The sequence below is a fragment of the Apium graveolens genome, chromosome 11 (assembly GCF_009905375.1).
Source record: "Apium graveolens cultivar Ventura chromosome 11, ASM990537v1, whole genome shotgun sequence".
Classification (NCBI taxonomy): Eukaryota; Viridiplantae; Streptophyta; class Magnoliopsida; order Apiales; family Apiaceae; genus Apium; species Apium graveolens.
This window is the reverse complement of record NC_133657.1, coordinates 147,956,536-148,028,624: the sequence shown is the minus strand read 5'-3', so window position 1 is coordinate 148,028,624 and position 72,089 is coordinate 147,956,536. Positions and strand designations below refer to the sequence as shown.

General features: G+C 35.2%; 1 protein-coding gene, 1 long non-coding RNA gene, 1 other non-coding gene and 4 pseudogenes across 3 annotated transcripts; 3 read left to right on the top strand and 4 right to left on the bottom strand.

Moving 5' to 3' along the window:
• Window positions 1-37,129: 37,129 nt before the first annotated feature.
• LOC141699208 (U1 spliceosomal RNA) lies at window positions 37,130-37,281 on the bottom strand (annotated as a pseudogene).
• A 165-nt stretch (window positions 37,282-37,446) lies between these two features.
• LOC141699221 (U1 spliceosomal RNA) lies at window positions 37,447-37,623 on the bottom strand (annotated as a pseudogene).
• Window positions 37,624-38,207: 584 nt separating this feature from the next.
• Window positions 38,208-38,402, bottom strand: LOC141699464 (U2 spliceosomal RNA). Its single transcript, XR_012565927.1, has one exon. It is a non-coding gene; the product is annotated as a U2 spliceosomal RNA (small nuclear RNA).
• Window positions 38,403-39,318: 916 nt separating this feature from the next.
• LOC141699521 (U2 spliceosomal RNA) lies at window positions 39,319-39,504 on the bottom strand (annotated as a pseudogene).
• Window positions 39,505-40,417: 913 nt separating this feature from the next.
• Window positions 40,418-67,644, top strand: LOC141696708 (uncharacterized). The gene is made up of 3 exons (XR_012564472.1): window positions 40,418-40,699; window positions 49,804-49,971; window positions 67,282-67,644. It is a non-coding gene; the product is annotated as an uncharacterized LOC141696708 (long non-coding RNA).
• Window positions 43,569-44,810, top strand: LOC141697985 (1-deoxy-D-xylulose 5-phosphate reductoisomerase, chloroplastic-like; annotated as a pseudogene).
• Window positions 48,127-49,590, top strand: LOC141697483 (uncharacterized). The gene is made up of 2 exons (XM_074501888.1): window positions 48,127-49,461; window positions 49,516-49,590. The coding sequence occupies exons 1-2, from the start codon at window positions 48,337-48,339 to the stop codon at window positions 49,588-49,590; spliced, it is 1,200 nt and encodes a 399-aa protein (XP_074357989.1). The 5' UTR covers window positions 48,127-48,336.
• Window positions 67,645-72,089: the final 4,445 nt, after the last annotated feature.

The following is a 72,089-nucleotide window of genomic DNA, read 5'->3' as shown; positions in this document are numbered from 1 at the left end:
TGTTTTATTTGATTTTATGCGCGTTTGAATGTATTTTATGTGTTTTCGGGATTTTCTGGTAATTTAGGGATCGTTTCCGTTTTTCAAAAATCATCGGACCGGGACCCCAACGGGACGACAAACCCCACAAAATCAATGTTTTTATTTTTAAAAATTATTTGTATTTCAAATACCCATTATTTTTGTATTTTTGAATTATTCGCAATTTTCAGGGAATTTTGACATTAATTTTGTATTTTATCCTTTTTAAAATTATTCCCCGTAATTATTATTTTGGGGCCTTAATTATTATAATTAGGGGATAAAAACACCCTTAAATTATTCTGGGGTATTAAAATTTCTGTATATATATAAATACCAGAATTGTTTTATTTTATTTTACTTTAATTTCAGAAATTACTAAAAATAAAACAAAATTCAGAAAATAGGAAATGGGGGTTAGGGTTCGTTCTTGAACAGATTCAATCGATTGATCCATCTGCAGTAATCATTTGTTGACGAAACTGATATCAAATCAAAGAGCATCTCAGGGCCGATCTTTTGGTATAATTATCTCGATTTAAGATTGAATATTTTGCAGAATCGAATTTTGTATAGTTCTAATTTTTGAATTTTCTGAATCATTGTTGATACGTTGAATGATTTTGAATATAGGTAATGAATCTAGATACCCAGAGCTCTATTTTGATATATAGTATGTTTAATTTGGTGGAAGATTCAGTAAAATCGAAGTTTCCGATTGGTTCATCGGAAATTCGTTGATGTTTAACCGGAGATTCTTGTTCTGATTTGATATGACTTTTTTGTTAGAGTATTGAGATATCTGGGCAAGCTAGATACGATTTGATATTGAAAATCTGTTGACTGGCGTTGATTTGAGTACGCCGGATTTTTCGAGCTCGCCGGCGTTCGGCTGAAACTCGGCGAAATCGAGGTTTAGAGTGTCGGTTTCTGTTTTTGTTGATTCAATCGTGTTGTTGGTTTGATGTAGAACATAACCCAGCTAAGAAACGGATGAAATAGGGACGATTTTGGCCGGGGAACGACTTACCGGAGTCGGTCAGCCCCGCCGGAAACTGGGTAATTTACCAGAATCCGGTGGGTCTTCAACCCGACCCGGATTTGTTCTTATCTGACCCGTTTCATTTCTGTCCCGACCCGGTTTTGATCTTTATTACCCAAAACCTAACCATAAAATCTGTTTGGGAAATTTTCTGTTTTATTTATTTTCAAAATTCATTTTGAAAATTTTAAAAATTATTTATTTTACTTTCAAAAATCATTTATTTATTATCTAAAAATCTAAAAATTATTTTCTTAATTATTTTAAATTCATAAAATTATTTTCTTTAATTATTTTCAAAAATACAATTTGATTTAATTATTTATATTTCATTTTAGTTAATTATTTATGAATTTAATTAATTGATTAAAAATCAATTAATCAATTAATTTTATTTATAAATAGTTAAATAAATGAAAATTATTTATAATTAATTCAAATAATTTCTAAAAATTATTTTTAAGGTTTTAAAAATTATATTTTGGTATTAAAAAAATCAATTAATATTATTATTAATTGATTTAAATATATTTAATTCTTATTTTATTCATAATAATTAAACCGTTCGTCCGTTTAATACGAAACGAACGCGTATAGACTTAGAAAAATATTGCGCTTCCAATAAAAATACTTTTGAGAACTAATTTCTTTTACATTGTAATGTCATTTAATTTGTGTATCAGTTGTGTCGGTATATGATCGGTAGATATTATTATTGACCTGATTTTCATTCTGAACGCACTAAGATATATCTTTTAATGATCTGACGTATGTGTTACATGAAATATGTGATTACGTGTTATACGAATACCATGATTACGTGCTATATGATATACATGCTATCTGTTTACAGTTTAAAATGCCATGTTTAGTTATAAACGATTGGGTAGATGTCAAGACGTACAGTTACGTCGATTGAGTTTGGTTTTGTCAATTAAGATAGTCCTTTTGTTTATAGAATCGAGTAGCAAGGAGTGTGGTCAGGTGTTAGACGGAGATAGTAGCCAGCAGCTATAGGCAAAGTCATAATAAGAGATTATCGAGCATACCAGGCAAGTACCCTAACTTCACTTATCGTTCAAGTGATGTTTATTTCAAATTATATTATGCAATTATTTATGGCATCCCTTATCATTCAAGTGATATTGACTCTAGATTTATTCTTTTAATTTTTCTACTATTCTAAGTTCAGAATAGTGAATATTTTTACATTTCGCTATAAATTACTCTATACAGTGGAACATTGAATTGAGATTAGCGAATAACTAATTGTTCTAGTTATTTCGCCATCGATTGTTGAGATAACTCCGGACCATGAGAAATGGAGAGTTATCTGGTTAAGGATGTCCTTTGATTTGGCTCCTTTTATCAAAATGTTTTATGGATTGTATGAATGTGTAAGTGACCGGGACAGACGGTCCAGCGGAGGGCTATTTCTATGTGTTATATGAAATATTATGACACCCTTTTTTTGCCACAGGCAGGCATATTGCCTTTTTATTTGAGTACTCGTGTTTTGGGGACATGTTTCTATGAATCATGACCTTGTGTTATCACACGGGCTGATCATCATGTGATAGTACGTCCGTCGGAGTTAGATTTCAATCTAAAAATTATCATTTATTATTGATAGCTTGTGAAGCTTTTATTATTGATCAAATATTACTAATTTTATCCTGTTGTTCAATTATTATCATAATTTGGTTTATCTTTTCAAGCACCTTTTATACTACTTGCTGAGCATTTCTTTCGCTCATACTTGTTTATCAATCTAATCTTTCAACTAAGCCAGAACAGGCTTGAGATCCAGGTTTGATCAGAAGTCGAGTGCTTGTAGATAGTTGGTGAGTTTTCTAGGTAGACTATTTTGGGACGCTTGGATAGTCTAGAGGTTTGTAATAAAATTTGAATAAATTGTAAAACTAATTAGACTTATGGTTTGTAATAACACTTGGTTTGTATTAGTGCCTGTTCCATACTATAACCTGTGATCAATCCAGTGCAGGTAGAGGGGTCATATTTATTATATTATTCCGCTGTGATTATTTTATTTTGATTAATTGGCTAGTGACCCCAAATCTAGACCCCGGGTTTGGAGAGCGTCACAGGTTGGTATCAGAGCTACAGGTTATGGTCACTGAAACAGGCTTAGGATTGTCATAGATGAGTCATAGGAAGATCACATAAGATAGGCGCGTGTAGTTTAGCTTTTATAGGATTAAATTTAGGTTATTGGGCTGAGTTATAGTTAAGTTGTTTAGGTTCCCTGTTTTGCGTCTAGCCTTAGGCCTTGTGTCATTGCCCTGTTATTTTGTTGGTTTAGTTGAGATTTCAAGCAAGGATTTAAAAGGTTTGGATAATTCTGAGTAAATTTTCTTTGTGTTGTTATTCTCAAGATGATAAGCAAGATTATGTGATAATCATGTCGCTTGTGTTAATATGGTAGCAAGTTTATGATATTTTGAGAAGACATAATGTTTGGGAATTTTGATATGCTAAGGAATTGCTACATATTTGAAACATTGCTTGACAGATTATTATATATGTTGCTTGTTTCTTACCAGAATAATGGCACCGAAGAGAAGGAATAATTCAGGAGAGGATAGTACCGAGAGCCGTACAGATCCAGCGATTATTCAGATGTTGGGACTGATGCAGCAGTAGATGTTACATCTTACACAGCAGCAACAACAGCAGCAACAGCAACAGCAGCAGCAAGCAGCAGCACCACCTGTAGTTGTTGTGAATATGTTGTGTACTTGATGATCACTTAAAAAAAATATCTAAGTAGATTTTACTTAGTGAAATAATGTAGCACTCGACGGATAAGAGTTTTAGTCTCGACGGATAACTCATTATAGTCCCGATGGATGATTAACTTATTATCCATCGAGTGAGTAGCTTATGTAATAATAAGTTTGTAGCACAGTGATGTATGCACCATTGTATAGAATCTGTAGTAGCATATAAGTCATGTTGACTTTAACTAGATATGCAGAATAGGTTGATTAACTGTACATAAGCAATATCTTGTAATTCTGTATAAGTGAAATGAAGTCAAGTGCCAAAATAGCTACCGACGGATGATTAACAAAGCTTCGACGGATGATCAAATGACTATCAACGGATGTTTAACATAGCAGTCGACGGATGATCAATTAAGTCATCGACGGATGATCTGAAAGTCGACGGATGATCATATCAAGATTTAAACATCAGTTGAACAGTGAAAGCTGACACACAGCCGTCGAGTTGGATACAAACACACTGTGGAAGCCCATTAACTGGGTAATAGAGGACGAAAAGTAGCAAAGATCAAGACTGTTAGATTTTATATTTGTTCAGTTCTTTTGACTTTGTAATCTTGGTAATATATAAACCAAGAGAGTAGCAAATAGAAAAATAACTGAGATAGCTGAGAAACATAAAAACAGAGAAATCTTTGTAAGCACAATCTTTAGCATTTCCTGTATTCTCAGGAGTTCTATTTTGTAAGCAGCTGTGAGCATTTCTGCACACAGAGTCCTCTCGATATATTATATATATCTCTGGTGGAATTGTTTAAATCCACCAGAAAGTTTTTAAAGACTCTTGTTTTTAATTACTTATGTTTTGATTCATTCAAGTTTACATTCCGCATTGTGCTAATCAAAACAAATATATTCATAATCGAGTTGAACATTTTTATTTCAAGTAAAAGGTTCAAGAATTCCATTCAACCCCCCTTCTATAATTCTTGCTATATTGTTAAGGGACTAACAGTAGTGACTTTTAAGCAATTTCAAGCTGTGAAGCCACCTGAGTTCAAGGGAAGTGCTGATCTTGTGGAAGCCAATGCATGGCTCAAAGAGATGGAAAAAGCTTTTGAATTAGTCGGAGCAGGAACTGAACAGAAGACCAAGTTTGCAAGCTACTTTCTAAAGGGCGAGGCGAACTATTGGTGGGAATCCACTCGAGCATTGGAAGGAGGTGAGTTTATAACTTGGGAGAGATTCACAGAGGTGTTCCTGGAAAAGTATTTCCCGAGGTATATGAAGAATCAAATGGAGATTAAGTTCTTGAACCTGACCCAGGGTGATCTTACCGTGGCTGAGTATGAGGCTAAGTTTACTGAGTTAGCAAGGTTCGTGCCAGACCAGGTTGACACAGATGAAAAGAAAGCAAGAAGGTTTGAACAGGGATTGAAATTTTGGATTCAGAACAGAGTGGCCATGTTTGAGTTGACTTCATATGTGGCAGTGGTTCAGAAAGCGATGGTGATCGAAAGTAAGAGTGACATGTTTTAGAATGGAAAGGATGGGAAGAAAAGGAAGATAGAAACCTCAGAAGGAGGTCAGCAGCAAGGTAATTTTCAGGTTCGTTTCAACAAAAAGCCAGAATTTCAGGGTAATAGGAATGTGGGATTCAGAAGACCACAAACAGGGAATGGAGGACAAGGCAACCGTTTTTAGAATTCAAATCAGCAGAGGCCCAATCGTCCACCAGTACCAGATTGCCAGTTTTATGGTAGAAAGCACTTTGGGAATTATAATGCTAATGTGACGTGTTTCAAGTGCGGTAAGAAGGGACATTTTGCTAATGTGTGTCAGAATCCGACTCAAGGTCAGAATGTGGGAACTGGGTGTTATAAGTGCGGAAAGCCAGGACATATCGCCAGGAATTGACCAACACAAGGTACGACGAGCAACACACCAAGGCTTACAGGTGCTCCATCTCAGAATGTGCCAAGGATTGAAGGACCACCAGCAAAGGACCAGCCAAAGGCCAGGCCATTCAACATGACTATGAAGGATGCTATTCAGAGTTCAGACGTGGTTACAGGTACGCTTCCAGTCAACTCCGTAGATGCTAAAGTTTTGTTTGATTCCGGAGCTACAAGATCATTTATTTCTCAAGATTTTGTCGATAAACTGCATTGCGAAGTTAAATGGTTAGAACAAGCATTAATGATACAGTTAGCTAATAAGAATCAAGTTTCCGTCGATCGAGTGTGCCCGAGGTGTGATATTGAGATAGGAAGATATCATTTCTATGCCAACTTGATACCTTTTAAGTTGGGAGAATTTGATGTTATTTTAGGAATGGATTGGTTGTCAGAAAATAACGCTCAGATTGATTGTAAGAATAGGAAAGTAAGACTTCAGACCTTGGATAGTAAGAAGAAGGTGGTATTTCGAGGAAATAAGCAAGAGAAGAAGTTCTTAGCGATAGCTCAAGTGAAGAAGTTATTGCGTCAGAATTGCGAAGCATATTTGGCCCATGTGGTAGACATCATCAAAGAAGTTCCAGCACTAGAAGCAATTCCAGTTGTCAACGAGTTTCCAGATGTCTTTCCAGACGATCTACCAGGATTACCTCCCGACAGAGAAATTGAGTTTGCAATTGATCTAGCACCCGGAACAGAACCAGTTTCTAAAGCTCCGTACCGGATGGCACCAGTGGAAATGAAAGAATTGGCAACTCAGCTGCAAGATCTTTTGGAGAAAGGAGTTATAAGACCCAATGTATCCCCATGGGGCGCACCAGTACTGTTTGTCAAGAAGAAGGACGGGACTATGCGATTGTGTATTGACTATCGAGAACTAAATAAGCTAACCATTAAGAACAAGTACCCATTGCCAAGGATCGATGATTTATTTGACCAATTAAGAGGTGCTGTATGGTTTTCTAAGATAGATTTAAGATCCGGATATCATCAACTGAAGATCAAGCCTGAAGACATTCCAAAGACCGCATTCAGAACCAGATATGGGCATTATGAGTTTCTAGTGATGGCATTTGGATTAACCAATACACCAGCAGCTTTCATGGATCTGATGAATCGAGTATTCAAAAAGTATTTGGATAAATTCATGATCGTGTTCATAGACGGCATTCTGATCTATTCCAAAACAGAAGAAGAGCACGCGGAGCATTTGAGGATAGTTCTGGAGATACTGCGATAGGAGAAATTATACGCAAAGTTTTCCAAGTGTGAATTTTGGTTAAAAGAAGTACAATTTCTTGGGCACGTGATTAGCAATAAAGGAGTAGAAGTGGATCCAGCAAAGATTGAAGCCATAATCAACTGGGAGAGGCCAAAAACACCAACAAAAGTATGAAGTTTCATGGGATTAGCAGGTTACTATAGAAGATTCGTGCAAGATTTTGCGAAGATAGCTATGCCATTGACAAAGCTCACCAGGAAGAATCAGAAATTTGAATGGGACGAGAATGCGAAGAAAGTTTCCAAGAATTAAAGAATAGATTAATTTCTTCTCAAGTGCTAGTCTTGCCAGATGATCAAGGAAATTTTGTGATCTACAGTGACGCGTCATACAAAGGATTGGGATGTGTTCTAATGCAGCATGATAAAGTGATAGCCTACGCTTCAAGACAACTGAAACCACATGAAGAGAAGTATCCGACTCATGATCTGGAATTGGCAGCTATAGTATTTACATTGAAGATTTAGAGGCATTATCTTTATGGGGAAAAGTGTGAGATCTACACGGACCACAAGAGTTTGAAGTATATCTTTACCCAGAAGGAATTGAACATGAGGCAGAGAAGATGGCTAGAACTAATCAAGGACTATGACTGTACTATCAACTATCATCCAGGGAAAGCAAATGTGGTGGCCGACGCGCTGAGCAGAAAAGAAAGGTTGAATATGATAACTTCATCCGAGGAGTTGATCAAGGAATTTGAGAAACTGGAAATAGAGGTCAGTATCCCAAGTATGTCTACAGAGGTATTATGTGTAATGTCTTTTCAACCAGAACTATTAGAGAAGATAAGAAGATGTCAGGAAGAAGTAATGAGCCATGAACGAGACAGTTTGACAGGTAAAGAGATAGGGAGTCAAAAGGATGATAAAGGAATATTAAGATTTTCTTCCAGAATATGGATACCCAACGTAGCTGAGCTGAAAGATGAAATTCTTCGAGACGCTCACAACTCCAGATACTCAATTCATCCCGGAAGTACGAAGATGTATAGAGATTTAAGAGAAAACTTTTGGTGGCCAAGCATGAAGAAGGAAATTGTAGAGTGGTTAAGTAAGTGTTACACTTGCCAGCGAGTCAAAGCGGAACATCAAAGGCCCAGTGGACTGATACAACCATTGGACATTCCATAATGGAAGTGGGAGCATATAACGATGGATTTCGTAGTAGGATTACCGAGGACCAGGGCAAATCATGATGTTATTTGGGTTATTATCGACAGATTGACAAAGTCATCGCATTTTCTTCCTATCAACGAAAGATTCTCAATGGATAAATTGGTACAGTTCTATCTTAAGGAAATTGTGACCAGACATGGAGTTCCAGTATCCATAGTTTCAGACAGAGATCCTCGATTTAACTCAAGATTTTGGAAAAGTTTTCAGGATTGTCTCGGAACGAAGCTGAACATGAGTACCGCGTATCATCCGCATACAGAGAGTCAAAGTGAAAGGACGATTCAGATTATTGAAGATATGCTAAGGGTATGTGCACTAGATTTTGAAGGGAGTTGGGACGAGCATTTGCCATTAGTTGAATTCTCCTACAACAACAGTTATCATGCCAGCATTGGAATGCCGCCGTACGAAGCTTTGTACGGGAGAAGATGCAGATCTCCAATATGTTGGGAAAAAGTTGGTGAGAGAAAAATTTTGGGTCCAGAATTGATCCAGCAGACGAAAGAGAAAATAGAACTCATTCGGAAACGGTTAGTGGCAGCTCAAGATCGTCAACGCAAATATGCTGATCCTGCCAGAAAGGATATGGAATTTGAAGTTGGTGAAGCAGTGTTATTAAAGTATTCACCTTGGAAGGGTTTATCAAGATTTGGAAAGAAAGGAAAACTGAGTCCGCGTTATGTTGGCCCTTTTGAGATTTTGAAGCGTATGGGAAAGGTTGCTTACGAATTAGCGTTACCACCTCATATGTAGCATATTCACAACGTGTTCCATGTGTCGATGTTGAAGTGTTATTTGCCTGATTCGAATCATGTAATAGAATATGAACCAATCGAGATCCAGCCAGATTAATCTTTTGTAGAGCAACCAGTGCAGATTTTAGATAAGAAAGAAAGAATGCTTAGGAATAGGTCTGTGTCGTTAGTACGAGTCTTGTGGAGGAATCCCAAGGTTGAAGAGTCGACTTGGGAGTTGGAAAGCGAAATGCGATCCAAGTATCCTCATTTATTTTCATAGGCTGATTCTGAGGACGGAATCCTATTAAGGAGGGAAGGATGTAATATCCGGGAAAATTATGTGAATATTATATGTTAAATAAATAAATATGGTGGGTTTTATAAATTTAAAGTAATTATTGCCATGATATGAGATGTTATAACTGTTATGTGTGTTTCTGTGCGGGCCAGAAAAATTCTCGATTGATTAAAATATGTTTAAACTGCAATTATATGAACTTATATGCAATTGGGACGCGTATTTATTAACGTCTTTATTAAGATACCTGTTTTATTTGATTTTATGCGCGTTTGAATGTATTTTATGTGTTTTCGGGATTTTCTGGTAATTTAGGGATCGTTTTCATTTTTCAAAAATCATCGGACCGGGACCCCATCGAGACGACAAACCCCACAAAATCGATGTTTTTATTTTTATAAAATTATTCGTATTTCAAATAACCATTATTTTTGTATTTTTGAATTATTCGCAATTTTCAGGGAATTTTGACATTAATTTTGTATTTTATCATTTTTAAAATTATTCCCCGTAATTATTATTTTGGGGCCCTAATTATTATAAATAGGGGATAAAAACACCCTTAAATTATTCTGGGGTATTAAAATTTCTGTATATATAAATAAATACCAGAATTGTTTTATTTTATTTTACTTTAATTTCAGAAATTACTAAAAATAAAACAAAATTCAGAAAATAGGAAATGGGGGTTAGGGTTCGTTCTTGAACATATTCAATTGATTGATCCATCTGCAGTAATCGTTGGTTGATGAAACTGATATCAAATCAAAGAGCATCTCAGGGCCGATCTTTTGGTATAATTATCTCGATTTAAGATTGAATATTTTGCATAATCGAATTTTGTATAGTTCGTTTTAATTTTTGAATTTTCTGAATCATTGTTGATACGTTGAATGATTTTGAATATAGGTAATGAATCTAGATACCCAGAGCTCTATTTTGATATATAGTATGTTTAATTTGGTGGAAGATTCAGTAAAATCGAAGTTTCCGATTGGTTCATCGGAAATTCATTGATGTTTAACCAGAGATTCTTGTTCTGATTTGATATGACTTGTTTGTTAGAGTATTGAGATATCTCGGCAAGCTAGATACGATTTGATACTGAGAATTTGTCGATTGGCGTTGATTTGAGTACGCCAGATTTTTCGAGTTCGCCGGCGTTCGGCTGAAACTCGGCGGAATCGAGGTTTAGAGTGTCGGTTTCTATTTTTGTTGATTCAATCGTGTTGTTGGTTTGATGTAGAGCATAACCCAGCTAAGAAATGGATGAAACAAGGACGATTTTGGTCGGGGAACGACTCACCGGAGTCGGTCAGCCCCGCCGGAAATTGGGTAACTCACCATAATCCGGTGGGTATTCAACCCGACCCGGATTTGTTCTTATCTGACCCGTTTCATTTCTGTCCCGACCCGGTTTTGATCTTTATATCCCAAAACCTAACCATCAAATCTGTTTATGAAATTTTCTGTTTTATTTATTTTCAAAATTCATTTTCAAAATTCATTTTCAAAATTCATTTTCAAAATTTTAAAAATCATTTATTTTACTTTCAAAAATCATTTATTTATTATCTAAAAATCTAAAAATTATTTTCTTAATTATTTTAAATTCCTAAAATTTGTTAGGAATATTTGTATTAGTTTGATGATAAGTTAAACAAAACACTTAAGTAGAAATCTAGTGTTTGTAGCCTCAACGGATAAGACCATTTTGCCTATCCGTTGAAGGAGTAGCTTTACTTAGAAATAAGTTTAGTATTGTAGCACATTTCATTCTCTGTATTTAAGCTGTAATTCTTAGACGTTGTGGGAAATTATCAGTCATGTTGACTACTAGTGGATATGCAAATAGGAGGGCTAATTGTAAATATTTCATGCCTTGTAATTTTGTATAAGTGAAGTAGTATCAACTGATATTAAAGGCCTTCAATGGATTAGAAACAAAGCTTCAACGGATGTCTCTAAAGCTTCAATGGATAACATCCATCAACGGATGAGTGCTTCAACGGATAAAGCTTCAACTACTAATGCATCAACGGATAAAGCTTCAACGGATAAAGTCATCAACGGATGAAAGCTTCAACGGATGCTTAGTTCAATAGTAGTTGATAGTGACAATTCATAAGCAGACAGAGGCACATGGGTTGACAGAGACAAACTGGAATGTGGCAGCCTCTAGGAGGAATCAAGAAAATGCAGCATTTCCATTCTGGTGCAAACAAGGAAGTATTCAAAGATTCACAGCTAAACCTAAATTGCATTGGATAGAGAAATGAAGAAGAAACATGTGAAGAATCTTTTAATTGTATTTTACAGTTTTGTCTTCACTTGTAAACTTGGTTATATATAAACCAAGTAGCAGCTAGTAATTAGATGGTGAATTTTCCAGAGCTGTTTAGAAAAATCCAGAGAGAAAATCATCTAGTTTGTACTAGGACGCATCTGTGATTTAATTCTTTGAATCACAGATTTTCTGAAATAACACATCTCTGGTGGAACAACAAATCCACCAAAAAAGTTTTTAAGTTCTTTGTGTTCTTTACATTTGTGTTTGAATATATATATGTCTGTATTAGCTTCAAGCAATTCACACACATTTGTTCACTAAAACACTTAGCCTTAGAAACTGCTCAAAACTTGAAAAAGTTTTGAGATTTACATTTAACCCCCATTCTGTAAATTTCATTGTTAGTCCACCGGGAATAACAAAATTTTTTCTTTAATTATGTTCAAAAATACAATTTGATTTAATTATTTATAATTTATTTTAGTTAATTATTTATGAATTTAATTAATTAATTAAAATTAATTAATCAATTATTTTTTTTATAAATAGTTAAATAAATGAAAATTATTTATAATTAATTCAAATAATTTTTAAAAATTATTGTTAAGGTTTTAAAAATTACATTTTGGTATTAAAAAAATAAATTAATATTATTATTAATTGATTTAAATATATTTAATTCTTATTTTATTCATAATAATTAAACCGTTCGTCCGTTTAATACGAAACGAACGCGTATAGACTCAGAAAAATATTGCGCTTCCAATAAAAATACTTTTGAGACCTAATTTCTTTTGCATTGTAAAGTCATTTGATTTGTGTATCAGTTGTGTCGGTATATGATCAGTAGATATTATTATTGACCTGATTTTCATTCTGAACGCACTAAGATACATCTTTTAATGATTTGGCGTATGTGTTATATGAAATATGTAATTACGTGTTATACGAATACCATGATTACGTGCTATATGATATACATGCTATATGTTTACAATTTAAAATGTCATGTTTAGTTATAAACGATCGGGTAGATGTCAAGACGTATAGTTACGTCGATTGAGTTTGGTTTTGTCAATTAAGATAGTCCTTTTGTTTATAGAATCGAGTAGCAAGGAGTGCGGTCAGGTGTTAGACGGAGATAGTAGCCAGCAGCTATAGGCAAAGTCATAATAAGAGATTATCGAGAATACCAGGCAAGTACCCTAATTTCACTTATCGTTCAAGTGACGTTTATTTCAAATTATATTATGCAATTATTTATGGATTGGATGAATGCGTAAGTGACCGGGACGGACGGTCCAGCGGAGGGCTATTTCTATGTGTTATATGAAATATTATGACACCATTTTTTAGCCACAGGCAGGTATATTGCCTTTTTATTTGAGTACTCGTGTTTTGGGGACATGTATCTATGAATCATGACCTTGTGCTATCACACGGGCTGATCAGCATGTGATAGTACGTCCGTCAGAGTTAGATTCCAAACTAAAAATTATCATTTATTATTGATAGCTTGTGAAGCTTTTATTATTGATCAAATATTACTGATTTTATCCTGTTGTTCAATTATTATCAGAATGTGTTTTATCTTTTCAAGCACCTTTTATACTGCTTGCTGAGCATTTTTTTCGCTCATACTTGTTTATCAATCTAATCTTTCAGCTAAGCCAGAACAGGCTTGAGATCCAGGTTTGATCAGAAGTTGAGTGCTTGTAGATAGTTGGTGTGTTTTCCAGGTAGACTATTTTGGGACGCTTGGATAGTCTAGAGGTTTGTAATAAAATTTGAATAAATTGTAAAACTAATTAGACTTATGGTTTGTAATAACACTTGGTTTGTATTAGTGCATATTCCATACTATAACCTGTGATAGATCCAATGCAGGTAGAGGGGTCATATTTATTATATTATTCCGCTGTGATTATTTTATTTTGATTTATTGGCTAGTGACCCCAAATCTAGACCCCGGGTTTGGAGGGCGTCATACAAGAGCAGTCAAATCGAGTCTCGAAACTCACGTTCCTTAGTAATAAATACAGCAGTTATATACCTTAAGTTTTTAATCCATAACAAACTCAAAAACCGTGTAAAACATATCGCGAAAATACGGTGCGATGTGTGCAGTTTATATACATAAAAGAATAATAAATATATAAAAATATATTTTAAATTTAGCTAAAATGGAGGTTAAATAGCCCGCAAGGGTTGGCTCAGTTGGTTAAAGAGAGGAAAACTATCCTCTTGGTCACAGGTTCGAATCCCACGGAAGGAGAATTTATGATTATGCCTCCTGAGTCAGAGCATGTCGCTTAAATGCGGTTTACCTTGGTTCACGTGGGTTGCAGGCTATTGCATGAGCCCGTAGGGTTTACCCAGTGCGCACCCGAAGGGTAGCGGTTGCGGGTTACCTACGATAAAAAAATGGAGGTTTAATATAATATACCTTTGATTAAATATAAAAATATGCCGGTAATTTGAATTATTTAAGATAGCATTTAAAAAATAAAATTATTTTAACAATAAATAAATTTGTTATATGACACATATCATAAGTAAATATAAATATATATGATATTCAGTTTATAAATTTAGGTTGATGGTTGTTTAAGGCTATGAGGAGTTTGTGTATCAAACATTACAGGATAGGATTAGCGTTTGTCAGATGTAGGTGATTTAAGATTCCACAGTTACAATTATAACTAAGATCACTTGTTAAGAAACTGATACACACCAGGTTTTAAAAGACTAACTAGGTTTACTTCGAGGGATCTTGCAGTTGCACCTTTTCTTGTTTTACTTTTAATCTTGAACTTTATTATTCACGATATTTGGGTATGGTTAGATACCAGAGTTAGAAACTCATGATTCCCAACACATCACAATATAGGATGTTCCAAGGAAGTAAAGGAAATTAAGTGAAATGCGTTGTTCCAGAGTATTTAACTCCACCAAGGCATGTAAGGGTCTACTACCTAGTTGCTACCAATGAAGTGTTACTAATTTTGGTGTGTGCTGCGCGAACGCAAGCCCACCTATCACAAATAACAATTGTTAGTCCACCGGGAATAACAATTGGTATCAGAGCAGGCTCTTAACATACAAAGAATTTAAAGATCTATTCTGCTAACATCACTGGAAAGAGATAACTATCATCACTGGAAAGTGAAGATGCATTTACATCTTCTCTCTCAAGATGAAAGCTACATCAACTGCATTGAAAATAGTCCTCACATCCCTCACAAGGTGGCCACAGCTACTACTGCAACAGTTGCTGTTGGATAGTCTATTCCCAAGCCAAAAGTAGAATGGACTGTTGAAGATATTGAAGATGTTCACAAGGACAAGAAAGCCATGAACATTCTGTTTAATGGCCTAGATCAAGATATGTTTGACAATGTCATTAACAACCAAACTGCTAAGGAAATTTGGGATACTGTGCAACTTATCTGTGAAGGTACTGAACAAGTTAGAGAAAACAAAATGCTGCTTCTCATTCAATAGTATGAATATTTTCATTTTGAAGAAGGAGAATCATTGAATGATACCTTCAACAGATTTCAGAAACTATTGAATGGATTGAAGCTATATGGCAGAGTGTACCAAGTCAAAGACTCCAATTTAAAATTTCTGAGGTCTCTACCAAAGGAATGGAAGCCTATGACTGTTTCTCTAAGAAATTCTCAAGATTATAAGGACTTCACACTTGAAAGATTATATGGAATTTTGAAGACCTATGAACTTGAGATGGAGCAAGATGAGCTGTTGGAAAAGAGAAAGAGAAAAGGAGGATCAGTTGCACTTGTAGCTGACAATGAGAAGATTGAAGCCAGGAATGAGGAAAAGACAATGCCAAATCTCAAAATTGGCACAAGCAAATCAGAATCAAGCAAGGGAAAGGAGTAAGTAGCTGAGGATGAAGACAATTCCAGTCAAGATGACTCTGATGATGTTGATGAACATCTGGTTTTTCTGTCCAGGAGGTTTGCAAAGATGAAATTCAGGAAAAATGCAAAATTCACTAAGTCAAACAAGAACATGGTGGACAAATCTAAGTTCAAATGTTATAACTGTGGCTTAAGTGGACACTTTGCAAATGAGTGCAGAAAACCATCCTCTGATTAGAAGAAATTTGAGCAAATTGATTACAAAAATAAATATTTCAATTTGCTCAAACAAAAGGAAAAAGCTTTTCTGACTCAAGATGATTGGGCAGCAGATGGAGCAAATGAAGATGATGATATGGAATATGTCAACCTAGCCCTGATGGCTAATTCTGATGAAAATGAAACTAGTTCATCAAGCAACCAGGTAATTACTACTGATCTCTCTCAGCTTTCTAAGATTGAATGCAATGAAGCCATAAATGATATGTCCAATGAATTATATCATTTGCGTGTTTCCCTTAAATCGCTAGCTAAAGAAAACACAAGAATCAAAGAGAATAATTTGTTTTCAGTGATAGGAATGTTGTGTTAGAGAATCAGGTAATTGAGCTTGAAAAGATTAAAATTAAATGCTTGACTGTTGAGAGTGAACTAGAAGAAGCTGTTAAGAAAGTAGAAATTCTTTCTAAATAGTTAGAAAGTGAGCAAGAGGTAATCAAGGCCTGGAAAATATCTAGGGATGTTAGTGCTCAGATTGTCAAGGTTCAGGGAATTGAATCATTCTGTGAGAATGCCTGGAAGAAAAACAAAAATGAGTTAGAATTAATTGATGGATTGTCAACGGATGTGGAATCAACGGATGATGAAAGTTATCCGTTGAAGGAAGAAAAAGAGATCCGTTGAAGGCTCATCAATTAAAACAGGCAAGTGATTCTAAGAAGAAAAATCTCAATAAGAAGGTTGATTCAACTTTCAAGAACTTTGTCAAAGAAGGAGCTAGCACATCCAAAGATGCCAGTAAGGTGAATATAAGACACATGACTTTAGATCAGATGAAAAATAGGCTTAAGTTGGTTGAGGATAAAAAGGAAACTAAAAGAAAATCTAATAGAAATAGGAAGGTAGGGATTAACAAATACAACAATTACACACCTGATAAGTATGCTCCTAGAAAAAGCTGTGTGCATTGTAAAAGTGTTAATCATCTATCTGATAACTACAAATCTGTTAAGAATGCTCCCATGCCTTTAACTCCCTCCATGCCTAACTTGTCCATGTCACCTCTGCATGCTATGCCTGTTATGTCTCATCAGAATCCTCATGCACATTTTGCAAACATGCCATATGTTAATAATCCTTATTTTACTACATTCAGTATGCCTCAGATGCCATACAACATGCCTATGTGGAATAATATGTTTGCACAATCCATGCCTTATCAAATTCAATCAAATGTGCTAAATGATTTTGTGACTAACCCTACACTTCAACCAACTACATCTGAGACCAAGGTTGACCCAAAGTTACCTAAGTCAAAATATGCAGGAGGAATAAAGTCTAGGAAAAAGACTAACAAGGCTGGACCCAAGGAAACTTGGGTACCAAAATTAACTTGATTGATTTTGTTGTGTGCAGGGAAAAAGAAGGAATCTATGGTACTGGGACAGTGTTTGTTCAAGACACATGACAAGAGATTTCACCCTGCTCACAGAGTTCAAGGAGAGAGCTGGCCCTAGCATAATCTTTGGAGATGACAGCAAAGGGTTCACTATGGGATATGGCTTGATTTCAAAAGAAAATGTCATCATTGATGAAGTTGCATTAGTTGATGGTCTCAAACACAATCTATTGAGCATCAGTCAACTATGTGATAGAGGGAATACTATTTTCTTCAATTCTGAATCCTGTGTTATCACAAGTAAGAAAGATAACAAAGTGGTTCTAACTGGAGTTAGAAAAGGGAATGTGTACTTAGCTGACTTCAACTCTACAGATTCAGAATCAATTACTTGTCTTCTCAGCAAAGCAAGTCCAGATGAAAGTTGGCTATGGCACAAGAAGCTATCCCATTTAAATTTCAAAACAATGAATGATCTAGTCAAAAAGGACTTAGTTAGAGGAATCCCTCTAGTGGAATTCACAAGGGATGGACTGTGTGATGCTTGTCAGAAAGGAAAGCAAAAGAAAGCATCATTCAGTAAGAAGCTTGAATCAGCAATTGATGAACCATTACAACTGCTACACATGGATCTTTTTGGACCAGTCAATGTATTGTCAATTTCAAGGAAAAGATATTGCTTAGTGATTGTAGATGATTTCTCAAAGTTTTCATGGGCTTATTTCCTTGGATCAAAGGATGAAGCTAGTGAAATCATTATCAATCATATCAAGCAAGTCAACAATCTTCCAGATTTCAAAGTAAGGAATATCAGAAGTGACAATAGAACTGAGTTCAAGAATACAAGCATGAAGTTGTTCTGTGAAGAAAATGGGATCATGCATGAGTTCTCAGCTCCAAGGACTCCACAACAAAATGGTGTGGTGGAAAGAAAGAACAGATCATTAATTGAAGTTGCAAGAACAATGCTTGAAGAGTCAAAACTCCCAACATACTTTTGGGCTGAGGCTGTTAACTGTGCATGTTACACTCAGAATATTTCTCTAATTAATCAGGCAAAAGGTATGACTCCCTATCAACTGTTCAAGAGAAGAAAACCAACTTTAAACTTTCTGCATGTCTTTGGTTACAAATGCTACATTCTAAGGAATCAACCTGATCACAAAGGGAAGTTTGATGCAAAGGCTGATGAAGGAATATTTGTTGGTTATTTTGCTGGAAAATCATATAGAGTCTACAATCTAAGAACCAACATTGTCATGGAATCTGTGCATGTTGTGTTTGATGATAAAAAGATTGATGGACTAATAGATGAGGGACATCATGAAGGACTCAAATTTGAAAACATTGAGATATATATTGATGATAGTGAAGATGAGAATGATAGAGAAGGCACCTCGAAAAGAATTCAAAATATGCCTTTGGATAATGCACAGAATGCTGCATCCGTTGAAAGTCATAATTCAGCTTCCGTTGATAGAAGCAATGCAGCATCCGTTGAAAGACAAAGTGTATCATCCGTTGAAGTTCATAATGAAGCATCCGTTGATCACAGTCTTTCAACGGATAATCATTTCACTTCAGCAGTTGATAGAACTCACAATTCCTTTCAAAGGATCAGCAACTCATGGGGAGTTTCAACCAATCAACATTCTATCTCACATCATGACAATACTGAGGCAACCTCATCTAGAGCTAATCTACCACCTCAAAGGAAATGGACCAAGAATCACCCTTTTGAACTGATCATTGGTGATGTTACATCTAAAGTGCAAACTAGGAGGGCTACTCAAGATGAATGTCTGTATAGTAGCTTTCTATCACAGGAGGAACCTAAGAGAGTGGAAGAAGCTCTATTGGATCCAGATTGGATTTTAGCAATGCAAGAGGAGCTAAACCAATTTGAAAGGAACAAAGTATGGAAGCTGGTACCCAAGCCAAAGAACAAGAGTTCTATTGACACAAAATGGGTATTCAGAAACAAGATGGATGAAAATGGCATTGTCATAAGGAATAAAGCCAGGTTGGTTGCTAAAGGCTATTCTCAACAAGAGGGAATAGATTTTGATGAGACATTTGCTCCAGTTGCCAGACTTGAAGCCATCAGAATCTTTCTAGCCTTTGCAGCCCATGCCAATTTCAAGGTCTATCAAATGGATGTCAAGAGTGCATTTCTGAATGGGGAATTGGAGGAAGAAGTCTATGTAAGCCAACCTCCAGGATTTGAAGATCCAAATTTTCCAGACTATGTGTATTATCTGTTGAAAGCACTCTATGGACTAAAGCAAGCACCTAGAGCCTGGTATGAGACTTTGTCAAAATTTCTTCTAGATAATCACTTCACAAGAGGTACTGTTGACAAAACTCTTTTCTTTAGAAATGTTAATGGCTCTACAATACTTGTTCAAATTTATGTAGATGATATTATATTTGGTTCTACAGATGATAAGCTTTGTAAAAAGTTTGCTAAGTTAATGCAAAGTAAATATGAAATGAGCATGATGGGAGAGCTAACTTATTTTCTTGGTTTACAAGTTAAACAAGTTAGTGGTGGAATTTTCATTAGTCAAACTAAATATATTTATGATCTTTTAAAGAAGTTTGACTTAATGGATTGTTCATCTGCAAAAACTCCCATGGCCACTGCCACCAAGCTTGAATTAAACAAGGCTGAGAAGTCTGTAGACATTTCAAGTTATAGAGGCATGGTTGGCTCACTTTTATATTTAACTACTAGTAGACCTGATATAATGTTTTCTACATGTCTCTGTGCTAGATTTCAAGCTGACCCTAAAGAGTCTCACTTAGTAGCTATTAAAAGGATTTTCAGATATCTCAAAGGGACTCCAAATCTAGGAATTTGGTACCCTAGAGAATCTAGTTTTGATCTAATTGGCTACTCAGATGCAGATTATGTAGGTTGCAAAATAGACAGGAAAAGCACAACTGGCACCTGTCAATTTCTAGGGAATAAGCTTGTGTCATGGTTCAGCAAGAAGCAAAATTCTGTTTCAACCTCAACAGCTGAAGCTGAGTACATTGCTGCTGGTAGTTGCTGTGCACAGATACTGTGGATGAGGAATCAACTATTTGACTATGGACTAACTGTTGACAAAATTCCTATATTCTGTGACAACACAAGTGCCATTGCCATTACTGAAAATCCAGTGCATCACTCAAGAACCAAGCACATTGACATCAAATATCACTTCATAAGGGAACACGTGATGAAAGGTACAGTGGAACTTCATTTTGTTCCAAGTGAAAAGCAAATTGCAGACATATTTACCAAGCCACTTGATGAATCAACATTCACAAGATTAGTAAGTGAGCTAGGTATGCTTAATTATTCATAAATTCATGTCCTCATTATAATCTGCTTTGAAGCCTGAAATGAATTTGTGGCAAGAACAAAGTTGGCTTTAAGTAAAGTTTATTCTATCAATGGATATTCCCTATCTGTTGAAAGTCAAAATTGTTCTATCAACGGATGTTCATTATCCGTTGAAAGACAAATACATTTCTGGTAATTTTATCCTTCAACGGATAACTATTTACCTCATCCGTTGAAGTGTCACATCAGTTACTTTAAGTGAGTCACAGCCGTTGATTCGTTTACTTAACCGTTGATACATATATACACAGTTGTATGTATTTGTATTAAAGGCAGTTTTCAGAATTTCTACAGTTTTCTTTATTCTCAAACGGTTGTAATTTACTTAAAAATATTATTCAATCATTCTATTTACGTTTTAATTCGAGAAAGTATAAAAGCCCATTGAATTCTTATTTTCACTTTACACTTTCTTGCAATTTTTTACTCTCTTTCTCTCCCAAAACTCTCAATCTTTTCTCTGCAACCTCTACTCACAACAATGGCACCAGTAGTCAAGATTATGTCTCAGTCTGGCTTTATTTATGAAAAGAACAATTTCATAGCCTTGGTGGAAAAGAATGAAGCCCGCTCAGATTATCACAAGATGATGGACTTCATCAAGAACTGCAAACTAAGCTATGCAATGCTGGAAGCCCCAACTATCTATTGTGAGGTAATTGAGGAGATTTGGACAACTGCAGAGTTCAACTCCACAGATATGACCATTACTTTCTCTCTCAAAGGTAAGGATTACTGTATTAACTGTGATGATATACAGTCTTGCTTTAAGCTACCTGAGAATAATGCCATGACACCACACACTGATAATGATGTATCTGCTATGTTAGATTCTATAGGCTATTATTTTGATTCTGCTAGTTTAAGGAGCATTAGAAGAAAGAGCCTTAGGAAAGAATGGAGTTTTCTTGGAGATGCCTTTATCAAGGTTTTCTCTAGGAAGATTAGCAATTTTGATGCCATAACTTCATCTCTTGTTAATATGCTCTATATGCTAGTTTTCTGATAGGTACTTTAATTTTAGCAATTATGTCATGCCAGAATTAGGTTCCAGGTTAGGTAACAAAGCTAATAGACCTCATAACATCTACTATGCTAGATTCTTTATGTTATTGGCTAACCATGTTGCTGAAGGTTTGGTCATAACTAATGAGATCAATAAACTCAAATGCTGGGCACAAGAGAAAAGGGTCCTTGCAGACCTTTTGAGAATTAACCTCAACAGCCAGGTGCCATTGGTATATTTACTAATAATGAATGCACCTCAGGTAAGTGAGGTAAATACTTCTGCAACTCCTACCTCTTCCAACCCCATTGTTTCTTTGCCTTCTAGTGTGATAATGGAATCTGTGTCTTTGTCCCAACAGATTCCTACCAAAGCCACCAAACCTAAAATTCCAAAACACAAGTCAAAGAAAACCACCTCTGTTGTTTCTCAAAAGACAACAGTTGTAACAACTACCATAAACCCTAAAGGGAATGAACAGGGTGTGAGTGGTGAGGGGAGGGGTGAACATCAAGAAACCCCCCAGGATAAGGTGAGAGAGGTGAGTGGTACCCTAGCCATCCAAGCCACAGTTTCTCAAAAGACTATGGTGGTTCAAAAGGAGTCAAACACATCCCTAGTTGCATCCTCCCAAAAGGATGCAGCTATTGAAAATATTCCCCAACCAGGGACACTGAAGCCACACATTCACCTATCAAAGCCTTTTCAAGAAGAAAGAAGGCTAAAACCCTAGTTTCAACACAGGAGGCACACACTGCACAGATACATCCACCTGTATCTTTGCCTTCTCAAATTCAGCTTGATGTGGCTCCAGCAAATGTGGAGTCACAGCCCCATTCTCTCATAATAGACACACATCAATCACCAAATTCTGCATCACCATCTCTGGATGTGGATATGATATTCACATCAATTCCTGATTCTCCCTCTTTAAAACTCAGGGAGGAGCCCCACTCAAATCCTGGTGATCATCATCGATCATCAGCCAATTCTTTCAGACTTAGTTGAAGAATCTGTGTCACCTCACTTAAAATCAATTCACACAGATTCAATAATTATGTCACTTTCAATATCTACATCTTTTCCTTCTTCAATGGATATCTCTCATCCGTTGACAAGTGGTTGTTCATCGACGGATAAGCTTAACAACAGTTATCCGTTGATATCATCAGTTTCCACTTCAATGGATACTCCCTATCCGTTGATGGTCTCTACACATATAACTGAATCAATTCCAAGTGTAGAAGACATGGTTACTGTACAATCACTTCTAGGATTGAGGGAAGGGAGTGATAATTTGAGTGAGAGGCTGGGTTGCTCCCAGGAAAAAGGAGAGGTTGAGAGTCAAAATATGCATGCTATTTCTTCCAGCATGGCAAAAGTGAGTGAGGGGAGTGCCACCTTAGTAGGTGAGGGTGAGGGTGTGAGGGTGTGTGTGAGCCAGGGGGAGCCCTTGATGCAAGAAAATAGAGAAAATGAGAGAAAAGCAGGTACAGAAGCCATAAGGATGGATCCAGCCATTGCTAGTGAGTCAATGATTGTGGATGATGCTGAAAAGGAAAGACAATTTCAGCAACATTACAAAGCTGAAATTGATAACATTTCCTTGGATGCTGACACTTTTATGTTAGTGTAGGTGCCCTAGAGGCAATACATTATTCTTTTATAATCTTTATGTCAGTTGATCATTCAATAAATGTATTTATTATGACCTTAATTACTGCGATATTTTGTTAGCATAATAAATGTCCTTAGAATCATGATACAAATTGTATAGTTTAAGTACATGACTTGAACTTGAGATTATATAATATATCATATTCTTAAAGGTCCCTAGTCGAGTATTATTATATAGGACAATAATAATACATAGATAGACTAGTATGTTGTTTGACAAGATAACCACATCTCATTGGTTATAAGTATGGGGATACTAAAGTCAATACATAGGTACATGTGAGAGTACATGGTACTGGACAGACCCACAGTGAGATTCTTCATGTTTAATAAGTCATAAGAAAGACTCACAGTGATAATGGTGTAACGATCCTTTGACTTGAAATCATTATATTTCTATACGAGGATTAATATACTTTGATTACATTAAAAGTTACTTTTGATCGGGTGATGATAAAAGTGGACATCGGGTATATCATGAGTCGTATGAGAAATATGAATGATAGATAAAGGATTTAACCCTCCTATAATTAGGAGAGATATTATTGGCCTCTTGATTGAGTGAGATTATAAAAGCATGGTCATGCTCAAATAATGATTTGTCTCGATAATCTACTCATGGATCAAGTAAACCCGGATTAAATGTTGAAGAGGATGACTAAATACATGCCTCGAGTTTAATCTATAATATGTATGGTTAAAGGGATTATATTACACGAAAAACATTAATCACGAAAGGTTTTATCTAATCACGATTTAATTATTGTTTAATTGGGTAACAATGATGTATTACTAGATAAATAGTATGTCATCTTTATGTTTCATTTTTAATTTGTGCTTATGACATATGCTTTACTTATTTATTATTCTTGGTTGGATCATGATAAGTGATAAATAGTATGTCATCTTTATATGATCTATAATGGTCTTTAATGGTTACTTGAGCATGGTGCATAGTTATGGCCTTAAGACCTTATTTGTAATGGTTTATTCTTTTGGATTGTAATAAATATGACTTGCATGTCGTTTTCTATTTGTAGTTGTTTTATCTCGAATGTAACTCGAGTTCTTTTGTAAGTTGATTAGTATAATTCTTAATGTAACATCCAAGAAGGACAAGGGAACAAGGAGGCATCCTATGTAGGCCAAGGAGACAATGGAAGCAATAGAGAAGACATATGTAATAGTTATTTTTACACCATAGATTGACCTTGATCTTTTCATTAGCCTGAAAAGATCACATAGGATTGGGCCATAACTATTGCACGTTTACTTTACACACTTTTCATATGATGTATAAATAGTATGTGTAGAGTAGAAAATGCATGTTTTAATTAGATTAATGATGCATGTATGTATTAGATACATCACCCATGCCATGCCTTTAAACAAGATAAAATCTGTAACGACTCAAGATTTAAAATCAACAAACGATCATGAGATTCTCGTGTTTATGAAACACGGAATAAAATACAAATTTTCTTTATCTCTGACATGGGGCGATTTTGTCAACAACGGGTTCATAGAACTTGTAAGGCTGTGGGTTTTAAGCGAGACCGATGTGACTCCTCCATTACCTGGAAATCAAACCATTGACGAGTATTAATTTGAAGTATTTTATTCAAGGAAAAATTGGGAATCTCTTTATGATGGGATCATGATCATTCTAAATTAAAAATCCCTAAGTAAAAATATTAAGTTTTAATCAGATGCTTTCCAATGAATGAACACTCATTAAATCCTAGATCGATAAGGGGAAGGGCTGTCAGTGGCAAGGGACTCCTATCTATCGTGGTGAAATGCGACGAATATAAACGGTTATATTCGGACGTTGTATCATTGGGTCTAACTTAACTGAGTCATCATAATAAGGTGAATATAAACGGTTATATTCAACTATTATGAACTTAGAAGCATAGAGTTTGGTTAAAAATCTATTAGATAGATAAGATCAATTGTTGTTCACCAAATTATCCAAGAATTATATATGATATAATTGACAACTGTTGTCTACCTAAATAATCATGTTTTAAGGATACCAGTGGTTGACTTAGAACATGACGAAATATGGATCTTGGCTCACTAGAAAGATTTATGGGATATAGTTTCCGAATTAATAGTTAGGGCTATTAATTTGATAAAAAAATAGTGGGAGATATATTATGAATATATCATAATCATATGAACATAAAATTTTAACTCAGACAATCTAATGTTTATTTTGCGCTTTTATTATTGTAGATACTGAGTAATGGCAAACAACACAAACACACTATCCGTACGTTCAGTCCTTGAGAAGGACAAGCTGACAGGAGGAAACAACTTCCTAGACTGGCAGAGGAATTTGAGGATTGTCCTCAGGCAGGAGCGCAAGCTTCATGTCATTGATATTCCTCCTCCAGGCCCCCTTCCTGAGGGTGCTACTGCTGATGAACGAGCAGAATGCACAAGGGATGAGAATGATGCAAATGATGTTGCATGTCTTATGTTGGCAACTATGAGTACTGAGCTTCAAAGACAGCATGTGCATATGGATGCATATACTATCAATGAGCACTTGCAAAGCATGTTTACAAGCCAAACTCGTCAAGAAAGGTTCAACACGAGTAAGTCACTTTTTAATTGCAAACAAGGGGCGAGTGAACCAGTTGGCCCACATGTTCTGAAGATGATTGGTTACATTGAGTACCTTGAAACTTTGGGTTTCTCGATTGGTCCGGAAACTAGTATTGACCTAATCATGAATTCTTTGAACAACAAATTCACTCAGTTTGTTGTGAACTACAATATGAATGAATTTGACAAAACACCTACTGAATTGTTGCATATGTTGAGAACATATGAGACCAACATGAAGACAGCTGAACCTGCTCCCATACTGATGGTGAGAAATAAAGGTAAGGCCAAAGGGAAGGGCAAATGGAAGGGTAAGAAGAAATTTGGATCTGATTCTACACCCAAGCCAAAGTCAGGTCCCAAACAGGCTTTAAAGCCTAAAGGTGGTGTGGCCAAGGGTGAATGTCACTACTGTAAGAAAGATGGTCACTGGAAGAGAAACTGTCCAATTTACTTGGAGGATCTGAAGAAAAAGAAAGCAGTTCAGATTTCTGGATTAGGTATTTATGTTATAGAAGTCAATTTGTCTATTTCTACATCTTGGGTATTTGATACTGGATGTGCTTCTCACATTTGTATAAATGTGCAGGGCCTGCAGAGAAGTAGAACTTTGGCTAAGGGAGAAGTGGACCTAAGAGTAGGCAATGGAGCAAAAGTTGTTGCTTTAGCTGTAGGGACTTATTATTTATCTATGCCCTCTGGGCTTGTTTTAGAACTAGAAGACTATTTTTACGTGCCTGCGATTCGCAGAAACATTATTTCTGTTTCTTGTTTGGACAAGAAAGGTTTTTCGTTTACAATAAAGAACAACAGTTGCTCTTTTGCTTTGAATGATTTAACCTATGGTGTTGCGCGTTTATTTAATGTTTATATGTTCTTGATTTAGATAACCCTATTTGTAATATAGAAAACAAACGACTTAAAATGAATGACTCAAATCAAACATACCTCTGGCATTGTCGTCTAGGCCACATAAATGAGAAACGCATATCCAAATTACATAAGGATGGATACTTGGATAAGTTTGATTTTGAATCATACCAAGAATACGAATCTTGTTTGCTTGGTAAGATGACTAAAGCCCCTTTCACTGGTAAGGGTCAAAGGGCCACTAAACGTCTGGAGCTAATACATAGTGATGTATGTGGCCCAATGCGTGTAATGGCTAGAGGAGGCTACTATTACTTCATAACATTTACTGATGATTTCAGTAGATGTGGATATGTATATCTTATGAAGAACAAATCCGATTCTTTTGAAAAATTTAAAGAATACAAGGTTGAAGTAGAGAAGCAAATTGGCGGAGATGCAAGTATTAAGATCTTACGATCCGATCGTGGGGGTGAATACTTAAGCACCGAATTTAGAGAGTATTTGAAAGAGTGTGGTATTGTATCACAACTCACTCCGCCAGGAACACCTCAATGGAATGGAGTTTCAGAGAGGAGAAATCGCACCTTGTTGGACATGGTGCGATCGATGATGAGTCATGCAGATCTTCCAATTAGTTTCTGGGGTTACGCTCTAGAAATAGCGGCTTTCACACTTAACCGTGTTCCTACTAAGAAGGTTCAAAAGACTCCATATGAGATATGGAAGGAGAAACGGTCAGGCATGAACTTTATGAAAGTTTGGGGATGTAAGGCGTTTGTGAAACGTCAAGAATCTGACAAGCTTGGACCTAAATCCGAAGAGTGCATTTTTGTAGGATACCCTAATGAAACAAAGGCGTATTATTTTTATAGTCCTTCTGAGCAGAAAGTGTTTATTGCTCGAGATGCTGTCTTCATGGAAAGAGATTTTGTTTCCAAAAGAAACAGTGGGAGAACTATAGATCTCGATGAAGATCGAGAACCACAAAATAACATTGAACCTGAAGTGGAACAAGAGCAGAATAATGATAATGCTCAACAAACACAGGTTGTTCGTAGATCTGGTAGATTTCGCCATGAGCCAGAGAGATATGGATTTCTCATGACTCAGTGTGGTGATTTGATGCTCATAGATGAAGATGAGCCTCTCACATACCAAGATGCTATGAACAGTCCAGACTCTAAGAGATGGATTGAAGCCATGAAATCCGAGATAGATTTCATGTATGAAAACCAAGTATGGACTTTGGTTGATCCACCTGAAGGGGTAAAACCCATAGGGTGCAAATGGGTTTTTAAGAAGAAAAAGGGCATGGATGGAAATGTTTAGACCTATAAAGCTAGGCTGGTTGCAAAAGGTTTCAAACAAATTCATGGTATTGACTATGATGAAACTTTCTCACCAGTGGCTATGGTCAAGTCTATAAGGATTTTACTTGCCATTGCATCATTCCATGATTATGAAATCTGGAAAATGGAAGTCAAAACAGCCTTCCTTAATGGAAGCCTTGAAGAGGATGTGTACATGACACAACCCGAGGGTTTTGTCGATCCAAGGAATGCTGGCAAGGTATGTAAATTGCGTCGATCCATTTATGGATTGAAGCAATCCTCTAGGAGATGGAATATCCGTTTTGATGAAATAGTCACAGAGTCTGGCTTTGTTCAAAACGAAGATGAACCGTGTGTTTACAAGAAGGTTAGTGGGAGCTATGTGGCATTTATAGTACTATATGTTGATGATATACTACTAATGGGGAATGACATACCTTCTCTAAAGGCTGTTAAGACTTGGTTAGGGAGCAATTTCTCCATTAAAGACTTAGGAGAGGCATTCTACATTCTAGGAATGAGGATCTATAGAGAAATATCTAGAAGGATGATCGGCTAAGTCAGAGCACATACATTGATAAGGTTTTGCATCGTTTTGGAATGCAAAATGCAAAAAGGGGATATGTCCCCGTGTCTCAAGGGATAACGATCTCTAAGGACCAGTGTCTGAAATCATTGGATGAGAAGGACCACATGAATAAAGTTCCATATGCTTCAGCAATTGGATCTATCATGTATGCAATGGTATGTACTCGCCCAGATGTCTCGTATGCTTTGAGCATGACGAGCAGATACCAGTCTAATCCGGGTGAAGGTCACTGGACGGCAGTTAAGAATATTTTTAAGTACCTGATAAGAACTAAAGATTCATTTTTGGTGTATGGAGGAGAAGAGAAACTCGTTGTAAAAGGTTACACCGATGCAAGTTTCCAAACAAACAGAGATGATATTGTATCACAGTCTGGTTTTGTGTTTTGTCTAAACGGAGGTGCTGTAAGCTGGAAGAGTTCAAAGCAAGAAACAGTAGCTGATTCTACAATGGAGGCTGAGTACATTGCAGCTTGTGAAGCAGCTAAGGAGGCCGTTTGGATTCGAAAGTTCATTTCTGATTTGGGAGTGGTTCCATCGATCGCAGATCCCATTGATCTATACTGGGATAATAATTGAGCCATTGCACAGGCTAAAGAACCTAGATCACACTCCCGGGCTAAACATATACTCAGGAGATTTCACCTTATTCGAGAGATTAATAAAAGGGGTGATATACACATATGTAAAGTGCACACAAATGATAACATTGCAGACCCACTGACCAAAGGCTTGTCACAGCAGAAGCACGATGGTCACACTAGTTCCATGGGTATTAGATATATGGGTGATTGGCTCTAGTGCAAGTGGGCGATTGTTAGTGTAGGTGCCCTAGAGGCAATACATTATTCTTTTATAATCTTTATGTCAGTTGATCATTCAATAAATGTATTTATTATGACCTTAATTACTGCGATATTTTGTTAGCATAATAAATGTCCTTAGAATCATGATACAAATTGTATAGTTTAAGTACATGACTTGAACTTAAGATTATATAATATATCATATTCTTAAAGGTCCCTAGTCGAGTATTATTATATAGGACAATAATAATACATAGATAGACTAGTATGTTGTTTGACAAGATAACCACATCTCATTGGTTATAAGTATGGGGATACTAAAGTCAATACATAGGTACATGTGAGAGTACATGGTACTGGACAGACCCACAGTGAGATTCTTCATGTTTAATAAAGTCATAAGAAAGACTCACAGTGATAATGGTGTAACGATCCTTTGACTTGAAATCATTATATTTCTATACGAGGATTAATATACTTTGACTATATTAAAAGTTACTTTTGATCGGGTGATGATAAAAGTGGACATCGGGTATATCATGAGTCGTATGAGAAATATGAATGATAGATAAAGGATTTAACCCTCCTATAATTAGGAGATATATTATTGGCCTCTTGATTGAGTGAGATTATAAAAGCATGGCCATGCTCAAATAATGATTAGTCTCGATAATCTACTCATGGATCAAGTAAACCAGGATTAAATGTTGAAGAGGATGACTAAATACATGCCTCGAGTTTAATCTATAATATATATGGTTAAAGGGATTATATTACACGAAAAATATTAATCATGAAAGGTTTTATCTAATCACGATTTAATTATTGTTTAATTGGGTAACAATGATGTATTACTAGATACCGCTCATTGTTTATAATTTTATTAGAGAATAAAATTATTGCCAATTAAATAATAGCCTATAGGGTCGCACAAATAGAGCACTTAATGGAATAGTTAATTTAAATTATGGATTTAAATTAACTGATGATTATTTGTATTTTATTATAATTAAGTAAGACTAAATTGAGATAATATAAATTTGAATTAAAAGGAATGTTTTTGCCCATAATAATTAAGTATGACTTAGTTATTAATTAAATAATAGAAATTCGTTTTTATTATTTAATCCAATACCTACTAGGGTTGGGCTTTGCTGTTATGGGCCTTTTTAATCAGCCATTATAAATACATAATGATAGGTTAAAGAGTGTGTACGTTTTTGAGAAAACCCTAGCAGCAAAGAGAGGCAGAGGCAATTCAGATCGTCAAGAAGGAGGCTAGTACATCCATTCCGTAGTCAAGTTCGTGAGACGTTCTTGAAGGTACTCGTGTGGATACCATAGAGGTGTTTCTCCGAGAGGTAGATACAAAGCGTGATAGCTAGGATCTCCGTTGAGTTCGTGAAAGTTAAGCTCTTGAAAGGTATGATTCGTTATCTCCATAATCTGCCCATAATTATACATGGATCCTGTTTTTGGGTTTTGAAATTTTTGTTTTATTTACGTTTATCCGCTGCGTTTTATGCCTTCGGAACCCAACATTTTACTCATCCTGTTTCAGCCTATCAACTGTTGGCTGCTCAGGGCAATGTGGAGGCAGAGCAGACTTTGAACATAATGCACACTTCAGAATCTCTTCAAAGAGATAAAGCTGCTGTTAATAGGATGCCTTCTCAAGCTGGTGAGCCATCTGAAGAATTTGAAGTAAATTCTAATGATGATGACTTTATTTCTCTGGATGGGAGCATGAACTTAGGGGGAGATGCAGACCCAAGTTCTGTTCCAAATTTACCTGAATGGGCATGGACAAAGACATCTACACCAGGACAGTTTGGTGAAGCTTTGGTCAAGCAGGTTATGGCTATTCAAAAGGCCCTTCAGGACACTTCAGATGCTGGTACCAAGGCTATTCTTCAAGCTCATCTAGACTCTCTGCATCTCTTGCAGTTACAGCACATCAGACAGAATTTGAGTGTGGATGAACTCAAAAAGGATATTGCTGATCTGAAATCCTACAATTCTGAGAAGTTGGATTCAGTCATGCCTTATGGTACAATGCAAGATTTTTTGCTGAGATTGAGAAGAGAATCTGATGCTGACAAGAGGCTGGCCAAGTTGGAAAATAGAGTTCAAGTCATTGAAGACTCTGTGGTCACCATTCTTCAAAATCAATAATCTCAGACAAGTCTACTATTGCAGCTGGCAAAAGCACAAGGCTTGACCCCTATCCTTGATGATAACAAAAAGGGGGAGAATAAAGGGGAAGGGGAAGGAGAGCCGTCAACAAAAGTTCAAATATCTAAAGTGCTAGTTCCTGCCATCACCACTTCTCCAACACTTCAAATCAAAGGAAAGCTTGATGGAATTGATCTAATCCAGATAGCAGTAACTGAGATGAAAGTCAAAGAGCAAAGGAGGAAAATTGATGAAAGGATGCAACAAATTTTTGGTTCTACAACTTCAAAATCACAATCTGTGAAGCATAGCACAAAGGTGGAGCCAATCATTATGGAGCTCAAGCCAGTAAGGAGGAATAAGGTTGGAGAGACTTCTTCCAAGAATCTGAAACGTATGGTTCTCATGCCCAACAACAGATCCAATAAGGACTCTACAAAGAACCCTCTAAGCCTTGCTCAGTTGAAAGGAGTGGATTTTCCTCTTCCAAAGCCTGATGAAGACAAGGTCTTGGGTGGTAATATCATGAAGCACAAGGAGACCAAGGATGTGGTTGAAAGAATGAACATGGCTATTATCTTTAGAGAGGGAAAAAGTATCTGTGTGATACAAGGACATCCCAAATTCTCAATAACCAAGAGGGAAGAAGCCAGAAGGTTGAAAGAAGAAGCTAAAAAGATAAAGGCTGACAAAAGAGCACAAGCAAAGCTTGAAAAACAGCTAAAGTCAAGTCAAGCTGAAGAAAAGAAAGGAATTGAAGACAAGGGTGAAGATGTAGGTATGGGGGAAATGCTTAATGATGATGTGGAAGAAAGAAGCAAGGAAAGAAAGGAATGGCAGAAATGGAACAGAAAGAAGGCCAATGCAAAAAGGAAGATTGTAGATGAAACTAAAGAAACCCAATCAAAATCCAAACCACTACCTTCTATTCCTGAACCCATTGTGCCTGACCCCTTCATAAACATCCATGGTGAAATAATCACTCCTAAGGAGGAACCAATTGATTGGGACACCATCAAATTGCCCACTTTCTTAACCACTTCTCCACCATCAAAGAAACAGAAAAGAAAAATCAAATCAACACCTCCTCTAACCTCAATCAAATTCACTCAGAAGCCTAAGCCTAAGCCACAAGCCTCAAAGGATGATTATGTTCACATTTGTGACATAATGGAATTTACAGACATTGAACTCTATCTGGATGAGCTGGAGGAAGTAAGGGGAATAGATGCCTACAGACAGCTTCCAGAAAGACTAGTGTTCAAATATAAAGGAAGTGGGGAAATGACTTGGCCTCTTTACAGAATTCTGAATGAAGGCTATTCTACCTTGGTTAGAGTCTACTCAGCTATAAAAAGAGATTCTGGATTTACCAGGACTTCCAAAACTGAGATTCTCAACAAGATTGCCAACATAAAAAAAACTTGTTGGGAGCCCAATGTCTTGCCTAGAACATTACTCATCCCAGAGAGAGTAATTACAGTTCATAAATAACCTCATTGGTTGATGGAGTTTAGAGACAATAAAGGAGTCAGAAGATTTTTCAGACTTGAAGATCGGCTCAAGATTGCCAGTAATGAAACTCTCAAGGATATGCAATCTAAGTTGGACATCAATGAAGAAGATGAAGCTGAATTCTACAGACAACTCCAACTCCAAATAGAGGAGAATGACAGGAGGCTAGGGAAGAAAATAAGGGATCAAAGGAAAAAAAAATTAATCTACTCAGCCTTAAGGAACACCCTTGGAAACAATGTCATTCTCCAATTCTATCTCAGTATACACATTTTTGCAGCACTTTTGAATTTCTACTTTATTTCAGTTCATATGTTTGATAAGTGTTTTGTTATCATCAAGTTAAACCCAAATTTATACCTACAGTTCTAGTAGACATAAATAGGGCGAGATTGTTAGGACTATGTGTATTAGTTTGATGATAAGTTAAATAAAACACTTAAGTAGAAATCTAGTGTTTGTAGCCTCAACGGATAAGATCATTTTGGCTATCCGTTGAAGGAGTAGCTTTACTTAGAAATAAGTTTAGTATTGTAGCACATTTCATTCTCTGTATTTAAGCTGTAATTCTTAGACGTTGTGGGAAATTATCAGTCATGTTGACTACTAGTGGATATGCAAATAGGAGGGCTAATTGTAAATATTTCATGCCTTGTAATTTTGTATAAGTGAAGTAGTATCAACTGATATTAAAGGCCTCCAACGGATGAGAAACAAAGCTTCAACGGATGTCTCTAAAGTTTCAACGGATAACATCCATCAACGGATGAGTGCTTCAACGGATAAAGCTTCAACTGCTAATGCATCAACGGATAAAGCTTCAACGGATAAAGCTTCAATGGATAAAGTCATCAACGGATGGAAGCTTCAACGGATGCTTAGTTCAATAGCAGTTGATAGTGACAATTCATAAGCTGACAGAGGCACATGGGTTGACAGAGACAAACTGGAATGTGGCAGCCTCTAGGAGGAATCAAGAAAATGCAGCATTTCCATTCTGGTGCAAACAAGGAAGTATTCAAAGATTCACAGCTAAACCTAAATTACATTGGATAGAGAAATGAAGAAGAAACATGTGAAGAATCTTTTAATTATATTTTACAGTTTTGTCTTCACTTGTAAACTTGGTGATATATAAACCAAGTAGCAGCTAGTAATTAGATGGTGAATTTTCCAGAGCTGTTTAGAAAAATCTAGAGAGAAAATCATCTAGTTTGTACTAGGACGCAGCTGTGATTTAATTCTTTGAATCACAGATTTTCTGAAATAACACATCTCTGGTGGAACAACAAATCCACCAGAAAAGTTTTTAAGTTCTTTGTGTTCTTTACATTTGTGTTTGAATATATATATCTGTCTGTATTAGCTTCAAGCAATTCACACATATTTGTTCACTAAAATACTTAGCCTTAGAAACTGCTCAAAACTTGAAAAAGTTTTGAGATTTACATTCAACCCCCCTTCTGTAAATCTCATTGTTAGTCCACCGGGAATAACAAAATTATTTTCTTTAATTATTTTCAAAAATACAATTTGATTTAATTATTTATAATTCATTTTAGTTAATTATTTATGAATTTAATTAATTGATTAAAAATCAATTAATCAATTAATTTTTTTTATAAATAGTTAAATAAATGAAAATTATTTATAATTAATTCAAATAATTTATAAAAATTATTTTTAAGGTTTTAAAAATTATATTTTGGTATTAAAAAAAATTAATTAATATTATTATTAATTGATTTAAATATATTTAATTCTTATTTTATTCATAATAATTAAACCGTTCGTCCGTTTAATACGAAACGAACGCGTATAGACTCAGAAAAATATTGCGCTTCCAATAAAAATACTTTTGAGACCTAATTTCTTTTTCATTATAAAGATATTTGATTTGTGTATCAGTTGTGTCGGTATATGATCGGTAGATATTATTATTGACCTGATTTTCATTCTGAACGCACTAAAATATATCTTTTAATGATCTGACGTATGTGTTATATGAAATATGTAATTACGTGTTATACGAATACCATGATTACGTGCTATATGATATACATGCTATATGTTTACAATTTAAAATGCCATGTTTAGTAATAAACGATCGGGTAGATGTCAAGACGTATAGTTACGTCGATTGAGTTTGGTTTTGTCAATTAAGATAGTCAATTTATTTATAAAATCGAGTAGCAAGGAGTGCAGTCAGGTGTTAGACGGAGATAGTAGCCAGCAGCTATAGGCAAAGTCATAATAAGAGATTATCGAGCATACCAGGCAAGTACCCTAATTTCACTTATCGTTCAAGTGACGTTTATTTCGAATTATATTATGCAATTATTTATGGATTGGATGAATGCGTAAGTGACCGGGACGGACGGTCCAGCGGAGGGCTATTTCTATGTATTATATGAAATATTATGACACCAGTTTTTAGCCACGGGTAGGTATATTGCCTTTTTATTTGAGTACTCGTGTTTTGGGGACATGTTTCTATGAATCATGACCTTATGCTATCACACGGGCTGATCAACATGTGATAGTACGTCCGTCGGAGTTAGATTCCAATCTAAAAATTATCATTTATTATTGATAGCTTGTGAAGCTTTTATTATTTATCAAATATTACTGATTTTATCCTGTTGTTCAATTATTATCAGAATGTGGTTTATCTTTTCAAGCACCTTTTATACTGCTTGCTGAGCATTTTTTTCGCTCATACTTGTTTATCAATCTAATCTTTCAGCTAAGCTAGAACAGGCTTGAGATCCAGGTTTGATCAGAAGTCGAGTGCTTGTAGATAGTTGGTGTGTTTTCCAGGTAGACTATTTTGGGACGCTTGGATAGTCTAGAGGTTTGTAATAAAATTTGAATAAATTGTAAAACTAATTAGACTTATGGTTTGTAATAACACTTGGTTTGTATTAGTGCATATTCCATACTATAACCTGTGATAGATCCAATGCAGGTAGAGGGGTCATATTTATTATATTATTCTGCTGTGATTATTTTATTTTGATTTATTGGCTAGTGACCCCAAATCTAGACCCCGGGTTTGGAGGGCGTCATACAAGAGCAGTCAAATCGAGTCTCGAAACTCACGTTCCTTAGTAATAAATACAGCAGTTATATACCTTAAGTTTTTAATCCATAACAAACTCAAAAACCGTGTAAAACATATCGCGAAAATACGGTGCGATGTGTGCAGTTTATATACATAAAAGAATAATAAATATATAAAAATATATTTTAAATTTAGCTAAAATGGAGGTTAAATAGCCCGCAAGGGTTGGCTCAGTTGGTTAAAGAGAGGAAAACTATCCTCTTGGTCACAGGTTCGAATCCCACGGAAGGAGAATTTATGATTATGCCTCCTGAGTCAGAGCATGTCGCTTAAATGCGGTTTACCTTGGTTCACGTGGGTTGCAGGCTATTGCATGAGCCCGTAGGGTTTACCCAGTGCGCACCCGAAGGGTAGCGGTTGCGGGTTACCTACGATAAAAAAATGGAGGTTTAATATAATATACCTTTGATTAAATATAAAAATATGCCGGTAATTTGAATTATTTAAGATAGCATTTAAAAAATAAAATTATTTTAACAATAAATAAATTTGTTATATGACACATATCATAAGTAAATATAAATATATATGATATTCAGTTTATAAATTTAGGTTGATGGTTGTTTAAGGCTATGAGGAGTTTGTGTATCAAACATTACAGGATAGGATTAGCGTTTGTCAGATGTAGGTGATTTAAGATTCCACAGTTACAATTATAACTAAGATCACTTGTTAAGAAACTGATACACACCAGGTTTTAAAAGACTAACTAGGTTTACTTCGAGGGATCTTGCAGTTGCACCTTTTCTTGTTTTACTTTTAATCTTGAACTTTATTATTCACGATATTTGGGTATGGTTAGATACCACAGTTAGAAACTCATGATTCCCAACACATCACAACATAGGATGTTCCAAGGAAGTAAAGGAAATTAAGTGAAATACGTTGTTCCAGAGTATTTAACTCCACCAAGGCATGTAAGGGTCTACTACCTAGTTGCTACCAAAGAAGTGTTACTAATTTTGGTGTGTGTTGCGCGAACGCAAGCCCACCTATCACAAATAACGATGTGGTATCCACCACTCGGGTAGATTTTAAGTAAGCACCCCTCTCAAGTGCAATGGGAGGTCCCTAACTTTGGCCATTGACGTTATTGATCGCCCCATCCAGTTAAGTATATCACTAAGTTGTTCGTATGCCATAAAGAATACACTTTTGGTCAACTTCAGATTCCCATCCAGTTAAGTATGCCACTAAATACATATTACCAAATTATTTAACCCCACAAAAGCATTTAAGGGTCTACTACCTAGTTGCTACCAAAGAAGTTTTACTACTGTTGGTGTGGGCTGCACGAACGCAAGCCCACCTATCACAAATAAAGATGTAGCGTCACCACTTGGTTAAATTTTAAGCAAGCACCCCTCCCGAGTGCAATGGGAGGTCCCAAACCTTAATTCTGCCTTCGGGGTCAACCCGGCAGCCATGGACGTTAATGATCGCCCCATCCAGGTAAGTATGTCACGAAGTTGTTCATATGCCTTTAAGTATACACTTTTGGTGAACTTCAGGTTCCCATATTGTTGTAGAGGGGGTAAAGGTACAAACAAGCCAACTGTAAAATAGGGAACACTTTGCATATCCCTTTTATTTGTACGTCTTCCGATCCTCTTTATTGCTTGTAGGCGTGTTTTGGTCAACCTTCCCAAGCTCTGCCCACAGCCACAGCCTCAACCACCAAAATAATCTTTGGTAGATGTATTTCAGTTTATGCATTTAAGTTGATAATTCTTAAAGGCTATGCGGAGTTTGTGTGTCAAACATTATTGGATATCGTTATAGTTTATGAGACACAGGTTATTTCAGATTTCACGATTACAACCATAACTAAGGTCTCATTCCGTGATGTAGTCTGTAGGGAACACAGTAGACTCGTTTATGTTCCGGATTTACGATCAAGAGTTGAGTTGCATCATGTTTTTACGCAGTGCCGTTGTTAAAAGTCAGTGTTGAACTGAGAAATAAAAATTCTCAACATTATCACACACAATATCTAAGAAAACATGAAGTGAATGTTTTTTTTGATAAATTTAGAATAGATTTGGTGGGGTGTTCCGCGCCTGAGCAGTAGTGCAACACTCGGGTGACACGCGGAGACCCCAATAGCAAGCCATTATCGTGGACTCTCCCTTTAAAAAGTAAATTTAATATCATGTGAACCATTGACCCACGTATCAAATATTAAACTGACAAGAACAGATACTACAATTGATCTTAGCCCAAAGGCCTGGCCAAACATAATGCACGGCTTTGTTTATAAAGTTGCGACAAGTAGCAATAAAACAAATTATCTGGCTGTGGTGCAAAACCGGAGCTTGAAATTAGCTCGTAACCTCAACAAAGCTATAGAAGAGGTGTAGAGTATAAATTGATTTTTTTTTATGTAATAAAAAGTTCACCATTGGTGGAAGTAAATAATTGCTTTGTTCATATTAACTAGTGGCGATGAAATTTATTATTTATGTAATGTTAAGGTTACATGATATTTTTGTTGATAATCGATGCATGGAACTCCTACTCAGATTTTATTCTTGATGTGCAGTGGTGCTTCTGAAAAGATTTTCATCCTCCATTGTGCGGAGCTGGGACCGAGCCAAGCAAGAGAGGGAATCAAGTGTTAATTGGTTCAAGTATTCAAGAGACTGCCTCCTCCACGAAGTTGTTTTGCATGTCCTCGATTCGCAGGTATTGAGATCACTAAGTTTCTGTTTCTTTGCTTATCATGATAAGTGCCCTAGTTATGATTACTTTGTGTGCAAATAAATGCTTTACATCACTCTACATGGTTTACAAATTGTTGCATATACTCTTTGATCAAAAGAACAAAATAATTTATTGGATTTGATGAGTATCTTGCTGTTACTGCTCCGTGTCACAAATCAAGGGATTGTATCCTTTGCGCAAGAAAGTTTTGAAAATTATTCTGCTGTCACTGTTTAATAAACTCATACATACCAGGTTTTAATAAAATGAACTACTTCCGAGGGATCTTGCAGTTGCGTTGCCTTTTCTTTTTTTCTATTAATGTTAAGTTTTATTATTAACGATATTTGCGTATTGTTAGATACTACAATTAGAAAATCATCATTTCAAACACATCACAGCCTTGGATGTTCCAAGTAAAGTGAAATGCCAGAATATTTTTTGTATGTGTTATAGGGTGTGCCTGGCCCCGCATTAGTTTAAAACCTGGGCAACACATGAGAACCCCAATAGTAAACTATTGTGGCGGAATTTCCCGATATAAAAATTTAGTTTAATATCGCGTGAACCATTGATCAACATGTCATATATTAAACTGACAAGAACAGACACACAATCGCCAACTAATCGCCAACTAAGTGCCCGTTTGAAAAATCCTAAAATAAATAACTTATTACTTAAAAGGGATCCCTACTTAAAATAAATAAGAAACTTATAAGTGATAAGTAGATAAATACTTATAATTTAAATAAGTGTTTGATTAAATGTCAGAATATTTTTTACTTAACTGAGCTAAATAAATAATTTTCAAATATAATTATTTTAATTCGTAAATTTTAAATTAGAAAGACATGTAAAAACATAAATTTTAAAACAAAAATTAAAAAAAAAAACGAAAAATCAAAAATAAGTTAAGAAAAAGTACGTCGTTGATAACATTTAACTTATAAGCTTATAAGTTGTAAATTTAACTTATAAGTTGGGTCGACAAACACTCGTCGATAAGTATTTATTGGCTATAAGCCAATAAGTAACTTAAACGGGAGTGGCCAAACATGCCCAAACAATCCTTTGTTCCACTTTTCTCTCTCCTTTGCTCTGCATTTATTTTCTTAGCGAAACTTAATTAGGTTTTCTTATTAGCTCCAGCTTCCTTATATAATAAATTAAGTATCCTACTACTATTAGAATTAGATTATAAATAATCAATTACTATTAATTTTATTTCTCTTCTAATTAGAAAATATTTTAAATCACTTATTCAATTCTCTTCCATATTATTATTATTATTATTATTATATAAAATTCAGGTATATTACACTATTAATTATAAATATTTGTAGAGAAAAACTTGATAGTCTCTTGAAGTTACTCCTATCCATGTCTTAATTTACTAAGAATTAATTTTTTCTATATTATATTTGAGTATTGGTTGAGTTAAGAGGCTTTTTGACTTGCATATAGGGTTGTATTTTTATTTTATCTCGAGTTAAGAGGTTAAATAAATTTTTTTAAAAACCATGGTCTTATATTTTGAATTTTGAGGGACAATTTAGCTGGCGTCGGAGATGCACATACTTTCCTCATCTTTCAAACTGGGCTCCCATTTTAAGTGGGAGCAAGATCTTGTAGAAATATATGCCAAGGCTGAATATTTACTATGGTCGAAGAGAATAGAGGCGGTACATGACTCATACGATACGAGACTATATTTTGTTTGAACAAAAACAGAGGGGTCGAAAGAACGGGGAGAGAATAAGCCAAGGGAAAAAACCTAATCTGCTACTCTAAAGCCAAGAACAGGATCCAATAATTCAATCCTCGATTCTCGAGGTCAGTCACTTGTCATTATTTTCCTTTTATATATATATATATTGATTCAACAGCTGGGTGTCTTAAATGAATAAGATGTTTACTTATGCCAGAGATGCTTGTTAATTAGCTAGAGATACATACATATTACTTCAGGGAATACATATTGCCTACAGTATGTTTTGTATTCTGTAACAACGTATACTACTCCACTTAATACTCTTAGACAATTAGTGTTTTGGCTATTAGGGCTCGGAACATGTGCATCAGACTGGAGACATTTAACTTTTCTCTAAATTCAAAAAGTAATGATGCCGAGAGAGAAGTTAATTGGAAAACTAATTGGTGCTGTGGTAATCGGATATCAAGTGACTGATTCGTAAGGAGGGTTGACATATTCTTATGTTGATACTAACAAGCATTTAAGAGAAATGATAATATATTTACATAGCTTTCACCAAATAAGGCTACATTGTTTCTTTTCAGTTAGGTTACACACATGGTTGTCGCGTCGGTGAGTCGAGTCGAGTCGACCAGGGTGCCCGACAAGTCGAGTCGTGACTAGTCGAGACTAGTTGTAGACTATTCGTAGACTAGTCGACACTAGTCGGCAATGTATTAAACTATAAATATATAAATATAGAGATATATATAAATATTATATATGTGTGTTCTAACTTCGAACAACCCATTTTTTCCTTTTTGTCTTATATACATAGGAGATCTTAAACACTTCTTCGGAAGTTTAGGGTCTTCAAACGAGTCATAGGCTGCTTCGTTAGTTTGATTTTCATTCTCCATCTGCCACAAGAATTTAACAGCCAAGTTAGAATATAATTAAAAAATCAAATGTAAGTGCATAAATAAGTTGGAACAATAAGTGTGTGTACTGTGTATTATGTAAGTGTTTGTATATATAATTATTTATACATGCTTTGAGCTACTGTGTCTGTGGGTGTGTGTTACATGTTTGTAAGTGTATATATACATGTTTTTGTGTATATATATATATATAAGTGTCTGTGTGTAAAACTGTATATATGAGAGGGAAAAGAAGAATTGAAGATTATCTGGGGTTTTGAGACTTGAAATCACTACTGGGCGCTGTAGAGTGGCTGGATTAGGTAAAAAGCGGGACTGAGATTTTGTTTTTAGGTTATTTAACAACCCCTTCTATAACTGGGCTTGGGCCTTTTCTGAATTTTTGAACCAGTCGGTCGACTGGGTCTTCTAATCGACCCGACTAGTCGACCCAGTCGACAAGTCGATAACCAGTCACTCGAAACACACACAAAGCACAAGTCGACAGTTCAAGTCGCCCTGCCAAAAACGACTACTCGACTAGTCGACGACTAGTCGAGCGACTCAACAACAATGGTTACACAACTACATCCTTAATGCATATATAAATATATAGAAGGTTAGTTAAAGACTATACTACCCTCGTTACTCCGTACTACTCCCCCTCAAGCCAATGAGTGAGAACAAAGTGAAACTCTTGGCTTGAAGATTAAAAAAAATAAACTACTACTTGTCTTCGAAAAACAGTTGGAGTGTACTGCATATACTCATGTCCTGACAAGTGCTCCATTTCCTGCCATTAAAGGTTTGGTTTAAACTTTTGTCCTGACTTTTACTAGTCTTTTGAGGACAGCTTTAAACACATTCATATCGTGGTTTTTCTTGCCATTTGAGGACTTGTTTCACACTTTCACATGTCCCGGCTCTTTTGGCCAAATCACAATCTCTCTTCTTCCTTGTCATCCATTTACAACTGCTTTCAAGAGGTTTTACAAGGGCTCTGACCTGCCTGAACAGAATATGGTGCCGAAATTGTCAACCATTTACAACTGATTTCAGAGGTTTTTCAAGGGCTCTTGCCTACCTCAACAGAATATGGTGCCGGAATTTGAATGGAGATTCGAGGCACAATTATAGTAACTTGGTTATGCAAGAGCTATTTAATTTCCGCAACTTGACGATACAGGCTAAGCTGTAGAATTGGCTCGAGTATTTGTTCAATCTGGACATTTCAGAAATGAACTCTCAGCTTTTAATTAGCTCAAGTACTAACTCACTCCACTGTAGTTTTACTAACTTCACAATCTGGAGTGAGCTCATGGCTTAAATTTTCAAATGAGAGACATCTTAGGCTGATCATGATCAAAGTTTGGGTGCTCATTCATGTCAGCATGATAGAGCTCGGTACCGTTAGATATCCATTCAGAGGTTCTACCACAGATAAAGTCGTTCACTCCACAAGGTGCTAGGGCCTGAATCTTAGCATGCATTAGCGCAGGCATCGTACACTCTATCACATAAAGATGCACATATAAGTGGAGGTACAGATTGTACACCAACTTGTGGATCACAGATAGAACACTCCAAAAATTCCCACAACAGCAAGCAATCTGCATTTGTCTTCCCTGTTGACGCCAATTTTCTAGTGGCCATAAAAGCAGGGTGTGTCTGGTTTACATCACAACATGTCTTTTTGCGATACATCCCACAAAGGATTAAATTTTGGGACCCTTGCTTACACTTCTTGGAGGTTTCCCTTGGTTTGAATACGGTGGAAAACGACCACCCTTAGAAACACAAACTTCATAAGTGTTTCCAGATGCATATGAGAGCAGAGGATTGAGGCACATGAATATATAGATATAGAGATAGATACAATACAATCTCATCGTCCCTTTTACTCACATTATTTGTACCCCATTTCTGCGCTTTTCTCTTGCTGGTAATTCCATTCCACTGCAGTGTTGCCACAGATGCTTGATTTTGTTGGAAAACTTCTCCTTCTTCCAGAGGGTCAAAGCGAATGTGCCCTGGCCTTATGACAATAGGAACAAACTAATCTTCTCCATCACCCTTCTCATCGGGCTTTTATATTCAGTATAAAAGGAAGGATTTTGGGGTGACATTTGGGAAGAGAATTCAGTGCTCAGCAGCGCAAACGCCTCCTCCAGCCCGGCCAGGGACGGCTATTGTCGATCCTGGTCGCAAGACTTGGGATGGCCCAAAGCCTATCTCGATTGTTAGATCAACAGGCTCTATTGGAACTCAGACACTTGACATAGTTGCTAAAAATCCAGACAAATTCAGAGTTGTAGCACTTGCTGCTGGTTCAAATGTGACCCTTCTTGCTGATCAGGTCAAGAGATTCAGACCTCAGTTAGTTGCTGTTAGAAATGAGTAGTTGGTTAATGAACTTGAGGATGCCTCGGAGGATGCAGACTATAAGCCTGAGATAGTTGCTGGGGAACAGGGCGTCACTGAGGTTGCCCATCATCCTGACTGTGTAACTGCGGTTACATGAATAGTTGGTTGTGCTGGTTTAAAGCCAACAGTAGCTGCTATAGAAGCCGGAAAAGACATTGCCTTGGCTAATAAAGATACTCTAATTGCTGGAGGTCCCTTTGTCCTTCCTCTTGCGCATAAGCATAAAGTAAAGATTCTTCCTGCCGATTCAGAGCATTCTGCAATATTTCAGTGTATTCAAGGATTATCAGAGGGTGCACTTAGGCGCATAATATTGAACACCTCAAGTGGAGCTTTCAGGGACTTGCAAATTGAAGAATCATTAGTTTAGGCTATGTATCAAACACCTTGACTGCATCATTATCATCCTAAAAACACAACTCCCCCATAAAGAACTAAAGCATGAGTAACAACTAATGCTTTTTCGAGAAAAGGCCGTGCTTATGTTTGTTAAGAACCAAGTCAATACCTCCACATTTGTTAGATTCAGTGAGCTTCAAGATGGGTTGTGGGGCTTTACTTTGATGATGAGTGGAGTATACAAATATAGGTATAACAAATTGACATCCAAGAAGATTTAGAAGAAATGAGAATCTTGGTTTTGGGAAGCAAACACCCCATATTTTTGGATTGGGATGTAATGACAGAATATAAGTACAGATTTAAGAATTAGGGTTTACTCAAACATGTTAGATGTTATAAAATTCAGGCCAGAATGGGAGTCTCTCATACCATGATAACTTTGTAAATTTGAGAACCAAAAACAAGTAATTGAAGACAAAGAGATGAACAAAGAAATGATAATTATATATTTACATAGCTTGACAAAGAGATGAACAAAGAAATGATAATTATATATTTACATAGCTTTCACCAAAAATGGCTACATTGTTTCTTCTCAATTAGGTTACACAACTACATCCTTAATACATATATATAGAAGGTTAGTTAAAGACTATACTCCCCTTCTTACTCCTTATTAGGGACACATGAGTGGTTGGAATTTTGATGGGGTCGTTCAAATTAGGTTCAGTGATTTTCAATCGCAGCTTAGCCGTTTGTACTTCTCTCTAAAATATTGATCGGATCTTTCTGAATGGGGGAATAATGCTGAGGAAGAGGCAATCCAATTTACTGATAAACTTTGTAAATCGCACTAGATTACTTGCAAGGAAAGTGTCCTGATTTCACTTCCTATATGCCGGTGAGGATGGATATATACCTTAAGTCTTGATTAATTTCCCTTTGCTCATTTCAGATTAGTGATAATTTAAATATACATATATGTATATATATGCTCATTAAGACTGAACAAATAAAACTTTGTTGGTTATATATTTTTAATTATTTCTTTCTTGTCTATTAACAGAAACTGATTTTAGCAACAAAAAATTAAAAGAAAAAAGGAAACTGATCTGGATATAGTTATGAATTTGAATCTCGAAGTGGATTTAAACTTTAACAAACTAAAGCATTTTTGGGGCTGCTTGAAGCAAGTTACTTTTAATTGCTTGAGGAGATAGTTGTTATTTGGTTTGGTGTAAGTAATATATCCATTTTCGAACAAGTTTTCTATCTCATTTCTTTCTTTAATTACCAAAAGTATATGAGGCAACTATCTTATATGTATCTGATTCCAAATTGATTACCGACCTTCAAATCAGTGACACTTCATGTACTATTAAAATGTACACCTGCACTATATTTTCACATGTTATATGATTGTGCTCGAATTTATCTTGAAGTAATTTTTTGACAACATGATCTTCCGGAAATTTTGGTATGATTTTGGAGCTTTGTGTCATGATCCTAGGGAATTATTTTGTTTGTTATTTATATTACTTAGTTGACGTTTAAAAAAATTGATTGAGCAGTGGAGTATTTTATTGACCCCTGTGGCTATTATAGGTTGGAGCTCGGGGACCTGTGTTTTATTGATAAAAATGTTGTTATATGGTTGAGGGACCATTTACCTTGCGTGAAACAAGGGGTAGCTACTAAGTCAATCATTTGTAGTGAATTTTCGCAAAATGTTGAACTCAACTGTCTACAAATGTATTTCTAGTTTGTTTAAAGGAAATTTGATATGGAAATTGAGTTATAACCATTTGGTGTTGTCTATGCATCAGGTATTTAAAATTAATATTTAAATTAATAGAGTTCATTTTTATTCAGTTAGTATTTCTCTTTAAATTTCGAGACATACAAAGTTGGAACTTCATGTCTTAGTGTTTTTCACTATCGAGGAGGATAAATATGTAAGGATTCAATTTTTTTTTATCTTTAATTGTTTAGAGAAATTTAAAGGTTGGACTTTCAAGTATTCCTCATTTTCTCAATAAGTATAAATACTAAATTTCATGTGTGGTATCTCATCATTTCTCATTATACAAAGAATATGCATTTACGTGTTGAGGATCATGTCACCTTCCTGGGTTAGTATTGAGATGCAATTATTGAATCCATGATGTAGGTATTACTTAAGTCTCTCTATTCCTTATTTTATACTTATTGACGACTAGTAGTATGCTTGTTAAATAAGGAACGTGGGACTTATCAACATACGGAGATCCAAATTGTTCGTCTCCGAATGAGGAACAAAAAAGACCCTAAGTGTTGGGGGTTGTGACCCAAACCACTAAAAGGAGTGACCGATAAGAAGACAAATAATTTGTGTTAAGATGGAATCGATCTTTGTTTCTTTCGACCTCGTAGAGTTTTTGTAGGTGATATTTGTAGAAAAGATGATGAAAAGTAAAGAAGAAGAAGAAGAAACACTAACATAATTATATATAGGCCCAATACTACTTGTAGTAAATGACAAAAATATGTGTGATAAATGTAAATATGTGCGATATCTAAAAAGTGAAAAGTAGCGATATGACAAAAACTAACACATCATGGCTATGTTACTCGGGCTCTTCGTTTTATCTTCGAGTACCCGTGTCGGACACTCGACATTTAGACATGGACACGGACACTCGGACCTGGACACCTATTTTAGGCTAAAAACCTGTTTGTTTTTCAAAATGTTGACGCTTCCGATACTTCGACACATATCCATGTCGGACACTTCTCATAGCATCATAGCATCATGGAACCCAATTCACCAACTTTGAAAAAACATAATATGGAAAGTGGAGTTTACAAAACTAATCCCATGATTTTATTCAAATAGGAAGTACCTACGAGAAAAGGTTAATGTACTCAGTGATCTATATACATACAAACATACGCACACGTTAATAGGCATATAAATCAATAAACACACACACTACGTATGCACACACCTAAACACTGAAACAAATATACTGAGAATATATATAAAAGAAACTCTACCACCTAAGTCGTTGTCAGTAGACAAAACTCATCCACGTTAATGCGTTGTCTCCAAGCAATCCTATCTAATGTCATGGCACATGTGAGATTTAAGGTCTGTGTGTCCAAACTTAATTGATCAATCCACGTTCTACACGGTTTCCCTTCACCAATACGTCTTAAACCCCTCTAACCGGCGCTGATGCACGTTGTCTCCGAACATTTCCATACAAATGTAATCGACCTTGCTTATAGACTCAACGCCTAATGCTCGTCTAAGTGTGTCATTTGGTATGTGATCCAACATTGTACGACTACACATCCATCGCAACTTACGCATTTTCGCCGACCGACACTCTTGGGCCTTCTTCAATACTTACATCAGCCTTGTTAATTTCCTCACTAAAATTACCTCAAAGCTCCTTAGTCTTAAGCATGTAACCTCTAATAATGGACGCCAATGTTCTACTAAATTTGCATTTAACTCGCCTCTATTTGATGAAATCACTTAGTGAAGTCTCGATTTGAAGTAAGGAGTTTGAGGTAGGATTATAGTATGGTCGATATGTGCGAAATTTTGTCTTTTATTTGAGATGGCTAGTAAATTGTGATGACCTAAATCTAAGGTCAAAAGTATTGGTATTGGGGGTGTTATGTACATAATTTGAAAATCATATTCTAACGGATTTAATTATTAACAAACCAGATTAAAAATAAATCAAATTCTAATTAAAACACATGAGAAAACTATTAAAAATGAAAAACAAAACAGTAAAAATAAAATTTATATTAAAACAAACACTAAAAGTATTCACTGTATCGCACTGATATTATTATTAGTATATCTTAATTAGAAAAGAAAAATATATAAAAGAATTTTGATTTAGTATCTATGATATCTATGATACTTTAAAAGTACAACGCGGTATGAAATTGATATGAAATAGCCCTCCTTGGGTAAGCTGTTGCACATCAACAAGCGTACGAACCCTCGCCATATAGATCATCTACCATTACAATTTGCAGTCCAACAAAAGCCCTAAACCTCAGATCCTTAGTCATTTGATTTGACAAAAATGAACAAGCTCGGAAGCCAGGATGAGGAAAAAGAAGACAGGCTTAGCAGCTTGCCCGACGAGGTAATTCATCTGGTTCTATCGTTTCTAGGCACTCGCCAGGCAGTCCAAACAAGCGTTCTCTCGAAAAGATGGAAGCATATCTGGTCTACTCTTCCTTTTCTTACTTTAGAATTGTCTGACCAACTTTTTCCATATACACATCATTCAATTATTAAGTTTATGGACAATTTTTTCTTGAAACGAAGCCAACAAACCCGTATCTTCTCTTTCAAGATCTTTGCTGTTTATCCCTTCCCTCCAAGTTTTGTGAAAAAGTTAATAAACTGCCTAAATGAGCACAATGTTCAAGAACTAGACATTGATTTATATATTCATCGTTATAGTCCATTTAAATTGTCCACATTTAATTCGAGTTCCATTGAAAAACTTAAATTAAGTGTGCCTCTTGATTTTAGCGAATCGTCGGAATCTGATTGCTTATGGGATTTACCTGTATTGACAACTCTTTATTTGATATGCCCGCCTCATATGTCAAATTACAAGTTACCCAAATTAAGTTTGATGTACTTGCCTCTTTTGACAACTCTGTGTCTTGATCGTGTTGAGCTTCCGGAATCATTGTCCTCTTTCAGTTTGCCTGCTCTAACAACTCTTACTATGAGAAGGTGCAAATTGCCAGAGACGGTTTGGGATTTACCGGCGTTGTTAAATATTGAACTGAATGATGTATTATTTCCAGAGAATAAGAGTGACTTCTTCTCTGCATTTGTGAATCTAAGGGATCTGACATTAAATTTCACAGATACGATTACGAAGGATTGCTTTATATCTTGTCCTCAATTGGTAAACCTTAAAGTCAGTACCATCGTGAGCACCCCCATTACTTTTGATAGTGAGGTTGTGGTTACGACACCGAAACTCCAGGGTCTTTATTGTGTTGGTATATTACCGGTCACATTGAATGTTGAGGAGTTGGAGAGTGTAAGTGTAAAATTATGGGATACAAATGGGTTCATGAATGTGCTTATGCCTTTCAAGTTATTTTTTTACCATCGCATGATAAATATGTTTGGTGGATTGGGTCGTTCGAAGATCCTTACTCTTGACTCCGCCACCATTGAGGTAACTGTATATTTATCTTTTGTGATATTATGATCAATGTTTCTTGTTTCCTAGGAAATATATGAAAATATGACGTTAACACCATTATCTGTTGGACAATTGGTTTTATTTGTATATTCTATTATGTAAGAAGTAGTTATATATCGTTTCTTTTTGGTTTCCTAAGTGAACTGGCTTCCAGCAAAAAAAATGTTCTTGCAAGAACTGATGCGCAAGTGACCTGTTATCGTTATTTATATTGTGACCTGTTATCGTTATTTATATTATGCTGAAAATTAGTTACAAATTGCGAATTCTTTCAAATATGCTCTATTTTAATATTTTTTGTTACATTGTTTTTAGGCACTTTCTACACTTTTCGACTATTTCAAATACATCCCTTCTCCATTTCACGACTTGAAGTATGTGAGATTACCACAAGGATATAAAGAATCTAGCCTGTCAACTACCCTTAGAAAGTATCTACTTGATGGTAATCCAAGAGCCACCACTGTCTAAACAATACAACAGGTATGCATAGAATGTGTTCTCTTAGCACAAAATTAAATTTTTTGGTGTCCTGCTATTACATTACAGTATAGCTAAAGACAATACTTGTAGCATCTATTAAAAGTCAGAAAATATTTCTGGAAATTTATTGTTTTCCTTGTCACGAAGGGTTGCAAATATTAAGATTTGGTTACATGCCTGATTCATAAATATTAGGAGAAGGCACTGCTATTGTATTGCAAAATATTCTAATTTGTTGGACTAAAAGTTCTTTGCAAGCCTTATCAATACTAGGAGCTTTAGATTCAGAACTGATCCAGATATAATCCATTGTGCTAATTTAGGATTGCACAATAAGAATAATGTTCTTCATTCAGTTTACGAAGCTTGTGCAAGGATATTAGTCTGTTGCAGATTACCTTGTCAAGTTAATAGTTTGGTTGCAGGATCTAACAATTTTACATAGGATCAAGATGTTTGCATATTATTGTAGTCCCCATGGTTGCTTCATAAAAGTGGGTGATAGTCAGATGGTTTTTTTCAAAAGATGTTATCCAAATTAAACAATTGGTCATTTGGTTGAAGATAATATAGACGATTAATGGGAGTAATTCATTTGCAAGGTCATTGAGGAAAGTACTTTTATATAAAAAAAATCTAGGTCAATCTTTTGAGAGGTCTCCTACACACACAAGTACTAGCAACCTAGCAGGTGCGTTTTATTGTGAGGTGATTGATCATTATTTTTTTGAGTTCTCTTCGGAACCAAACAACCTTTCTAAGGATGTCATTTCGTCACCATAGTTGGAAACAAATTAATGATGAGAAATAATTTGAAGCAAGGGAAGATTTGGAGCCACAATCAACATTTTAGGATTTCGCAAGCAACATTCAACACTGAGAATAATAATCCACATGTGTGACGCCATCAAATCTTTCAGCCTGCATGTTTCAGCCATTTTGGTCACCAAAAATTGACATAATTAGTTGCATGCATGTTATAGGTGGTGTTATAAGAATGTTGGTTTAAGAATAGATTATCATCTAATTCCTTATGACAAATCTCAAATTGTAGAAAATTTCAGGTTCTAAGACGTGCTTACTAGATGTTGTTTTGAAAACCCAATTAAGAGTTACGTTGTCCATGCCCTTTTGAATGAGTTGTATATCTGTTGTGCATGCATCACTGAAGGAATACCATGGTTTACCTCACTCTGTGTGTGGACTCTGAAGATATGTTTGTTGGGTATTTTTGATTGACACTGCTTCGCACCCAAAAAAACCCCTCCACCTTGCGTCTCTCCTTGATGTTGTAGCTTCCCTTAAATGGTATAAAATTGTTAGATACCGAGTTCCAAAGAAATATCATAGTAAATTCATTATTTATTATTTTGGGAAAGGTCATTTGCATAAAATTAGATAATGATCATAACTAACAATCTCATAATAGTGCACTAACTAAACCAAATAACACCTACTACATCTATACTCTTTATTAATAAGCGAAACCATGTATAATTTGGTAGTAAAAGTACCAAAGTACCAAATTTTGGTACTCATCTTACATAAGTTGACTAATATTCTCTATAAGTTTTTTTTCTTTTTTTTAATCATAGGGAATCCGAAGCCGCTACCTTTCGGGTGCGCACTGGGTAAACCCCACGGGCTCACCCTGCAAACCACGTGAACAAAGGTAAACTATTTTCTATAAGCTTTGTTTTCAACACAAATTGACTTTTATTTTCTATATACTTTGTTTTCTATTAGTTAGTGTCCATCCAATTGTCTATTTACTTTTATAAGATAAAAAATATTTTTTAAGCAAATTTATGAATTATATTAAAATTTATCAAGTTACGTTAAATTAAATTAAGTAAAATAACATATATTTACTTTTAATTTGAAAAATTACTAACTACTAGGTAAACTACTAACACAAATTGACTTTTATTATCTGTAAACTTTATTTCTATACTCCTTATTAATAAGCGAAACATGTATAATTTGGTACTGAAAATACCAAAGTACCAAATTTCGGTACTCACCTTACATAAGTTAACTTCTATTCTCTATGAACTTTATTATAAACTTTATTTTTTATTAGTTAGTATCCATCCATCGTCTATTTACTTTTATAAATTAAAAAATATTTTTTAAGTGAATTTATGAATTATATTAAATTTTTATTAAGTTATGTTAAATTAAGTAAAATAACATATATTTACTTTTAATTTGAAAAACTACTAACCACTAAATAAACTATTTAAACGAACTGAATATTATTCTCTGTAAACTTTATTTATTTTTAATTTGGATAATATTATTTTAAAAATAATTAACTAATAGTGAATGATTTTAGTGACATCAACTTTTTAAACTGAAAATTATTGATTTAACAATTGTATTTGTTACTGTTCATCACATCGTTTATTTACTTTTAAGTTAAAAAACTTTTTTTAACAGTAACAAATTTATGGGTTGTATTTAGATCATATTAAGTAATATTAAATTAAGTATAATAACATCTATTTACTTTTAATTTGAAAAATAATTTTTATCAATTAAGTAATATTAAATAAACTATATTGAAAAAGCTAATTATAAGATAAATATCAAATACTATTAATTAATATTAAATTATCTAAAATAAAATATATTTGATTAATAAGATAAAGATACAATTCGTTTCATATAAACAAAACGAATATGTTAGATTTCTATATTAAGTAAAACAATGCAGAAGAATTAGAATTATACTGGGAAATTTCATAAGTGATTCGATTCCCTTTAACCACATAACTATTCTTTGCAAGTCCCAATTTAATATTTGATATTAATATATTAGTTTCAATTCGTGCTTTGCACGGATTATAAATTCAACCCTCTAGAAATACTAATTTATAGTTTTTAATCTTGGGCCCGTGTTTTGCACTGGTTATCAACTATCTATACTAATAAGCGAAATCATATTTTTTTAAAGCTTTTAGTACTACTATTTTTAGTACCAACTTTTAGTACTACTATTTTTAAAAATTTTATGTAATTAAATCTCAACTACCACAAATTAACTTCCACTCTCTGTAAAGTTTGTTTCACTTCATTTTTTATTTGTTAGTGTACATCCAATCGTCGATTTACTTTTAAATAATCGTATTAATAAAAGTTAACATGTTAGATTTATGTTAGTAAATAACTTGGTGCATAAGTAGAACTATACAGTGGAATTTCGGAATTACACTTAACTTCAATTTTTTTAATACATAATTTAATAGCATTTATTTATTATATTTCGATCTGTATTTGATACGAATTATGAGGTTTAGTTTTATGCAAATAATAACTTGATATCATTTTCAATTTCGGACCCATGTTTCGCACGGGTTACCAACTAGAGAATACTGAAAACAAGTATAAGGCTACCATGCAATCCTTTGAATACACAGCATGACCACATGAGCAAGGGAGAGAAGCACGACTGTATCTGAAATCACATCACGGACTATCCCAAAAAAGTAGTGGTATGAGGATTCATCTCCTATAGCCAATATCATCATGTTTCTTTCCTGAAAGACGCAATGTGCTTCCCCCTCCATCTCCCTGATCTCCAGGATGCAACCACCTAAATATAAACCGCCTTTTTGGGCTATATACTAAAGCACTATCTGATAACTCCGGTGAGCGGGCGGCTCCGTCCGACGGCGTTCCTGGACCTTCTATGCGTGGATGAGGTGTAGCTGCTGGTTGGGCACCTGCAAAACAACACCGGAAGGGGGGTTTGGCTCCCACGGCGCCTCCGGTGTGAGAATAAGAACAAGCCTTGGAGAAGATGAGGGTATATATGTTTATGTAATTTAGAGGCTGCTTTGTATGTGTTTATATGTGATGGCTGCTGTGTGATTTTGAGTGTGAGAGAGTGTGTGAGTGTAAGAGTAAAAATATTTTCCAACCCCTAAACCCTTCAGTCTTGGGGGTATATATAGCCCCAAGGTAGGGTTTAGGGGTAGTTACCTCTAAACCTGGGTCGTTGGATCTTGGGAGCGGAGGACGCCTAGCTTGGGCGGATTGCTTACACGTGTCCAGGGGAGGACCACCTCCAGAGTGTCCTAACGGCCTCTGACACGCGCCGTGCTTGTCTGGAGTGTCGGTTGTTGATAGTTGTCATAGTCACGTGCCCACGTACCCCTCCTTGGCGGGTTGTAGGGTGTGCATGTGTTTGATGGGACCCCGCTCATGGCGGTCTGAGTCCAGATCCGGATCCGGGTGGGCATTAGGTCCGGACTCCCTGTTGGATCCGGATCCGGGTCATGGGATGGGCCCGGGCCTGGTCTCTCCATTTGATTGTTCTGGGAGAGGGGGGTCTCGGTCCATCGATCGAGCCTGGTATCCTTTAGATCCGAGTTGAATCCTAGCCGGGTCTCTTATACCCTATCATTTGCCCCCCAGCAATAAGCTCAATTCTTCCATAACATAACGGGGCGGGGTTGCGCGCGAGCCGAGTGACGTAGGTGCACAAGAGTACTTCGTGCCACCCCACTCCCTTATGCAGATTTTCTGGATGAGGGAGTAGAGTAGAATTACACATAGTCGCCTTGGTAGAAAAATTTGCGCTCCTGGTTGCCCCCCAATCCGGATATGGTGTAATGGATACCAATCCGGATTGAGGTAGAATAGTTGCTTCAGAGAAAATTATGCTCCTGGTTGCCCCCCAATCCGGATCTGGTGTAGTGGGTACCAATCCGGATTAAGGTAGGATGGTTGATGCCTTAGAAAGATTTCTTGTAACACCCCACTTAAACAAGTAGATGCTACACAAGCTAAGTCTTATTTATTAATGAAAGAAAAACAAGCTAAACATAATTTATTAAACTAATAAAAGTTCAAAATCTTCAACATAAAGTTCTCTAACAAGATCCAAAATAATATGGAATAAAATATGTCCTTGACTTTATTTTCAACTAGATAACAAGCTAAAATCTGGGCAGCACTCATCACACCCCCGCTTTACCCCCGACTACATGTGGAAAGAAATAAATACGAGTGAGCCAAATGCCCAGTACGAATATATCATTAAAAGGTAAAGCAAAAGAATATATTTGATTTTAATAATTAGCCAAGAAGATGAGTAATATGACAGTAATTATTTAGAAGCAAGGAACCAACTAATCCAAACAAAATCAAAGAAATGGCTGAGAACAAGTAAGGTGAGTACTAATAAGGGCATCTTATAAAACCTCTGCTCGCTAGTAAACACCAAGCAAAGCACAGTGCAAACAGTTCCTTCTCCGGTTTTCCACAAGAAGGATAAAATGAAATGTATAAAACATTTCCCAAACAAACAAAATGATCATGATCTTAATCATGCATCATACCCCAGAGACATGCTCGTATATTCACAGCACTGATACGAGTTAGTGCCGAGAGCACCAAAGACTGCAAAAACTCCATGTGTCTCGTCTGTGATTTACCCACACAGATAATAAGTTTAAGAGCCCATAACAAATGGTTACAAAGTGTTTCCAATAATATTGAAAATAAAAGTTGCATGTGACAAATCAATTATACTGATAGGCAACATAGATCAAAAGTGGTTAAGCAACAACATGGATCAAAGATGGCTGAGCAAAAATTAACAAGTGTACATATACACTTAACAAAATAAAATTTGATAAGATAAATATGATGGGACAATAAGTACAGGGGAAGAAAATATATTTTAAATGAAGAGAGAATGAAAGATACTCGTACCTGGAATGAGTCTAAATTATTAAATCACTACTTAGCTCCAAATCAACCTCCAAACCAATCTATAATATCAACACAAATATAATTTATAAACGCCAAACTCTAAAACCCACTAAAAAGTAAGCTAACAAAATTATAATATTTTATACAGCTACCACAACTAATACTGATTATCACCATCTCATGCTAGAGTAGTATAAACATATAACTAACAAATAATCTGAATAATATACAAGCTGGTTTACAAAATATAAAAGATATTTTATTAATTTATAAAAGTAATGTAGAAAACTTTAAATATATGACTTTATAAAAGTAGACAAACTTAAATTATACATTAATATAACACATTAAATTGTAAAAACAATTTAAGAAAATGATAAAAATAAATATAGCATGCTCTTTGTCTATCAACACATACCGACAATATTTATCAAATCCACCTCTCACACGTTAGTACTACAACAGTACTTACAAAATTTAAATTATTAATTAATAACATATTGGTAAAAAAAAAGTAACAAATATGTTATGAGGAAAATATAATAAGATTAACAAATGTAAACAATTTATAATTTTAGATAAACAAACAACCAACTGTTAATTACTTAACTTATTTAACAAAATATTTTGACTACATATCTCCTGTAAAATAAAATACTATGCATATCATTAGTCCTACAAATACATATTTTGTCAATTTTAATAAATCTCAATAAACTAAATCTTGTAAAAATAAATTTTATTTTACAAATATTTTTACATATTAACAAACTAGCACAATATAACATGATAATTATTGTAAACAACTCACACACATAACTAGTAATTAATAATTAACAAAACTAGCCAGATATTAATAATATTAGAATTTATCATATCATTCGGTTAATAAAATGTAAAAACCTGAGAATCATATAATTTATTAAACCAACCTAATGACATACAGATTATAAACAAAAACAACAGGGAACATGACTAATTAGATTACTACTAATTAAACATCTTGTAGCTAGTACAAATAACCATTAATCAATTAAACATGCATTAAACAGTAACCTAACACAATATATAAACACATAAACAAATAATATAATAATTTGATAATACTTACCTGAATTTAGAGCCTGATATAAGTATGTAAAAAAATGTGTACAAATAGTTATAAACCTGAAAATAAAATGATTAATATTAGTATACAATATAAATAATAATCATCTTAAATTACATAATCAAATTTTAAATAAACCTCCTCAAGATGTACACTTCTCTGAAAATTTTGAAAGTTTTTGGCCGACCTTAACCTAGCTATCTTTCTCCTCCTCTTGATCTTTAATAACCCAAAAATCTATTTCTCCTTCTCTTATAATCTTTAATCACCCAATATTTTAACAGTGACACTCCAGTTAGCTCTTCTCTGACCTTCTTGCACATGTAGATCCAAAGCTTCCTTTCTTATGCACCAACTCTTCTATCTCATTCATAAGTTATATAATACTACTCATTTTCCATTTTGTTATCTGTCGCTCTAAGATGAGTTTTTGTGTGAAAACACTAACAGGGTGACTCTGTTTATAAGTAGCCCAACAAACTATGAAACTCTTATCACCTGGTTTGACTCATATTCAAATTTTAAACAACTAAAAGATAGCTTACAAAATTCAAATTTTTAACAGCCTATTATCTACATAAAACATTATCCATAATTTTGAATTCTAAAATCAATTAATAAATATTTACTAAGTTATTGCACCAACAATGTACCAAATAAAATATGGGGTATTATATTCTTCCCTCCTTAAAATAATTTCGTCCTCGAAATTCTCGTGAAGTACCTGATTCGAAGAGGTACGGATATCTTGCGCGAACTGAATCCTCGGTTTCCCAAGTAGCTTCCCGAACATCATGATTTTTCCATAAAACTTTAACAAAAGGGATCGTGTTCTTGCGCAACACTCTCTCCTCCCTCGCCAATATAGCTTCAGCTTCTTCTTCACAAGACAAATCTTCATGAAATGCATCTAAGGGATACTAAACAACATGATTAGGATGATATACATACTTCCTCATAACCGATGCATGAAACACATTGTGCACCCATGGCAATTGTGGCGGTAAAGCAACTCTATATGCCACAGTTCCAACCATCTCAAGAATCTCAAAAGGTCCTATATACCTCGGACTTAGCTTACCCTTCTGACCAAATCGCTGAATGCCTCTCTGAGGAGATACCTTAAGGAAGACCTTGTCTCCTGCTTTAAATTCATATTCTCGTCTACCCTTATCAGCATAACTCTTCTGTCTAGATCGAGCTTGTTCAAGTCTTTCTCGAGCAACTGCTACCTTATCTGTAGTGACTTGGACTAGATCGGGACCTTCTAAAAGCTTATCTCCTACTTCATTCCAACAAATAGGTGTTTTACACTTGCGCCCATATAGTGCCTCAAAAGGAGCCATACCAATGTTGCTCTGTCAACTGTTATTATAAGCAAATTCAACCAAAGGCAAATAGTCATCCCAATTTCCATACCACTCTAATGCACATGCTCGCAACATGTCCTCCAAGGTCTGAATTGTCCTTTCTGACTGCCCATCCGACTGTGGATAAAAAGCTGTGCTATAGTTCAACTTGGTGCCCCATGCCTTTTGAAATCCTTTCCAAAATCTTGAAGTGAATCTGGGATCTCTGTCGGACACAATCGAAACTGGAATCCCGTGTAGTCTAACAATCTCATTCCTGTATAATAGCGCTAAGCTCTCCAAGTTCATGTTCTCACGGATTGCCAAAAAGTGAGCAGATTTAGTGAGTCTGTCTACAATCACCCATATCGCATCATGTTTCTTAAAAGTCTTAGGCAGTTCTATGACAAAATCCATGCAAATATTCTCCCACTTCCAAGTAGGTAACTCCAATGATTGTAATAAGCCACTTGGCCTCTGGTGCTCAATCTTCACCTGTTGACAAGTCAAACACTTCGAAACAAAATCGGCAATATCTCGTTTCATGCCGCTCCACCAAAAGTGTTCCTTTAAATCTCGATACATCTTTGTCTCACCTGGATGAATAGAAAATGGTGATCTATGAGCCTCTTCCATCAATTCCTCCCTGAGTTCCTTGTTAGCAGGCACACATAGACGATTATACATCCATAGAATGCCATGATCATCAAAATGAAATCCTGGTTGCTTTTCAGGATCAATATTCTGGACAAAAGACCACAATTCTCCATCTCCATCCTGAGCTGCCTTAATCCTAGTGATAAGAGACTAGGCTCGACATGCAAACTTACTACCATACCAACTGTATTCTGATGATAAAACTCCAAACCAAATTTCTCAATCTCACGTTGAAGAGGTTGTTGTTGCGTCACCAAAGCGGCCAAATTTCTAAAATCTTTCCTGCTTAAAGCATCTGCAACCTTATTAGCCTTGCCTGGATGATACTGAATGCTCACACCATAGTCTTTTAATAATTCAATCCATCGTCTTTGCCTCATATTAAGCTCCTTCTGCGTGAATATGTACTTCAAACTCTTGTGGTCAGTAAAGATCTCACACTTATCACCATACAAATAGTGTCTCCATATCTTCAATGCAAAAATGACGGCTGCAAGCTCAAAGTCATGTGTCGGATAATTCACCTCGTGAGGCTTTAATTGTCTTGAAGCGTAGGCAATCACATTTCCATGTTGCATCAATACACAACCAAGTCCCTTCTTCGAAGCATCGCTATAAATCACATAGCCTCCCAATCCTGATGGTAGTGTCAATACTGGTGATGTCACAAGTCTCTTCTTTAATTCTTGAAAACTAGTCTCACACTCATCGGTCCATATGAACTTGTTGCTTTTTCGAGTCAACTGTGTCAATGGCATCGCAATTGTCGAAAAGCCTTCTACAAATCGGCGATAGTAGCCCGCGAGTCCCAAGAAACTCCTCACTTCCGTCGCAGTGCTAGGTCTTGGCCAATTGGTAATAGCCTCAACCTTGGCTGGATCCACCTTGATTCCATCTGCTGATACAATATGTCCCAAAAATGCAACTTGATCAAGCCAAAATTCACACTTCTTGTATTTTGCATACAATTTGTTATTCTGTAGTGTTTCCAACACAATTCGAAGATGCTCTTCATGTTCCTCCCTTGACTTTGAATACACCAATATATCATCAATAAACAGAATCACAAACTTGTCCAGAAAATCCTTGAATACCCTGTTCATTAGGTCCATGAAAACTGCAGGTGCATTTGTCAATCCAAAAGACATAACAAGAAACTCGTAGTGTCCGTAACGAGTCCTGAATGCTGTCTTCGGAATATCACTTGCCTTCACTCTTAGTTGATGGTAACCTGACCGTAGATCAATTTTTGAAAAGTATTTTGCTCCTTGAAGCTGATCAAATAAGTCATCGATCCTCGATAATGGATATCTATTCTTCACTGTGATTCGGTTCAACTCTCGATAATCAATACAGAGTCTCATCGAACCATCCTTCTTCACAAATAGAACTGGTGCTCCCCAAGGTGAAACACTGGGTCTAATAAAACCCTTATCAAGTAACTCCTCCAGCTGTTCTTTCAGCTCTTGTAGCTCTAACGGAGCCATTCTATAAGGTGCCTTAGAAATAGGTTGTGCATCTGGTAACAAATCGATAGAAAATTCCACCTCTCTTTCTGGAGGAAGACCCTCCAAATCGTCGGGAAATACATCTGAAAACTCACGAACAACAAGAACATCTTCTAAGTCTGGCTGCACTTTGGACGTGTCAATCACATGAGCCAAAAATCCTTCACATCCATGAGCAATCATCTTCTTAGCCTTGATGGCCGAAATGAATTTTCCACAACCACTAGGCTTAGAACCCTGAAACACGAACTCGGGCGAATTGGAGTCGCCAAAAATTATTCTTTTTCCTGGACAATCAATTGTAGCTTTGTGTCGCTCCAGCCAATCCATCCCCAGTATAATATCAAAGTCCCTCATCTGAATAGGTAAGAGATCTACAAGTAATTCTCTATCGTCTACTCTAACTACACAATCAAGATACTGAGAATTTACAAGTATAGTTACACCCATAGGAGTGCCAACAGAAAAATCCGATATAAGTGCAGTGGATGCAATGTCTAAGTGTTTAACATAAGATGTAGAGACAAATGAATGTGTAGCTCCAGTATCAAATAAGACTATAGCATTTCCATTACCGACAGAAAGTGATTCTGAAATGGTACCTGGAGTACTTGCAGCATCTTTTGCAGTGATGGAAAACACACGACCGGAAGTCTTCTGGTTGCTTTTCTCTCCCTGATCCTTACGATCCCAAGGCTTCTTTGGTGGCATCTGACATTCTCGAATAGTGTGACCCTTCTTTCCACAATTGAAGCATGCTCTAGTAGCCCAATAGCAAGTGCTTCCTCCATGCATCTTTCCACAATGCTCACACTTAGATGCTTCCTTATTTCCAGTTTGGTTGAAAGACCTCTTTTGCTCATTTCCTTGATTTCCATTCTTTTGCTGAAAATTCCGAGTATTATACCTCTGATCATTTGGTTTGAATCCACCTGAAGAACCACCATTTTTCTGAAATCCATGTCGACGCTCGGAAAAGTCATCTTCTCTTTTTCTTTTCTGATTTTGCATGTCTCGTTTCTTGAGAAAGTCAGCCTGATGAAGCTCTTGATCTCTGGCACTGTCAACCAAGGTGTCCATAGATGTATAGCGGTTAGAGATGATATGGTTGCGGATGGAATTCTTCAATGCCCACTTAAACTTCATGATTTTATCCGCTTCTGACCCAGCCACAGATCTTGCATAACCAGCTAACCTCTGAAATCTGACTTGAAAGTCTGCCACCGACTCATCATCTCTCTGAGTAATACTCTGATACTCCCTTACATATTCCTCACGTATGCTGGCTGGAAAATACCTCTGGTCAAACTGAGTTTTGAATACCTGCCAAGTAAGAGTATTTTCATAGCCAGGTGCATGCGACGCTACCACAGACTTCCACCAAGTATGAGCATCCCCCTCAAGACGATAAGTAGCAAATCGAGCCTTTTCCACCTCTGAACACTCCAAGACCCTGAAAATTTTCTCCATGTAATCTATCCAAGCTTCAGCATCCATGGGAGTCTTGGCCTCCTTAAAACAATTGGGTCTTTGCTTCATAAAACGATCAAACATAGTTTGACCATCTCGATCTTGCCCGTTAGCAGTGGGATTTTGTCCACGTTGAACTTCCCGCAACATCTCCATAAAAGTACTCCTATCCATAACAATTTGCTGATTATCATTCCCCCCAGTATTTCGACTACTACTACCTCTTGCCATCCTGCACAAAATTTTATGAGTGCACAAACACATATATCACAAAATCATATCCAAAATCTTAAATCTACCCGTATGGAGTCAACCCAAAACTCACAGGTCAAATCCTAAAGGATAGTCTACAGAAACTATAACCTAAGCTCTGATACTAACGTTGTAACACCCCACTTAAACAAGTAGATGCTACACAAGCTAAGTCTTATTTATTAATGAAAGAAAAACAAGCTAAACATAATTTATTAAACTAATAAAAGTTCAAAATCTTCAACATAAAGTTCTCTAACAAGATCCAAAATAATATGGAATAAAACATGTCCTTGACTTTATTTTCAACTAGATAACAAGCTAAAATCTGGGCAGCACTCATCACACCCCCGCTTTACCCCCGACTACCTGTGGAAAGAAATAAATACGAGTGAGCCAAATGCCCAGTACGAATATATCATTAAAAGGTAAAGCAAAAGAATATATTTGATTTTAATAATTAGCCAAGAAGATGAGTAATATGACAGTAATTATTTAGAAGCAAGGAACCAACTAATCCAAACAAAATCAAAGAAATGGCTGAGAACAAGTAAGGTGGGTACTAATAAGGGCATCTTATAAAACCTCTGCTCGCTAGTAAACACCAAGCAAAGCACAGTGCAAACAGTTCCTTCTCCGGTTTTCCACAAGAAGGATAAAATGAAATGTATAAAACATTTCCCAAACAAACAAAATGATCATGATCTTAATCATGCCTCATACCCCAGAGACATGCTCGTATACTCACAGCACTGATACGAGTTAGTGCCGAGAGCACCAAAGACTGCAAAAACTCCATGTGTCTCGTCTGTGATTTACCCACACAGATAATAAGTTTAAGAGCCCATAACAAATGGTTACAAAGTGTTTCCAATAATATTGAAAATAAAAGTTGCATGTGACAAATCAATTATACTGATAGGCAACATAGATCAAAAGTGGTTAAGCAACAACATGGATCAAAGATGGCTGAGCAAAAATTAACAAGTGTACATATACACAACAAAATAAAATTTGATAAGATAAATATGATGGGACAATAAGTACAGGGGAAGAAAATATATTTTAAATGAAGAGAGAATGAAAGATACTCGTACCTGGAATGAGTCTAAATTATTAAATCACTACTTAGCTCCAAATCAACCTCCAAACCAATCTATAATATCAACACAAATATAATTTATAAACGCCAAACTCTAAAACCCACTAAAAAGTAAGCTAACAAAATTATAATATTTTATACAGCTACCACAACTAATACTGATTATCACCATCTCATGCTAGAGTAGTATAAACATATAACTAACAAATAATCTGAATAATATACAAGCTGGTTTACAAAATATAAAAGATATTTTATTAATTTATAAAAGTAATGTAGAAAACTTTAAATATATGACTTTATAAAAGTAGACAAACTTAAATTATACATTAATATAACACATTAAATTGTAAAAACAATTTAAGAAAATGATAAAAATAAATATAGCATGCTCTCTATCTATCAACACATACCGACAATATTTATCAAATCCACCTCTCACATGTTAGTACTACAACAGTACTTACAAAATTTAAATTATTAATTAATAACATATTGGTAAAAAAAAAGTAACAAATATGTTATGAGGAAAATATAATAAGATTAACAAATGTAAACAATTTATAATTTTAGATAAACAAACAACCAACTGTTAATTACTTAACTTATTTAACAAAATATTTTGACTACATATCTCCTGTAAAATAAAATACTATGCATATCATTAGTCCTACAAATACATATTTTGTCAATTTTAATAAATCTCAATAAACTAAATCTTGTAAAAATAGATTTTATTTTACAAATATTTTTACATATTAACAAACTAGCACAATATAACATGATAATTATTGTAAACAACTCACACACATAACTAGTAATTAATAATTAACAAAACTAGCCAGATATTAATAATATTAAAATTTATCCGGGTCATGGGATGGGCCCGGGCCTGGTCTCTTCATTTGATTGTTCTGGGAGAGGGGGGTCTCGGTCCATCGATCGAGCCTGATATCCTTTAGATCCGAGTTGAATCCTAGCAGGGTCTTTTATACCCTATCATTATCTAGTGGGAAAAATATTTTTATAAAATGTTAACTCTTTTTCAGAGAGTATAACATTTTATAGCAGTGGATATTGTCATGTTATGTATGCTATGCGTTAATGATACTAGACTAACAATGACATGAAACCATAAGCTTTGAGTATTTTGGAACCAGTTTGGTGCATAGTTTGTTCACTATTCTTGCATATAATTGTAACAATATTATTTTTTTAAATTAAGTTTGAAGCACCTGCTTAAATTCTTCTTCGTTTATACAATTATTTTGTATTCGGTTGTTTATTTTGTTCATATCCACTTGATAACCGATATTATGTGCCACTTATCATTAACGAGCTTAATTTTTAAGCGTACTTTTATAAAAAAAATCTGTCAGTCTTTTAATAACGCCATAAAATCTTTCAGCCTGCATGTGTCAACCATTTTGGTCACCAATCATTGACATAATTAGTTGCATACATGTTATAGGTGGTGTTATGAGAATGTTAGGTTCTGTTGAGAATAATTCAAAATTATTTGAATTGTTTTCTTGAAATTTTGTTGATTAGTTTGTTAGGTGTTTTTCAAATAATTAGTAGATAAGATAAGTTCTATTTTTTAGGAGTTTTAGTATTTTCTAGTGTATAAAACCACACGTTGGTTATCAGAAATAAAATAGAAGTATGTATCTCATTTTATTCACTACTTCTCTATATTTTCTCTCTTTCTTTTATTAGTCCAAACACCAACAGTGGTATCATGAGCCTTATTGATCTTAAGGGTCTGTGATATAACATAGCCATGTCTTCAAATCAAACACCAAATCTTTCTCCTCCATTTTTTAATGGTGAAAATTATCAAGTATGGGCTGTTAAGATGAAAACTCATTTAAAAGGTTTGGGTTTATGGACATGGATGGAAAGTGAGAGGGAGATACAACCTCTTACCGACAATCCTACTCTAAATCAAATCAAGCTTCACGAAAATGAGTCAAGTAAGGGTCCAAGAGCTTTATCAATTATTCATACGGCCGTGTCAGAATCGATTTTCACAAGAATTATGACTTGTGAAACAGGAAAAGAGGCTTGGGATAAGCTAAAAGAATTGTATGAAGGCAACGCAAGAATAAAGAGGATGCAAGTTTTAAATCTCAAAAGGGATTTTGAGACATTAGCCATGAAAGAAAAAGACACTATACAAGATTATTATGATAATTTGATGGGTGTTATTAACAAAATGCGGCTGATGGGAGAAGATGTACCTGATAGCAAAATTGTAGAGAAGCTGTTTGTGAGTTTGCCCGAAAGGTTTGAGTCAAAACTTTCATCTCTTGAAGATTCAAAAGATATAAGTGAACTATCTTTATCCGAACTAATTAATTCTCTGCAAGCTCAAGAACAAAGAAGAGCGATGAGAAACAAAGAAACTGAAAATGCGGTTGAAGGAGCTTTATTGGCAAAAACTCAAAAGCAAAAAATAAAATTTACTCAATGTGGTCATTGTAAGAAGAATGGGCATGAAGAAAAAGATTGTTGGAACAAGGAAAGGCCTAAATGCTTTAAATGCAAGAGGTTTGGACATGTGCAAAAGTATTGTAGAGTCAAGACGGAAGAAAGTGTCAATAATAAGACACAAGTATTTGATGAAGAACTATTTTGATATTGGAGAGAAGTGCTCCAATGTGTACGTTGGTGAGAAGTGCATCAACATGAAACTGTGGAGAGAAGGGCTCCCAAATGAAACTGTGGAGAGAAGGGCTCCAACAACAATGATGATGGTGGGAAGTACAACATCATCGAATTAATTTTAGAATTTTGAATTTTGAATAATGAGGGAGTGTTGAGAATAATTCAAAATTATTTGAATTGTTTTCTTGAAATTTTGTTGATTAGTTTGTTAGGTGTTTTTCAAATAATTAGTAGATAAGATAAGTTCTATTTTTTAGGAGTTTTAGTATTTTCTAGTGTATAAAACCACACGTTGGTTATCAGAAATAAAACAGAAGTATGTATCTCATTTTATTCACTACTTCTCTATATTTTCTCTCTTTCTTTTATTAGTCCAAACACCAACAGGTTCAACAGTAGATTAATATCCAAATCCTTATGAAAAATCTCAAATTGTAGAAAAATTTAGGTTCTAAGACGTGCTTATGAGATATTTTTCTGAAAAGCCAACTAAGTGTTACATTGTCCGTACCTTTTTGAATGAGATGTACATCTGTTGTGCATGCATCACCGAGGTGATGGGGAACGCTCCGGACTCCAGAAATCTGTTTGTTGGATATCTTTATTTGACACCTTGGTGCATTTCTCCTTGATATTGTAGCTTCCCTTAAATGATATATGAATGTTAGATATTAAGTTCATAAGAAATAAGCTTCTACTATCATAGTGATTTTATTATTTATTATTTTGGGAAAGGTCATTCGCCTAAAATAATATAATGATTATAGCCAACAAGGCATAACAATACCCCTACAACTTATAACAGTGCAGTAGCTCAACCTAGTAACACCAACGATGGATATACACAAAGAGAATACTGGAAACAAGTATAAGACTACCGTGCAATCTTTGAATACGTCTCTCGACCACATGAGCAAGGGAGTGAAGCACCACTGGTTATGAAATCACATCACGAACTATCCCAATTAAAAAGTAATAGCATGTGGATTCATCTCCTATAGCAAGTCTCATCATGTTCTCCTGAAAGATGCAATGTGCTTTCCCCTCCATCTCCCCTATCTCCAACCAGGATGCAACCACCTAATTCTGACCTCCCTTTTGGGCTATATATACCAAAGCACCTTTTAGTGGGATGTAAAATATTCACTCTGTTTCAGGAAGTACCACATTTTATAGGAGTGGAAATTGTCATGTTATACATTGTATTCTAGGCGTTAATTAATGATGCTAACTAGACTAAGAGTGACATGAAACCATAAGCTTTGAGCAATTTGGATCCAGTTTGGTGCATGGTTTATCTACCATTCTTGCATATAATTGTAACATTCCAAATAATGTTTAGATTAAGTTTAAAGCACTTGTCTCAATTCTTCTTCATGCATACAATTGTTATGTATTCGGTTCATTTGATAAGCGATATAATGTGCCACTTATCAAGTATTATTTTAATGTGTTTTTGAGTTGTTTCAGGTTAGTGTTGATTTTCTCGAAGGATCACATTTTTGTTTAGAGCTCAAGAAGAGAGAATCGGAGATTAGACAAAGGACGCGATTTTGTGGGTATATCTACTACAAACCCTCACGAGACACAACTCGTCCCAACTAGGGCTGCCTAGGGGTTTAAAGGCTTGTTGCATGCGCTTAATGCAATCGTGACATCCACGAAAGTGATGATATCTTTTAGAGTATTCAAGTGAAATCAAATTTTGCTATCTTTGTTTCTCCAGTTGTATTTCATTTGGGCTTCTGATTGCGGACTTGTAATGCCTATAAAACTTGTAACAGGGTTCATTTTATATAACTTTAATATATCACAACTTAAATCGAGTTTGGATGTCGGGAATTCACTATTAGTATTAAGGCATTCAGTATTAGTATTAAGGCTAGATTTGTTTTTCGGTGGTGGTTTTTGGTATTTTGCATGTTCATGTGTTACCTCATAATGATTCATAATGATTTGATCTCCCTTGGAGATGTCATAATGAGAACTTGATGAAATTTAATCATTAATTTATTTGTGATCGATTATGATGATTTTTCAGATCTAGATTATGCATGGTAAGGTAAATTGTATTAAGTTTATTACAAGTCTGATTAAACTTGTAGCTGTTGGTTAATAGTAAGATAGAAAAGCTAAGTTCTAAATTAGATGATATATGCGGAATCAGAACAATGGTACATATCATGTGAAGCCAAAGTAGGAGCCTGACCTTGAAATCAGATTGATGATGTACCTCCCAGACATTCAGTGGCTGAGATTATTCACAAGACCATAGACCTTCTCTTCCTTTATGGGTGGTGTGTGTGGGATGGTTCAGGTGCACAGACATGTGATTTGTTCTGCTTTAGTGCTTCCGACAAGCATGATGAAGTAGGTTGAACAAAAGCTATATAGTTGATTCTAGCTTGATCACTCAGTGTGAAGTTCTAGGCTATTGCATTTTTCAGGAAAAGAATACGATCTCTTGGAACATACAATCTCTCGATCGATCTAACACCGGAAGCTAGGTACCGAGTGATCATCTTGGTGCCTATCTATGTGACTGTTAAATGCAGCTAACATATGAGAATTGAAAATCAATAGTAACTTCTGAGGATTACGGGAGGAGAATTACATGAGTGAAAAGAATAATTACAAATATTAGAGTGATAATATTGTGAATTTTATAATCTAGTGAAAATTTGTTAGCCCATTTCTGTTGTTACCCAAACATCTAAACAAAATTTTAAATGAGCTCTTTACCAGTACAAGTTAAAACATCAAAAAGCAGTATACCTGAAAACTGCAAAGCACATATACAACAATTCTGTGTGCTGCCTTTACATCTGAAATAATACTAACATTCAACCAGAAGCTATACATTGCTGATAAGATAAATATAATATAAACTTACATGTATAAACTCATATGTCAACAAAATTATTATGACTTAATAGATGCGTAAAAGGCCTCATAATCAAGGTCTTGTTATGGAGTAAATGGCTACTTTTACGACATAATTAAGTATCCAATTAGTGGAGCTTGTGTAAGGCAAATCTTGGGTGAGGGTGCACCACAGATTTGCAGAGAGTAGAGACCAAGTATTATGTTGAGGGGATTGCAGTTGCATTTTGGAGCATCAAATTGTGTGCACTAACAGCAATCCCAACAATTCTGATATCCTGCTTTTGCATTTGACGTCATACCAACATTCAACCGAAGCTTACACTGATATTTTTGTTGCCAATTAGATGGATGTTTTTCTGCGCATGTACATAAGCCGGAAATTTGTTGCTGATACAAACTTAAAAAAGGATGATATGTAGGTAAAATCAGAAATTATTACATATTAAAAATATTAGTAATGGGTAGAGGACTAGTTTACGAGTTCTGGTTTAAATTGGCGAAATTGAGTTAGTAATATCTCCCACATCGAGAACTAACTCTAAATCCTCCGACAACTGTATAAATAAAGACACCGGGGTGGCTTAAAAATTCACTTGCTGGGTCTTTGAATGTTTGATAAGATTCGGGGCCCAGCATGGGGATCTTAGAGCCAGTTAAAGAGTGTACTAAGAAAAATCTTAAAAATGTTATAAAAGAGATCTGTAAACAGGGGCTGGGTGGGTTTCCTAGTCGATTTAATGTTTAAACTATACTCTTGTCCAAGCTATACTCTTGTCCAGCCCCGATAAGAAAATATATGTCTTTCATATACCGGAAGCTCATATTAAGTAAATACAGTAGTAATTAACAGCCTTCTATTTACCTAGTCTATTTAGAAATTTGAAAATAATGAAAAAATCCCAAGTTAGTCTTTTTCTAATGAGAAAAGCCCGACTTAATCTTTTTCTTTTGCTAGATAAAACTTAGAACCAATTAAAAGATTTGTATGCTTTATTTTTCAAAAACTGAAATGTAAAAAATAAATAACAGAAAAATGAGACAAAATTTCATGTTTTTTATAATTGGTGAGGCTGTACAGACCAAATTTTGAAAAAAATCCCGAAAAATTATAACCCTTGGTGTTTTATTAGATAGAACTGTATTTCATAAATATAATATTATTGAAAGAAAATTAGAGAAAGATGTCTGTGAAAAAAATTTTAGGAAAAATTTTTCGTTCAAACTTTAGGAAAAATTAGATTTCTACATACGCTAGTTGAATTTTATGATTTCCCTTTTACATTTATATCTTAGTTTATTATATTTTCTTCCAATTCTCCAAAAAAAATTCAGCCCCCGTCGATTCAGAGTTTTGGGTCCGCCCCTGTGTGTAAAAAAGAGAAAAATAAATTTTTTATTAAATAAATTGTAATAAGACATGTCTAGTGGAACCTTAAAAATGAGGCATGATGGATGTGAGACATTATTAGATATTATTTGAGGCATTTGATGAATATCCTAATATTTTAAGGTATCACTAGGATTTACTGAAACATCTAATTATTTAAAATGTCTGAAATTATAATTTAGGACAACAATTTAAAACACTATTGGACTTGCCCTTAGTTACACTTTGGAGGAGTGTTGTACTAATATAATCTAAGGCCATGTTTGTTTAATGGTATTAAGTAGGGGATAGAATTATAGTCCTTTAAATTTTCGAATCCCATGTTTGTTTTGTAAAAAATTAGTGAAGGGTTATCCAAGGATTATAATCCTTTAAATTATCCTATCCCATGTTTGTTTTGTTGGAGTAGAGGATATGATTATAATCACATCTAATGCTTGGTGGGAGGAGGTATTGTTTTATCCCCTCCTACAAGTCATTTTTTAAAAGGTTATAATCCCCTCATTATTATCCCATATGAAACAAACATAGGATTGGAAAATTTAAAGGACTATATTCCAATCTCAAGTACTATCCCACAAAACAAACATAGCATAAAGTTTTAAAAGATTATATTCCAATCATACACTTAATCCTTTCAAACAAACTTATGATAGGATTATTTAATCCATAAGACTAATTTTGATGGGATTAGTTATCCCCGGATTATTATCCGGGGATTATAATCACATAAAACAAACATGGCCTAAGTGATAGAGTCTAAGTCATAATTTCTGTTAGACAGGCTTGTGTTTGCGCTGCTCACACCAAATGTAATGAAAAAGTTTTTAACGAAGTCCAAAGGTTGAGTTGCGTATGTATTTATTGTGTCCCACGGATACAATATGAGTAACTTGTTTATAAATTTTTTATGTTTTTCATTTTATTTTATTAATCAAATAGTCTTGTTGTGCATAATTTTTTAATCATATATAATAAAGACCTTTTGATTTGTATTATTACGAGAAATATTGTATTATGACGAAATTTTTCTTTTTACCAAAGTACGAGTTTTAACTATCAACGAATATCTTTTTCACTTTTCAAAAATTTCATAAAGAATTTCTAGTGAAATCAAAAAGAGACTAAATTTTAATTGCCGCAAACAAGGTTAAAAAAGAGACAAGTATTTATCTTAATTTTACACATGGAACAGATAAAAAGGTCGGTTTAAAGACCTAACAATCCGGTCTAGTGAAAGCATGTTTCTTTTATCTTATCAAATACAGTCCCATGTCTAATATTCATAATTGTAACTTAATATCCAAGTTTTATCCTCTTTTTAAGACGGAGGAGAATCAGTTATAAATAACAAATTATGAAATGATATCTTTTAAATAGGAAAATAATTAGGAAAATAATTACAACGCCAAGGTTAAATGAAATTGGTAAGTGGCCATGTTAACGAAGTTTATCCCTAAAATTTCTTAGGGCTGGATGCAAATTTCAATAGAACTGTGTGGCCATGATCCTATATAAATTGGTACGTTGATATATTAGAAATAGAAAACCCATACAATTTGACAAATCGAGACACCTTCAAAGTTCCGCTCCTCCATTTTTGATGAACCCTAATCCCTAAAAATAATCACATTCATGCATAAACACAATATTATTCTAGCAATCTCCAATTTCATGTTATTACAAATTATCCTAACAACAATTCATGCTAAAAACATGACAAACAATTTAATAAAATTTAAACGATTTGAATTTTTATCGAGGGCTTCAATGGTGCAAAAGATAGTGCACAATAAGCATAACGGACCACAAGACTTCACGGGAAGACCAGGGCGGAACTTGTTAGTTCTGCGCTCCCGACACAAATAACAGAAGTCATCACGCACAAAATTAACCTAGTGATGGTCAACGTCTAGTTCGCGTTATCAGCAGGTAAAATAAAGATTAAAGATGGTGAAGCAATGTAATAAGCCCGCACTTCCGGGAAACTAAATCTAAGCTAAAT

Coding starts and splice junctions, on each gene's coding strand:
- LOC141697483 (XM_074501888.1), top strand. CDS start 48,337: ATGAACAAGCTCGGAAGCCAGGATGAGGAAAAAGAAGACAGGCTTAGC. Junction 49,462..49,515: donor TTGACTCCGCCACCATTGAG/GTAACTGTATAT, acceptor CTTGTTTCCTAG/GAAATATATGAAAATATGAC.